We start from the raw sequence: 72,089 nt of genomic DNA on the forward strand, positions 1-72,089 counted from the left end.
CACACCGGGAGAAATAGTGGGAGCTGGGGACTGAGTACCGAGGGACGGCTGCCGCCATCAGGTTGCGGAAAGCTTCTGCCTACACAAGCCTAAAAGGCAACATTTCGAGCGCAAGCATTCGCAAAATGTGTGAATTTAGTAGTGTGGCCTGTGGGGCGTTAACTGCGCATTTGCGCTTGCGTTCCAAGGACTGGGGTAGGGACAACTGAATGCTGTGCTGGGACAAGGACGTGGACGTGTTTGCTGATGGTGCTAGTTGAGAGTGTTCAATGACAGGTGTGGGAGATATCTTGGCATGCACCAGGGGATTCTCATACACGCACAATAGCGGAACAAGCAGTGGTGTCACCCGCAGACACTGTTGCTGGACCCTGGGGTTCGGCCCACTTAGGTGCTGTGCTGCCATGTGCCTGATCATGCTGATGGTGGTCAGGCTGGTAGTTGTGCTACTCCTGCTGATGCTGGCCTGGCAGGTGGTGCAAATGGCCTTTTTGGGGTTATCGGCAGAGTCTTTAAAAAATAGTCAGACTTGAGAAAACCTAACAGTTGTACTGGCAACTTCCGTCATGTTGATGTTACGGGAATGGTTACCCGCCGTCTGTCTGCGGCGACTACACTGCTTGTTCTTGCCTGTTGTGGTGCTACATCTCCCTCCCCCTGTGCGCTGCTGTCATCGCTCGGCATGTCACCTTGCCAGGTTGAGTCAGTGACTTCATCGTCCACCACCTCATCTTCCTCTTCCGTACCCTGGCCATCCACCTGACTATCTGGCAATTGTGTCTCATCATCATCCACCTCTTGTGACAGTTTCCCATAGTCGTCTTTGTGTGATTGTGACTAGTATTGAGCCACCCCCGTAGTGTTCGAGTTCGGTTCGGTTCGTCGAACACCCGTATGTTCGCCGAACTGTTCGTCGAACTGTTCGTCAAGCACCGTCGAACACCGTTAAAACCAATGGCAGGCAAACAAAAACACATAGAAACACATAGAAAACACATAGAAAACACTTCAAAGGTGTCCAAAAGCTGACAAACTGCTCAGAAGACACAACTAACACATGGAAAAGTGACAAGTACATATAGTCATGCAAAAAGAAAAGAGGTGGAGGAGTAAAAGGAGGGGGTGACACAGATATAGGCATGTCATGCCCTTCTAAAACCAAAAAAGTGCGAAGCCGACACGGCCTGTCCGTTCCTGCCCGTGCGACCTCCGTGTCACCGGATTTGTGCCAGAGCAGCGGTGGACCCTGACGGCCAGCCCCCCTCTCCCAAAACTATTGCCTGTCCGCTGGTGGGTCGAGCGAGCCTCACTGCGGTGGAGGCAGGACTAATCTTTTTAATTTAAATTGTCTCTCTAATTTGAATGAGTACACTTTAAATCCTTTTACAAGGATCTATTGAAGGGAAGTCTCATGCCAGCAGCCGCGGTAATTCCAGCTCCAGTAGTGTCCACTAAAGCTGCTGCAGTTAAAAAGCTTTTATAAGGATCGAGCTTGGCGGTCCACCGCAAGGCGTCTTACCGCCAGTCCCAGCCCCTGTGCCTTGGGGTGCCTCCCCGATGCTCTTCACTGAGAGTCCCGGGGGCCCGAACCATTTCCTTTGAAAAAATTAAGTGTCCAAACTACAGGTGGTATAGCTTGCTTAACAGCTGGGATAATCCGCTGACTAGCAGACACTGCTACTAGGCACAAAGTATTTCCTGGGCTAGATGTAGTTAAAAATTTGTAATTAGATACTCTTGTTGGATGCTGAGAAAGCATTCCATAGAGTCTCCTGGCACGCCATATATTATTCTCTTAAAAAACTTGGGGTAGGGGTCTAGGGGACCCTTTTATAGGCAAAATCACGGCTCTGTATCGCAATACGTCACCTAGGCTGAAGATAAATGGAACATTTTCATCACCTTTCATAATCACCAATGGGACAAGGCAGGGATGTCCTCTGTCCCCTCTCTTATACATCCTAGTGATGGAGCACCTGCTCTCATCAATTCGCCATAACTCCAATATTAGGTGGATTGAGGTGGGAGGCACCGAGTACAAGTGCTCTGCATTTGCTGATGATGTCCTAGTATATATCACTCAATCACATATATCCACCCCTGCTGTTAGGGCTGAAATAGATCACTTTGTTACATGGTCAAATTTTAAAATCAATGCAGCGAAGTCTGAGGCCCTCGATGTCACCCTCCCCAAATCCATACAGGATTCCATCCAGTCCAACTTTCCCTTTGCCTGGCCCTCACAGCGGTTCAAATACTTAGGAATTCGTATTCATAGAGACCTCTCCCGTGTATGTTATCTTAATTTTGGGCCCTTTATTGAACAACTCCATACAGACCACGGTTGGCAAGTCAGAACTGTAAGATTCACTACGTGAACCACTGGTGTTTTGTGGAAAAGCACATGTACACTGTGTTCCAAATTATTATGCAAAAAGTGTTTAGGAGTGATAAGGTAAGAATTTTTTTGTTTGTCAGTTAAACTCATTGATGGTGATGTGTGTCAGGGCTCTTTATATCACTGTAAGCAATTGCAGACACCTGTGCTAATTAGTTTGGCAGGTGTGTCCAATGAAAGGCAAGACTACTTAAGAAGGCTGTCCCACATTATTAAGCAGCCTAAATTTTCTGCCAAAATGGGAAAGAAAAAGGATGTGTCGGCTGCTGAGAAGCAACAAATTGGGGAGTGTTTAGATCAAGGCATGACTAAAATCAACATTGCCAAGACACTTCATCCTGATCATCGCACAATCAAGAAGTATGTAGCTGATTCACAGTACACACGTGTGCGTGCTGATGAGGGAAAATTAAGGACTCTTTCCTACAGGCAATTATGTCAGGTTAAAAGAGCAGCAGCAAAAAAGCCTTGTCATAGCAGCAGACAAGTTTTTGAAGCTGCTGGTGCCTCCAACGTCCCCCGAACAACAAGATGCAGGGTCCTTCAGAAGTTTGCAGCTGTGCGTAAGCCATCCTGTCGACCTCCTCTATCCACTGTACACAAGCAGAAACGGCTCCAGTGGGCCAAACAATACATGAAGACTGACTTCAAAACTGTTTTGTTCACCGATGAGTGCCGTGCAACGCTCGATGGTCCAGATGGATGTAGTGGAGGATGGCTGGTTGATGGACACCCCATGCAAACACGGCTACGGCGCCAACAAGGAGGAGGTGGAGTAATGTTTTGGGCTGGAATCATGGGGAGAGAGATTGTCGGCCCCTTTAGGTTCCCTGAAGATGTAAAGATGAACTCCATAATGTATGTGGAGTTTCTCTACCAGAACTTCCTGCCATGGTTCAAGAAGAAGAACCATGTATTCCGCAGCAAGATCATTTTCATGCATGATAATGCACCGTCTCATGCTGCACATAACACATCTGCATCTCTGGCTGATATGGGCATAAAAGGGGACAAACTTATGGTGTGACCCCCATGCTTCCCTGACCTCAACCCCATTGAGAACCTCTGGAGCATCATCAAAAGGAGTGTCTATGATGGCGGGAGGCAGTTCACATCTAAGCAACAGCTCTGGGAGGGTATTCTGTCCTCATGCAAAACAATTGAAGCAGAAACCATCCAAAACCTGACAAATTCAATGGACGAGAGAGTTCAGAAGCTCCTTTCGAACAAGGGGTCGTATGTGCAAATGTAACATCACCTAGAATAAAGTTTTGAGTTGAAAACTGTTTGATTTCAGTTTCTAATGGCCTGCTAATGCTTATAATTTCAAAAATGACCATTTTTTTGGTCTTTATTAAAATGATAAGGTTGATCGAAGAGTGTGGGGGATCGAAGAGTGTGGCAACCCAGTAGTCAGGATTACTTCGAATTCTGACAATCTGAGGGTCATGTTGCAGGTAGTGCAGCAAGAAGGCACTTATGTGTCTTGCGCATCTCGGAGCCCCAAAATTATTTTCCAGGCTAGATGCAGCTAAAAATTATTATTAATTTGAAAGCTGGTGGAGCTTAGTATAGATGGCCTAATAGAATCCGTACTGCAAACTGCTACAAGGCCTAAATTATTTTCCAGCCAAGATACAGATAAACATGATTAGTAATTTTAAATCTGGTGGAGTTTAGTATAGATGGCCTAATAGAATCAGTACTGCTTACTGCTACAAGGCCCAAATTATTTTCCAGCCAAGATACAGATAAACATGATTAGTAATTTTAAATCTGGTGGAGTTTAGTATAGATGGCCTAATAGAATCAGTACTGCACACTGCCACAAGGCCCAAATTATTTTCCAGCCAAGATACAGATAAACATGATTAGTAATTTTAAATCTGGTGGAGTTTAGTATAGATGGCCTAATAGAATCAGTACTGCACACTGCTACAAGGCCCAAATTATTTTCCAGCCAAGATACAGATAAACATGATTAGTAATTTTAAATCTGGTGGAGTTTAGTATAGATGGCCTAATAGAATCAGTACTACACATTGCTACAAGGCCCAAATTATTTTTCAGCCAAGATACAGATAAGCATAATTAGTAATTTGAAAGCTTAAAACGTTTGTTGAGGTGATTTTAACAAATCATCAAGCTTTTACTCTCCCCAGGATGACACATGGGTAGAAAAGTCCTTTCGGATCCATGATTTGTTCATCTTTATGAACGTGAGTCTGTCACCATTATCAGTGGAGAGCCGCGTGCGCTTATCTGTCAGCACACCACCAGCAGCGCTGAACACACGTTCAGACAGAACGCTGGCTGCGGGGCATGACAAGATCTCCAAGGCGTAAGTGGCGAGCTCCGGCCATTTATCCAGATTGGAAGCCCAAAAAGAGCAAGGGTCCAGTGACACAGTCATGGCTTCAATGTTTACTTGGAGATACTCCTGTACCATCGTCTCTAGGCGTTGACTATGTGTCAGACTTCTTGTCTCCTGTGGCCTTGCAAAGGATGGGCTAAAAAAGTGGTGAAATGATTCCGCAAAATTGATGTTACCAGCAGATATTGTGTTTGTGTTACGTTTTGAGTACTGAACACTCGACGGTCCCACGGTTGGCAAGTTGGAACTGTGAGATTCACTATGTGCACCACTGGTGTTTTGTGGAAAAGCACATGTAAGATTCTGCTACAGTCTCTGCTGATACTCCTGCATGCGTGCATCCCTTTCTATGGCAGGAATAATTTCTGCAAATTTACTTTCGTACCGGGGATCTAACAGTGTGGCAACCCGGTAGTCAGGATTATTTCTAATTCTCACAATTCGAAGGTCATGTTGCAGGTAGTGCAGCAAGAAGGCACTCATGTGTGTTGCGCATCCAGGAGCACCAAGTCCCTGTTGTGTTGGTGGCGAGGTAACAATCATGCTTCCTTCCTCTGCCCTCTCCCCCCAACCTCACACAACAGAAATGTGATCAAGGTCTCCCTCATCTGATGAGTCTTCCATCAGTTCGTCCTCCACTTCTTCCTGGGCTCCTGCACCTTCCTCACTAGTTTGGCTGCTACCATGCGCCCTGGTAAAACCATCTCCCCCAACCTCACATGCCTGTCGCCTTGGTGCTGCCGTCCGTCTGGACCTTGCAGATGTTAGCCCTTCCGCATACAACTCCTCCTCCTCTACTTCCTCCACCTCCTCTTGTGCCACCACCTGACTCCGAATTCTGTTTAACATGTGCTCCAGCATGTAAATCACCAGAATAGTAATGCTGATAATGGCATCGTCAGCACTAAAAATCTTCGTCGCCATTTCAAAACTGTGCAGAAGGGTGCATAGGTCCCTGATCTGAGACCACTCCTCCAGCATGATTTGCCCCACCTCTGGATCTCGTTGGCCCAGGCTATACGTCAGAACGTATTGCACCAGGGCTTGTTGGTGCTGCCACAGTCGCAGCAACATGTGCAGAGTTGAATTCCACCAGGTAGGCACATCGCATTTTAGCCGGTGAAGCGGCAGGCCCAGCGACTACTGTAGAGATGTAAGTCGCTGAGCTGCGGGATGCGAACGGCGGAAGTGAGCACACAGCGACCGTGCCCTCTGCAGAAGGCCATCTAGTCCGGGATAGTGGGCTAAAAATTGCTGGACAACCAGGTTCAACACGTGAGCCATACAAGGCACGTGTGTGGCATTGCCCCGGCGAAGGGCCGCACCCAGGTTTGCAGCATTGTCGCACACGGCCTTCCCTGGTTTCAGGTCCAGTGGAGACAACCATTCATGAAACTGGTTCTCCAGAGCAGACCACAGCTCCTCAGCTGTGTGACTCACATTTCTCAGACATTTCAAAGTAAAAAACGCCTGATGACGTTGAGCCCTGCTGCCAGCATAGTAAGGATGTGTGCAGGATCCCTTCTGCGCAGTTAGAAAGCTTGTGGCATTACCAGACAGGCTTTGGGTGCAGGTGGAGGACCGAGAGGAGGTTGAGGAGGCAGAAGCAGTGGAGGAACTTTGAGATAAAGAGGATTAGCGCACAACTCGTGGGGACGGCAAGACTTGGACAGCAGCTCCTTGTCCTGCTGTCACCATAGTTACCCAGTGCCCAGTCAGCGACATGTAACGCCCCTGTCCATGCCTACTCGTCCAAGTGTCTGTGGTGAAATGCACCCTGTCACACACAGAGTTTCTCAAAGAAGCGGTGATGTTGTGTGCGACATGCTGGTGGAGCGCAGGCACACCTTTCTTTGAGAAGTAGTGCCGACTGGGCATCTGGTACTGGGGCACTGCGACCGACATAAGGTCTCGAAAATCCTCTGTGTCCACCAGGCGGAAAGGCAGCATTTCTGTAGCCAAGAGCTTGCAGATGGTGAAATTCAACCTCTTAGCTTTCTCATGGCTAGGAGGAAATGGTCTTTTACTTGTCCACATCTGAGGGACCGAGGGCTGGCTGTTGTGCTTAGACGGGGTTGAGAAGGGTGTCCCCGGCAAACTGCCAGTCTGTGAGGAAGATGCAGGTGGACATGTTAGGTTGCCTTGATCCAAAGGTGGTGCTATCGATGTCGGACAGCGCTGAACACCAGCTGGTGTTTCCACCTCCAAAGAAAATGATGACCTGCCAATCACGCTGGCTGTTGCGGGTAAAGAGGTGGCAGGTCTGCGTCCCAAAACAGGTGTGACTGCTGTCCCCCCTGTCACAGAGGATGAAGAGGCCGCGGATGCACAAGATGTGGCAGACGGTGGTTGGCCCGGCCGGCTAGGCCGCATTGTAGCACAGTGAGCTTCCCACTGCAACTTATGCTTCATGTCCATGTGCCGGTTCATGCATGAAGTACTCAAACTATGTATTTTTTGGCCTCTACTTAGCTTTTGCTGACAAATGTTACAGATAACACGAGTTGGGTCATCTTTATCGATCTGAAAAGATGCCCAGGCTATGCAAGGCTTAGCACCCATGCGACCTGAAGAGCCACCACGACTTGTGGTCAGAGGCAGAGTTGTGTTTGAGGATGCAGTTGTTGACGTGCTTCCAGTACTACATCTCTGTCCAGGAAGGCGCAACCTGACCTCGTCATCACTAGCATCCTCCTCCACCTCCTCTGCTGACCTCATCGACTGGCTGACTGTGGATTGACAGTAAGTGGGATCTCCAACCTCGTCATCATCACCCTGTGTGTTTTCACACCCGTCGTCCTCAGAGCCAACCTCTTCCTGCCCTGACAAAAAGCTAAAGTTGTCGCTCCAATCAGGTATTTGAGTCTCATCATCGTCTTCCTCATTGTCTCCACCAACAGGAGTTACCGTTTGGGAACGAGGGTCTACATTATGGTCAGAACCTTCTGAGTCTGTTCCTGGATCCGACTCATAAAGATTCTGGGCATCAGTGCAGATCATTTCCTCATCTGGATTCACAGAAGCTCTGGAGCCGACCTCTGATTCCCAGGCTATAGTATGAGTAAACAGCTCTGCAGACTCAACCATCTGTTCTACCTCATACTCAGACGGGCAGCTGGAGACTTGGGAGCTGTGAGGAAGCAAGTGCGATTGGAGTGACACTTCTGAGGACTGGAGTAATTGTGATGTTGAAGTTGAGGTGGAGGAGAGCCCACTTAAAGTAGCACTTGATATCCGTTGAAGCACCTGCTGTTTTTGTGCCTCATCTGGAATTTGTAGCTATTAGCGTGGCCGTAAGAAAGGGATCTTATCACATTGTCCGCTAAAAGAAGTAGACATCTTAGTTTGGCTGGAAGATGGTCTTTCTTCTGCAGATGTTACTGTTGCTTTAACACCTACCCCACGGACACAACCTTTTTTTCCCTTCCCAACACGCCTATTCCCCTTTCCACCAGCAGCAGACCTTTTTCCACTCATTTTGGTGGTTAACTAATTGACAACTCTGGAGTTGCTTGCACAAAAAACAATGGATGGGAACCGAGCAGAGCTGAATGGCCAAACTGTGGTATTAGCCCAAAAGTATTGGCTTGGTTAGATGCAGTAAAACAATTTTATTACATACACAGGTGGTGGAGGTTAGTATAGATGGACTAATAGAACAAGTCCCACTCACTGCTACAACCCCAAATATTTTTTCAGAGCTAGATGCAGATAAAAATTATTTTGAATTTGCAACCTGGTGGAGGTTAGTATAGATGGACTAATAGAACAAGTCCCACACACTGCTACTAGCCCAAATATTTTTTCAGAGCTAGATGCAGATAAAAATTATTTTGAATTTGCAACCTGGTGGAGGTTAGTATAGATGGACTAATAGAACAAGTCCCACACACTGCTACAAGCCCAAATATTTTTTCAGAGCTAGATGCAGATAAAAATTATTTTGAATTTGCAACCTGGTGGAGGTTAGTATAGATGGACTAATAGAACAAGTCCCACACACTGCTACAAGCCCAAATATTTTTTCAGAGCTAGATGCAGATAAAAATTATTTTGAATTTGCAACCTGGTGGAGGTTAGTATAGATGGACTAATAGAACAAGTCCCACACACTGCTAGAAGCCCAAATATTTTTTCTGAGCTAGATGCAGATAAAAATTATTTTGAATTTGCAACCTGGTGGAGGTTAGTATAGATGGACTAATAGAACAAGTCCCACACACTGCTACAAGCCCAAATGTTTTTTCAGAGCTAGATGCAGATAAAAATTATTTTGAATTTGCAACCTGGTGGAGGTTAGTATTGATGGACTAATAGAACAAGTCCCACACACTGCTACAAGCACAAATATTTTTTCAGAGCTAGATGCAGATAAAAATTATTTTGAATTTGAAACCTGGTGGAGGTTAGTATTGATGGACTAATAGAATGATGCTATGCCCAAAAGATTTTACTTGGCTAGGTGCAGTAAAAAAAATTGTATTCTATACACAGTGGTGTAGCTTGCAACACAGATAGGCTACTCCACTGACTATCACACACTGCAAGAGGCCAAAAAGGATTTGCTTAGCTAGATTTAGCCAAATGCTGTGAATAAAACTTGCACAGCACTGGCACAGACCTGCCTGGCAAAAAGTGACAGGAACTGATGTAACCTAGCCCTCAAAAGGGCTGCAATTACAATTAGTCTTTACGCCCAACCTATCTACAGTTATATGAAAAAGTTTGGGCACCCCTATTAATCTTAAGCTTAATGTTTTCTTAAAATTGGTGTTTTTTCAACTACTATGAGAGACAATTACCTTTCACAACTGGTTTAGGACCCAACAAGAAGGGGGGCACTGCTAGACCTAATATTAACCAATAGACCAGACTGCATATCAAATATACGAGTTGGGGGTCACTTGGGTAATAGTGATCACAAAATAATATGTTTTCATGTAACCTTTAATAAGATGTGTAGTAGAGGGGTTACAAGGACACTAAACTTCAGGAAGGCAAATTTCCAACGGTTAAGAGATGATCTTAGTGCAATAAACTGGGACGATATCCTGAGACATAAAACTATGCAATGCAAATGGGAGACATTTATTAACATCCTGAATAGGACCTGTGTACAATATATACCCTATGGGAATAAACATGCTAGAAATAGGAGGAAACCACTATGTCTAAATAGAGCTGTAAGGGGCACAATAAGTGACAAAAAGAAAGCATTTAGAGAACTAAAGCAAGTAGGTAGTGATGAGGCAATAAATAAATATAGAAAATGAAATAAATTATGTAAAAACCAAATCAAGGCAGCAATGATTGAGGCAGAGAGAATCATTGCCAGAGAAAGTAAAAATAACCCCAAAATATTATTTAACTACATAAATAGTAAAAAACTAAAAAATGATAGTGTTGGCCCCCTTAAAAATAGTCTGGGTGAAATGATGGATGAGGATGAGGAAAAAGCCAATATGCTAAATGATTTTTTTTCAACCGTATTTACACAAGAAAATCGCATGACAGAAAACATGATTAGTGATAACAAAAATTCTCCAGTAAATGTCACTTGCTTAACCCAGCAGGAAGTACGGCGGCGTCTAAAAATCACTAAAGTTGACAAATCCCCGGGTTCGAATGGGATACACCCGCGAGTACTGCAGGAATTAAGTAACGTCATAGATAGACCATTATTTTTAATCTTTAAAGATTCCATAATAACAGGGTCTGTACCACAGGACTGGCGTATAGCAAATGTGGTGCCAATATTCAAAAAGGGGACAAAAACTGAACTTGGAAATTATAGGCCGGTAAGCTTAACCTCTACTGTGGGTAAAATCCTGGAGGGTTTCCTAAGAGATGCTATACTAGAGTATCTGAAGAAGAATAACCTCATGACCCAATATCAACATGGGTTTACGAGGGACCGTTCCTGTCAAACTAATCTGATCAGTTTTTATGAGGAGGCAAGTTCTGGACTGGACCAAGGAAATGCAGTGGATGTTGTGTATATGGACTTTTCAAAAGCTTTTGATACGGTTCCACACAAAACCAGGGGAGGAGTCCTTAGGAGATAATTTGCATATTCCCACTGCATTTTGGGGTAAGTGAAGAGTCTCCGCGAGCTCAAAGAACACTGGATTTTGGCTGTTGGAGCTGAAAAGAGGACATCGGTAAACCAGGGGAGGAGTCCTGAGGAGATAATTTGCATATTCCCACTGCATTTTGGGGTAAGTGAAGAGTCTCCGCGAGCTCAAAGAACACTGGATTTTGGCTGTTGGAGCTGAAAAGAGAACATTGGTAAACCAGGGGAGGAGTCCTTAGGAGATAATTTGCATATTCCCACTGCATTTTGGGGTAAGTGAAGAGTCTCCGCGAGCTCAAAGAACACTGGATTTTGGCTGTTGGAGCTGAAAAGAGGACATTGGTAAACCAGGGGAGGAGTCCTGAGGAGATAATTTGCATATTCCCACTGCATTTTGGGGTAAGTGAAGAGTCTCCGCGAGCTCAAAGAACACTGGATTTTGGCTGTTGGAGCTGAAAAGAGGACATCGGTAAACCAGGGGAGGAGTCCTTAGGAGATAATTTGCATATTCCCACTGCATTTTGGGGTAAGTGAAGAGTCTCCGCGAGCTCAAAGAACACTGGATTTTGGCTGTTGGAGCTGAAAAGAGGACATCGGTAAACCAGGGGAGGAGTCCTGAGGAGATAATTTGCATATTCCCACTGCATTTTGGGGTAAGTGAAGAGTCTCCGCGAGCTCAAAGAACACTGGATTTTGGCTGTTGGAGCTGAAAAGAGGACATTGGTAAACCAGGGGAGGAGTCCTTAGGAGATAATTTGCATATTCCAACTGCATTTTGGGGTAAGTGAAGAGTCTAAGCGAGCTCAAAGAACATTGGATTTTGTCTGTTGGAGCGGAAAAGAGGACATCGGTAAACCAGGGGAGGAGTCCTGAGGAGATAATTTGCATATTCCCACTGCATTTTGTGGTAAGTGAAGAGTCTCCGCGAGCTCAAAGAACACTGGATTTTGGCTGTTGGAGCTGAAAAGAGGACATCGTTAAACCAGGGGAGGAGTCCTGAGGAGATAATTTGCATATTCCCACTGCATTTTGGGGTAAGTGAAGAGTCTCCGCGAGCTCAAAGAACACTGGATTTTGGCTGTTGGAGCTGAAAAGAGGACATCGTTAAACCAGGGAAGGAGTCCTGAGGAGATAATTTGCATATTCCCACTGCATTTTGGGGTAAGTGAAGAGTCTCCGCGAGCTCATAGAACACTGGATTTTGGCTGGTGGAGCTGAAAAGAGGACATTGGTAAACCAGGGGAGGAGTCCTGAGGAGATAATTTGCATATTCCCACTGCATTTTGGAGTAAGTGAAGAGTCTCCGCGAGCTCAAAGAACACTGGATTTTGGCTGTTGGAGCTGAAAAGAGGACATCGGTAAACCAGGGGAGGAGTCCTGAGGAGATAATTTGCATATTCCCACTGCATTTTGGGGTAAGTGAAGAGTCTCCGCGAGCTCAAAGAACACTGGATTTTGGCTGTTGGAGCTGAAAAGAGGACATCGGTAAACCAGGGGAGGAGTCCTGAGGAGATAATTTGCATATTCCCACTGCATTTTGGGGTAAGTGAAGAGTCTCCGCGAGCTCAAAGAACACTGGATTTTGGCTGTTGGAGCTGAAAAGAGGACATCGGTAAACCAGGGGAGGAGTCCTGAGGAGATAATTTGCATATTCCCACTGCATTTTGGGGTAAGTGAAGAGTCTCCGCGAGCTCAAAGAACACTGGATTTTGGCTGTTGGAGCTGAAAAGAGGACATCGGTAAACCAGGGGAGGAGTCCTGAGGAGATAATTTGCATATTCCCACTGCATTTTGGGGTAAGTGAAGAGTCTCCGCGAGCTCAAAGAACACTGGATTTTGGCTGTTGGAGCTGAAAAGAGGACATCGGTAAACCGCGCGCCTCCCGGTGCGCGCATTTTGAAGCTTTTTTCACTGTTTTCAGAACATTAACATTAAGAACATGGAAGAGTCCAGGAGCCATTTGGTGAGCTGCATATCCTGCTACATGATCACAGACTTGCCAGTGGAAAAGCCAAACTTCACATGCCAGAAATGCAAGCTTGTGTCCCTGTTGGAGGAAAAGTTGCGAAATCTAGAAGAGAGGTTAACTACCTTGAAAATCATTAAGGAAGGTGAAGAGTTCTTAGACAGAGCAGAATTATCTCTTCATGATTCAGAAAGAGAAGAATTTCGACCTGCACCTGATGAAACAGAGGAATGGAAGCATGTGACCCACAGAAGCAGGAGGATCGAGAGGCAGTCAGCACCCATACTGCTCAGGAACCAGTACCAGGCTCTCACGCAGGAGAACCATGAAGAAATACCGCAAAATAAGACTTTGCCAGCAATGAATAACCTTGTAAGCCCTCAGAATCCTCCTGGATGGAGAAAGAAGAATGTTGTGAAGAAAAAACGGAGAGTGGTGGTCATGGGGGATTCCCTGCTAAGAGGAACAGAGGCCGCTATCTGCAGACCAGACATAACCTCAAGAGAAATGTGCTGTCTTCCAGGAGCAAAAATTAAAGATGTGTCTGACAGGATATCAAGACTCTTCAGACCTACAGATCACTACCCATTCCTGCTAATACATGTGGGGACAAATGACACTGCAAGAAAGGACCTGGAAACCATCTGCAGTGACTTTGAAGACTTAGGCAAGAAAGTGAAAGAATTGGGAGCGCAGGTGGTCTTCTCATCCATCCTCCCAGTGGATGGCCATGGAACAATGAGGTGGAATAAGATTCTACAGGTGAACAACTGGCTACGTCGATGGTGCCGTCAACAAGGATTTGGATTTCTGGATCACGGAATGAATTACCTATACGATGGACTACTTGCTAGAGATGGGGTGCACCTTACGAAGACTGGAAAACGTGTATTTGGAAGTCGCCTTGCTACACTCATCAGGAGAGCTTTAAACTAGAACAATGTGGGAAGGGAAGCAAAAGGCCAGAAAAAGCCATACAGCTGACAAATACTATTGAGATCTCTGCTACTGGAAGTGGAAAGGAAGAACAAAGACAAAACAATTTAAATAATAAAAATATGGGAGGAAGAGAAACCAATCACAAACTAAAATGTTTTTATACAAATGCACAAAGCATGGGCAACAAACAAGGAGAATTAGAACTACTAATGCAGGAAAAGGAATATGATGTCATTGGAATCACTGAAACTTGGTGGAACGATACACATGATTGGAATACAAGGCTAAAAGGATACAACTTATTTGCAAGAAACAGACTTGATAAACGAGGAGGAGGTGTCGCATTGTATGTTAGAAAAGCGTATATCTGCACAGAGATTGAAGCTTCAGAGACTGGGAGTTCTGTGGAAACTGTTTGGGTAAGAATACAAGGAGAGAACAACGGAAAGGACACCATTGTAGGCATTTACTACAGGCCACCTGGGCAAGCTGAAGATATGGATGAACTCTTTATGTATCAAATGACCAAGTTCTCCAAAAAATATGACGTAGTGGTCATGGGAGATTTCAACTATCCAGACATTTGTTGGGAATCTCTCTCAAGTAAAACTAACAGGTCAAGCAAATTCTTATCCTCTCTTGCTGACAACTTTATCTTCCAAAAGGTAGGGGAGAAAACAAGGGGATCTGCTACTTTGGATCTAATCCTTATAAACAGGGAGGAAATGGTTGAGGAGGTAAAGGTGGCTGGGACCCTAGGAGGCAGTGATCATGCTATTATAGAATTTTGGATAACTAGAGGAGGAAGACATGTGAAGACTCAAACTTTAAGGTTAGATTTTAGAAAGGCAGATTTTAAGAGACTCAGAAAGAGAATAGGAGGGATCCAATGGCTGGATGTCCTTAAGGACAAAAATGTCCAGGAAGGATGGGAAATTTTTAAAAATGAGATTCTCAAAGCACAATCGTTAACAATCCCGAAAAGTAGGAAGAATGGGAAGCATTTAAGGAAACCAGGATGGATGAACACAGAACTTAAACACATGCTAAAAAGAAAGAAAGAAATGTTTATTAAATGGAAAGAGGGAGGCATATCTAAAGAAGATTATAATGCAGATCCTGCAGGGCACGTATCAGGTTAGCTAAAGCTGACAATGAATTAAGGCTTGCAAGAGATGTCAAAAGCAATAAAAAAGGATTTTGGGGGTATGTCAAAAGTAAAAGAAAAGTCAAAGATGCTATAGGATTTTTACAGGATGAAAATGGAGAAATGGTAAGAGAGGATGTTGAGAAGGCCGAACTTTTTAACTCCTATTTTGCATCTGTTTTCTCTCAGAAAGAAAATGTAACATCAACTAATCTTCACTGTCCTTTTAAAGGAATAGAGGAATCCAAGTTATCTGTAAACAGAAAGATTGTGAGGGAATATTTAGCTAACATAAATGAGTTCAAGTCTCCAGGTCCAGATGAATTACACCCCAGAGTACTGAAGTAGATCGTAGAAGAAATTTTAGAACCACTCTCCATAATCTTTGAAAATTCTTGGAGAACAGGAGAAGTCCCAGAAGACTGGAGAAGAGCAAATGTTGTTCCTATCTTCAAAAAGGGGAAGAAGGTGGACCCAGGGAACTATAGGCCGGTGAGTCTGACTTCTATACCAGGAAAGATCTTTGAACAAATTATTAAACAACATGTATGTAAGTACCTGGATAAGAATGAAGTGATTAACCAGAGTCAGCATGGGTTTGTAACTAACAAGTCATGTCAGACTAACTTAATTTCCTTCTATGACAGAATCACTGACTGGGTGGATCAGGGAAATGCTGTAGATATAGTATATCTTGACTTCAGCAAAGCATTTGACAAAGTATCTCACACCATCCTTATTGAAAAAATGACCAAGTATGCAATGGACCAGGCAACTGTTAGGTGGATTCATAACTGGCTTAGTGATCGGACTCAAAGGGTGGTTGTAAATGGCTTCACATCCAGCTGGATGAATGTCTCAAGTGGGGTACCACAGGGCTCCGTCCTGGGACCTGTATTGTTCAACATCTTTATCAATGATTTAGATGAAGGAATTGAGGGTAAACTGATTAAATTTGCTGATGACACAAAGCTAGGAGGGATAGCTAATACTAGAGAAGAGAGAGGGAAGATTCAAAAAGACCTAAATAAACTGGAGCAGTGGGCAGCAACCAACAGAATGGTTTTTAACAGGGAAAAATGCAAAGTACTACATCTGGGCAATAAAAATGAAAAAAGCATATACAGAATGGGAGGAATAGAGCTAAGCAACAGTACATGTGAAAAAGACTTAGGTATACTAATAGATCATAGACTGAACATGAGTCAACAGTGTGATGCAGCAGCAAAAAAGGCAAATACAATTCTGGGATGTATTAACAGAAGCATACAGTCTAGATCACGTGAAGTCATTATCGGTCTTTACTCCTCTTTGGTCAGACCTCATCTGGAATACTGTGTACAGTTTTGGGCACCACATTTTAAAAAAGACATAGACAAACTGGAGCAAGTTCAGAGAAGAGCGACCAGAATGGTGACTGGTCTGCAAACCATGTCCTATGAGGAACGGTTGCAGGATTTGGGAATGTTTAGCTTGCAAAAAAGAAGACTGAGAGGAGACTTAATAGCTGTCTACAAATATGTCAAGGGCTGTCACATTGTAGAAGGATCATCTTTATTCTCATTTGCACAAGGAAAGACTAGAAGCAATGGGATGAAACTAAATGGGAGGAGACACAGATTAGATATTAGAAAAAACTTTTTGACAGTTAGGGTGATTAATGAGTGGAACAGGCTGCCACGAGAGGTGGTGAGTTCCCCTTCAATGGACGTCTTCAAACAGAGGCTGGACAGAAATCTGTCTGAGATGATTTAGTGAATCCTGCTTTGAGCAGGGGGTTGGACCAGATGACCCAGGAGGTCCCCTCCAACTCTACCATTCTATGATTCTATGATTCTATGATAAAAGGTTGATACATAAAATGAGAACAATGGGGATAGGGGAAAATATATGTATGTGGGTTAAGAATTGGCTCAGTGATAGGAAACAAAGGGTGGTTATTAATGGAAAACATTCAGACTGGGTCTCAGTATTGGGCCCCCTTCTTTTTAACATATTTATTAATGACCTTGTAGGGGGCATACAGAGTAATATTTCAATATTTGCAGATGACACTAAACTCTGCAGGGTAATCAATACAGAGGAGGACAATTTTATATTAAAGGAGGATCTATGTAAACTAGAAGCTTGGGCTGATAAATGGCAAATGAGCTTTAATGGGGATAAATGTAAGGTAATGCACTTGGGCAGAGGAAATAAAATGTATAATTATATGCTTAATTGTAAAACACTGGGCAAAACTGTAACTGAAAAATAACTGGGTGTATTGGTGGACGACAAGCTCACGATTAGTGGCCAGTGTCAGGCTGCTGCTGCAAAGGCAAATAAGATAATGGGATGCATTAAAAGAGGCATAGATGCTCATGAGGAGAACATAATTTTACCTCTATACAAGTCATTAGTGCGACCACACTTAGAATACTGTGTACTGTTCTGGTCTCCGGTGTATAAGAAAGACATAGCTGAACTAGAGCGGGTGCAGAGAAGAGCAACCAAGGTTATTAGAGGACTGGGGGGTCTGCAATACCAAGACAGGTTATTACACTTGGGGTTATTTACTGTGGAAAAAAGAAGGCTTAGGGGTGATCTTATTACTATGTACAAGTATATGAGGGGACAGTACAAAGACCTTTCTACTGATCTTTTTACTCTTAGGCCTGAGACGGGGACAAGGGGGCATCTTCTACGTCTGGAGGAAAGAAGGTTTAAACATAATCACAGACGGGGATTCTTTACTGTAAGAGCAGTGAGACTATGGAACTCTCTGCCGCATGATGTTGTAATGAGTGATTCACTGTTAAAATTTAAGAAGGGCATGGATGCCTTTCTTGAAAAGTCTAATATTACAGGTTATAAATACTAGATTCCTTGATAGGGCGTTGATCCAGGGAACTAGTCTGATTGTCGTATGGAGTCGGGAAGGAATTGTTTTCCCCAATGTGGAGCTTAGTGTTTGCCACATGTTTTTTTTTTGCCTTCCTTTGGATCAACAAGTTAGGCTATGGGTTGAACGAGATGGACTTAGTATTCCTTCAACCTTAAAAACTATGTTATAATGTATGTTACTATTTCAGTTTGATATATGTAATAACTGTTGGACACAGTAATGTTTCTGCCTTGAAATGAGGTTTATTGTACTAACAGAAAATGTGCAATTTGCATTCAAACAAAATTTGACAGGTGCATAAGTATGGGCATCCTTATCATTTTCTTGTTATAAATACTCCTACCTACTTTTTACTGACTTACTAAAGCACTTTTTTTGGTTTTGTAACCTCATTGAGCTTTGAACTTCATAGCCAGGTGTATGCAATCATGAGAAAAGCTACTTAAAGTGGCCACTTGCAAGTTGTTCTCCTGTTTGAATCTCCTCTGAAGAGTGGCATCATGGGCTCCTCAAAACAACTGTCAAATGATATGAAAACAAAGATTATTCAACATAGTTGTTCAGGGGAAGGATACAAAAAGCTGTCTCAGAGATTTAACCTGTCAGTTTCCACTGTGAGGAACATAGTAAGGAAATGGAAGAACATAGGGACAGTTCTTGTTAAGGCCAGAAGTGGCAGGCCAAGAAAAACATCAGAAAGGCAGAGAAGAAGAATGGTGAGATCAGTCAAGGACAATCTTCAGACCACCTCCAGAGAGCTGCAGCATCAACTTGCTGCAGATGGTGTCACTGTGCATCGGTCAACTATACAACGCACTTTGCACAAGGAGAAGTTGTATGGCAGAGTGATGCGAAAGAAGCCTTTTCTGCAAGCATGCCACAAACAGAGTCGGCTGAGGTATGCAAAAGCGCATTTGGAGAAGCCAATTTCTTTTTGGAAGAAGGTCCTGTGGACTGATGAAACCAAGATTGAGTTATTTGATCATACAAAAAGGCGTTATGCATGGCGGCAAAAAAACACAGCATTCCAAGAAAAACACTTGCTACCCACAGTAAAATGTGGTAGAGGTTCCATTATGCTTTGGGGATGTATGGCCAATGCCGGCACCGGGAATCTTGTTAAAGTTGAGGGACGCTTGGATTCCACTCAGTATCAGCAGATTCTTGACAATAATGTTCAAGAATCAGTGATAAAGTTGAAGTTACGCAAGGGATGGATCTTTCAGCAAGACAATGATCCAATACACCGCTCCAAATCTACTCAGGCATTCATGCAGATGAACAATTACAATGTTCTGGAATGGCCATTCCAGTCCCCAGACCTGAATATCATTAAACATCTGTGGGATCATTTGAAGAGGGCTGTCCATGCTCGGCGACCATCAAACTTAACTGAACTGGAATTGTTTTGTAAAGAGGAATGGTCAAAAATACCTTCATCCAGGATCCAGGAAATCATTAAAAGCTACAGGAAGCGACTAGAGGCTGTTATTTTTGCAAAAGGAGGATCTACTAAATATTAATGTCACTTTTCTGGTGAGGTTCCCATACTTATGCACCTGTCAAATTTTGTTTGAATGCAGATTGCACATTTTCTGTTAGTACAATAAACCTCATTTCAAGGCAGAAACATTACTGTGTCCAACAGTTATTACATATATCAAACTGAAATAGCTGTTGCAAAAACACCAATTTTTATAAAACATTAAGCTTAAGATTAATAGGGGTGCCCAAACGTTTTCATATAACTGTATTTAAGAGCACAGACCTGCCTAATAAAAGTCGTAGGAAATTATGTAACCTAGTCCTCAAAAGGACTGCAATTACAACTATTCCCTACTCCCAAGCTATCTGTAGATTTGTGCGAAAATTGGCTTGAAATTAACACTCAAAGTATAGCGCACACAGCAACAGCGGTGCCATCTAACACGCAGCTGCAGCAGTGAGAAAATGGTGGCTATGTGGAAAATGGCTGGGTCTTATAGGGCAAGGACATGTGACATACACTGCCAATGACACATGCCCTTGCTTGTGTGAAAAAAAGCAGTTCGCTCCGTGTGTGCGCTGCTGATAAGCTGACAGATTGCTCCTCCCCACTGTAAATGCGGGAAAGAGAAAAAAAATGGAGATCTTCATTATTTATGCAGAGATCCATCCCCTGCCCCTCCCCCTGCCCCGCTGTACACTCAAACTGCGTATTAACATTAATTGTCAGCATTACTGAGAAAAAATCCAGTTATGATTTTGGTGCACGAACAGTTATCTAACATAAGCTCGAACAGCCGAATTTTTTTCAAGTTGTTCGAACACGGCCCAAAACAGCTCGAATTTGAGATTGGTGAACAGTTCGAGTCGAACACCGCTCATCTCTTATTGTGACTGTTCAAATATTTGGGCATCGCTACATGCGTTCTCCTCTTGCCCCGCTTCAGGGCCAGCTGATAATGCCAAGCTGGCCCTAACCCCTTTATTACCCAGTGAGCCACCGCACCAGGGCCCTGGATGAGTTAGGTACAGCGCCAGAAGATGGCGCTTCTATGAACGCGCCATTTTCCGGGGTGGCTGCGGACTGCAATTTGCAGTGGGCGGGGGCCCAGAAAGCTTGGGCCTCCGTGCGCTGCGGATTCCAGCCCCCAGCTGCCTAGTTGTACCTGGCTGGACACAAAAATAGGGCGAAGCCCCACGTATTTTTTTTTTTTAACTATTTCATGAAATTCATGAAATAATTAAGAAAAAAACGGCTTCCCTATATTGTTGTGTCCGGCCCCTTCCTGGGCACCCTTCCTGGGCTATTAATATCAGCCCCCAGCTGTCTGCCTAGCCTTTGCTAGCTATTAAAATAGGGGGGACCCCACGTCATTTTTTTTGGGGTCCCCCATTTTAATAGCTAGTAAAGGCTAGGTATTCAGCAGGAAGCTCCGTGGGTATTACCCCCTTCCCAGGCTTCAAACATCTGCCCCAGCCGTCTGCTTAACCTTCGCTAGAGACTAAAATTATGGGGAACCCCACGCCAATTTTTTTTTAAATAAATCCTTTATTTTAACACTAAATGACAAGTACAGTAATCAACACTGTCACTGTACTTCATATATATGTGACTGACATGTTTCTATCTATCTAATCTATGTGTGATGCTCTATTCCTTCTATTCTAAATTGTCGGGTACCGCTGCTGAAATGCCGGCCGGCTTTTTTAAAGAGACGGTGCATGAAAACACTATTATTTTTTTTAATAAATCCTTTACACTAAATGACAAGTACAGTAACCAACACAGTCACTGTACTTCATCTAATCTATGTGTGAAGCTCTATTCTTTCTGTTCTAAATTGTCGGGTACCGGTGTATGCCGCTGCTGAATTGCAGGCTTTCCATGTTTCACTGTGAGCACTGTTCCCATCGATTTGGGCAACCACTGTAAGGCCACAACCACCATGGCTGTGGCATTACAGTGAGTGGCAGACAATCCCTGCATGATTGGTGCTCTAAATAGCGCCAGACATGCAGGACATGCTTTTGGTGCACGAACAGTTATCGAACATAACCTCGAGCAGCCGAATTTTTTGCAAATCGTTCGGGTTCGTCGAACAACTCGAACACCGCCCAAAACAGCTCGAATTTGAGATTGGCGAACAGTTCTAGTCGAACTCCGCTCATCTCTACTCAACACTAATCAGAATCTGACTTTCCCACACATAAGCAGACGGACGTCTCTTAGAGAGGTATTCACATTGTTAGGTCCTGACATCGAGAAACGCCATACCGCGGCTTTCAGGTACACATGAATGGCCAATTTATGCGCTAAGATTTCTCATTTATTTCTATATTCTACAGCAGTAATGCTATTCATATTTCATACTTCATATTTACATGCGCTAAAATTTCTCATTTATTTCTAATTTCTATAGCAGTTATGCTATTCATATTTCATATTTACATACTCAATGTTACAGTGTGCTACATTATTTGTTCATTGTATATGGAGGTAGCTCCTCTTGGTAAGCACCTGTTCACATCTATTTCTTGTAGTGGAAGTGCTATCATTTTCTTTGTTACTTTATTCAAAATTGAAGGCATACTGAACCAGCATGGCTACCACAGCATCTTGCAGCGGCATGCTATTCCATCCGGTTTGCGTTTAGTTGGACCATCATTTATTTTTCAACAGGACAATGACCCTAAACACACCTCCAGGCTGTGTAAGGTCTATTTGACCAAGAAGGTGAGTGATGGGGTGCTACGCCAGATGACCTGGCCTCCACAGTCACCAGACCTGAACCCAATCGAGATGGTTTGGGGTGAGCTGGACTGCAGAGTGAAGGCAAAAGGGTCAACTAGTGCTAAGCATCTCTGGGAACTACTTCAAGATTGTTGGAAGACCATTTCCAGTGACTACCTCTTAAAGCTTATCAAGAGAATACCAAGAGTGTGCAAAGCAGTCATCAAAGCAAAAGGTGGCTACTTTCAAGAACCTAGAATATAAGACATATTTTCAGTTGTTTCACACTTTTTTGTTAAGTATATAATTCCACATGCGTTAATTCATAGTTTTGATGCCTTCAATGTGAATGTACAATTTTCAAAGTCATGAAAATACAGAAAAATCTTTAAATGAGAGGGTGTGTCCAAACTTTTGGTCTGTACTGTATATCTATCTATCTATATATATATATATACAGTACAGACCAAAAGTTTGGACACACCTTCCCATTTAAAGATTTTTCTGTATTTTCATGACTATGAAAATTGTACATTCACACTGAAGGCATCAAAACTATGAATTAACACATGTGGAATTATATATTTAACAAAAAAGTGTGAAACAACTGAAAATATGTCTTATATTCTAGGTTTTTCAAAGTAGCCACATATTGCTTTGATGACTGCTTTGCACACTCTTGGCATTCTCTTGATGAGCTTCAAGAGGTAGTCACCGGAAATGGTCTTCCAACAATCTTGAAGGAGTTCCCCGAGATGCTTAGCACTTGTTGGCCATTTTGACTTCACTCTGCGGTCCAGCTCACCCCAAACCATCTCGATTGGGTTCAGGTCTGGTGACTGTGGAGGCCAGGTCATCTGACGTAGCACCCCATCACTCTCCTTCTTGATCAAATAGCCCTTACACAGCCTGGAGGTGTGTTTGGGGTCATTGTCCTGTTGAAAAATAAATGATGGTCCAACTAAATGCAAACTGGATGGAATAGCATGCCGCTGCAAGATGCTGTGGTAGCCATGCTGGTTCAGTATGCCATAAATTTTGAATAAATCCCCAACAGTGTCACCAGCAAAGCACCCCCACACCATCACACCTCCTATTCCATGCTTCACGGTGGGAACCAGGCATGTAGAATCCATCCGTTCACCTTTTCTCCGTCGCACAAAGACACGGTGGTTGGAATCAAAGATCTCAAATTTGGACTCATCAGACCAAAGCACAGATTTCCACTGGTCTAATGTCCATTCCTTGTGTTCTTTATCCCAAACAAGTCTCTTCTGCTTGCTGCCTGTCCTTTGCAGTGGTTTCCTAGCAGCTATTTTACCATGAAGGCCTGCTGCACAAAGTCTCCTCTTAACAGTTGTTGTAGAGATGTGTCTGCTGCTAGAACTCTGTGTGGCATTGACCTGGTCTCTAATCTGAGCTGCTGTTAACCTGCAATTTCTGAGGCTGGTGACTCGGATAAACTTATCCTCAGAAGCAGAGGTGACTCTTGGTCTTCCTTTCCTGGGGCGGTCCTCATGTGAGCCAGTTTCTTTGTAGCGCTTGATGGTTTTTGCAACTGCACTTGGTGACACTTTCAAAGTTTTCCAAATTTTTTGCACTGACTGACCTTCATTTCTTAAAGTAATGATGGCCACTCATTTTTCTTACTTAGCTGCTTTTTTCTTGCCATAATACAAATTCTAACAGTCTATTCAGTAGGACTATCAGCTGTGTATCCACCAGACTTCTGCACAACACAACTGATGGTTCCAACCCCATTTATAAGGCAAGAAATCCCACTTATTAAACCTGACAGGGCACACCTGTGAAGTGAAAACCATTTCCGGTGACTATCTCTTGAAGCTCATCAAGAGAATGCCAAGAGTGTGCAAGCAGTCATCAAAGCAAAAGGTGGCTACTTTGAAGAACCTACAATATAAGATATATTTTCAGTTGTTTCACACTTTTTTATTAAGTATATAATTCCACATGTGTTAATTCATAGTTTTGATGCCTTCAGTGTGAATGTACAATTTTCATAATCGTGAAAATAGAGAAAAATGTTTAAATGAGAAGGTGTGTCCAAACTTTTGGTCTGTACTGTATATATATATATATATATATATATATATATATATATATATATATATATATATATATACAGTGGTGGCCAAAAGTATTGGCACCCCTGCAATTCTGTCAGATAATACTCAGTTTCTTCCTGAAAATGTTTGCAATCACAAATTCTTTGGTATTATTATCTTCATTTAATTTGTCTTCAATGAAAAAACACAAAAAGCATTGTCCTAAAGCCAAATTGGATACAATTCCACACCAAACCTAAAAAAGGGGGTGGACAAAAGTATTGGCACTGTTTGAAAAATCATGTGATGCTTCTCTAATTCGTGTAATTTTACAGCACCTGTTACTTACCTGTGGCACCTAACAGGTGTTGGCAATAACTAAATCACACTTGCAGCCAGGTAACATGGATTAAAGTTGACTCAACCTCTGTCCTGTGTCCTTGTGTGTACCACATTGAGCATAGAGAAAAGAAAGAAGACCAAAGAACTGTCTGAGGACTTGAGAAACCAAATTGTGAGGAAGCATGAGCAATCTCAAGGCTACAAGTCCATCTCCAAAGACCTGAATGTTCCTGTGTCTTCCGTGCGCAGTGTCATCAAGAAATTTAAAGCCCATGGCACTGTGGCTAACCTCCCTAGATGTGGACGGAAAAGAAAAATTGACGAGAGATTTCAACGCAAGATTTTGCGGATGGTGGATAAAGAACCTCGACTAACATCCAAACATGTTCAAGCTGCCCTGCAGTCCGAGGGTACAACAGTGTCAACCCGTACTATCCGTCGGCCTCTGAATGAAAAGGGACTGTATGGTAGGATACCCAGGAAGACCCCACTTCTTACCCCGAGACATAAAAATTCCAGGCTGTAGTTTGCCAAAACTTACCTGAGAAGGCCTAAAACATTTTGGAAGAATGTTCTCTGGTCAGATGAGACAAAAGTTGAGCTTTTTGGGAAAAAGCATCAACATAGAGTGTACAGGAAGCAAAAAGAGGCATTCAAAGAAAAGAACACGGTCCCTACAGTCAAACATGGCGGAAGTTCCCTGATGTTTTGGGGTTGCTTTGCTGCCTCTGGCACTGGACTGCTTGACCGTGTGCATGGAATTATGAAGTCTGAAGACTACCAACAAATTTTGCAGCATAATGTAGGGCCCAGTGTGAGAAAGCTGGGTCTTCCTCAGAGGTCATAGGATTCCAGCAGGACAATGACCCAAAACACACTTCCAAAAGCACTATAAAATGGTTTGAGAGAAAGCACTGGAGACTTCTAAGGTGGCCAGCAATGAGTCCAGACCTGAATCCCATAGAATACCTGTGGAGAGATCTCAAAATGGCAGTTTGGAGAAGGCACCCTTCAAATATCAGGGACCTGGAGCAGTTTGCCAAAGAAGAATGGTCTACAATTCCAGCAGAGCATTGTAAGAAACTCATTAATGGTTACCGGAAGCGGTTGTTCGCAGTTATTTTGGCTAAAGGTTGTGCAACCAAGTATTAGGCTGAGGGTGCCAATACTTTTGTCTGGCCCATTTTTGGAGTTTTGTGTGAAATGATCAATGATTTGATTTTTTCTTCATTCTCTTTTGTGTTTTTTCCTTGCAAGTAAATTAAATGAAGATAACAATACCAAAGAATTTGTGATTGCAATCATTTTCAGGAAGAAACTGAGTATTATCTGACAGAATTGCAGGGGTGCCAATACTTTTGGCCACCACTGTGTGTATATATATAGATATATATATATCTATATATATCTATATATAGATATATATATATAGATATATATATACAGTACGGACCAAAAGTTTGGACGCACCTTCTCATTTAAAGATTTTTCTGTATTTTCATGACTATGAAAATTGTACATTCACACTGAAGGCATCAAAACTATGAATTAACACATGTGGAATTATATACTTAACAAAAAAGTGTGAAACAACTGAAAATATGTCTTATATTCTAGGTTCTTCAAAGTAGCCACCTTTTGCTTTGATGACTGCTTTGCACACTCTTGGCATTCTATTGATGAGCTTCAAGAGGTAGTCATCGGAAATGGTTTTGACTTCAAAGGTGTGCCCTGTCAGGTTTAATAAGTGGGATTTATTGCCTTATAAATGGGATTGGGACCATCGGTTGTGTTGTGCAGAAGTCAGGTGGATACACAGCTGATAGTCCTACTGAATAGACTGTTAGAATTTGTATTATGGCAAGAAAAAAGCAGCTAAGTAAAGAAAAACGAGTGGCCATCATTACTTTAAGAATTGAAGGTCAGTCAGTGTGAAAAATTGGGAAAACTTTGAAAGTGTCCCAAAGTGCAGTTGCAAAAACCATAAAGCGCTACAAAGAAACTGGCTCACATAAGGACCGCCCCAGGAAAGGAAGACCAAGAGTCACCTCTGCTTCTGAGGATAAGTTTATTCGAGTCACCAGCCTCAGAAATTGCAGGTTAACAGCAGCTCAGATTAGAGACCAGGTCAATGCCACACAGAGTTCTAGCAGCAGACACATATCTTCAACAACTGTTAAGAGGAGACTTTGTGCAGCAGGTCTTCATGGCAAAATAGCTGCTTGGAAACCACTGCTAAGGACAGGCAACAAGCAGAAGAGACTTGTTTGGGCTAAAGAACACAAGGAATGGACATTAGACCAGTGGAAATCTGTGCTTTGGTCTGATGAGTCCAAATTTGAGATCTGTGGTTCCAACCACCGTGTCTTTGTGCGACGCAGAAAAGGTGAACGGATGGACTCTACATGCCTGGTTCCCACCGTGAAGCATGGAGGAGGAGGTGTGATGGTGTGGGGGTGCTTTGCTGGTGACACTGTTGGGGATTTATTCAAAATAGAAGGCATACTGAACCAGCATGGCTACCACAGCATCTTGCAGCGGCATGCTATTCCATCCGGTTTGCATTTAGTTGGACCATCATTTATTTTTCAACAGGACAATGACCCCAAACACACCTCCAGGCTGTGCTATTTGACCAAAAAGGAGAGTGATGGGGTGCTACGCCAGATGACCTGGCCTCCACAGTCACCAAACTTGAACCCAATCGAGAGGGTTTGGGGTGAGCTGGACCGCAGAGTGAAAGCAAAAGGGCCAACAAGTGCTAAGCATCTCTGGGAACTACTTCAAGATTGTTGGAAGACTATTTCCAGTGACTACCTCTTGAAGCTCATCAAGAGAATGCCAAGAGTGTGCAAAGCAGTCATCAAAGCAAAAAGTGGCTACTTTGAAGAACCTAGAATATAAGACTAGTGTTGAGCCACCCCCGTAGTGTTCGAGTTCAGTTCGGTTCGTCGAACACCCGTGTGTTCACCGAACTGTTCGTCGAACTGTTCGTCAAACACCTTCGAACACCGTTAAAACCAATGGCAGGCAAACAAAAACGCATAGAAACACATACAAAACACCTTAAAAGGTGTCCAAAAGCTGACAAACTGCTCAGAAGACACAACTAACACATGGAAAAGTACATATAGTCATTCGAAAAGAAAAGAGGTGGAGGAGTAAAAGGAGGGGGAGACACAGATATAGGCATGTCATGCCCTTCTAAAATCCAAAAAGTGAGAAGCCGACACGTTCAGTCCGCTCCTGCCCGTGCCACCTCCGCGTCGCCGGGTTTGTGCCAGAGCCGCGGTGAACCCTGACGGCCAGCCCCCCTCTCCCAATACTGGTGCCTGTCCGCTGGTGGGTCGAGCGAGCCCCCCTGTGGTGGAGGCAGCTCTAAGCTTTTTAATTTAAATTGTCTCTCTAATCTGAATGAATACACTTTAAATCCATTTACAAGGATCTATTGGAGGGCAAGTCTCATGCCAGCAGCCGCGTAATTCCAGCTCCAGTAGCGTCCACTAAAGCTGCTGCAGTTAAAAAGCTTTTATAAGGATCGAGCTCGGCTGTCCACCGCAAGGCATCCTACTGCCAGTCCCAGCCCCTATGCCTTGGGGTGCCTCCTGATGCTCTTCACTGAGTATCCCGTGGTCCCGAAGCATTTCCTTTGAAAAAATTAAGTGTCCAAACTACAGGTGGTGTAGCTTGCTTAACAGCCGGGATAATCCGCTGACTAGCAGACACTGCTACTAGGCACAAAGTATTTCCTGGGCTAGATGCAGTTAAAAATTTGTAATTAGATACTCTCGTTGGATGCTGCATTCCATAGAGTCTCCTGGCACGTCATATATGATTCTCTTAAAAAGCTTGGGGTAGGGGTCTAGGGGACCCTTTTATAGCCAAAATCACGGCCCTGTATCGCAATACGTCACCTAGGCTGAAGATAAATGGAACTGTAGCACCCCGAGGGCTCGGTTGCTACAGAGGTATTGCACCTCACCCAGAGGTGTGATATCTCACTCTCAGGTAAGGATGGAGTGTGGATCAGGACCCGACACCTGCATGCATTACACCACATTGCCGTGGGGCAGGGCGACCAATATGCCCCTGAGATGGGCACGACAGTCCCTGTACCTGGCTGGAGTGGGGGGAGGGAACACTGAGGAAGGGGAACCCTGTAGTGCAGGAGCAGGGAGGAAGCAGTTCCTGGGTGCATTGAGAAGGGAGTATAAAAGGTGGGCACCATCTTAGTTCAGTGCAGAGAAGTCTGAGCAGAAGTGGCAGGGAGCAGGGGCTCTGCATGAGCTCTGCTCCGGAGGCGGGCCTAGTAACAGAGGCCCAGGCCTGGAAGAGGGAGAAGGAAGGAAGAGGAGCGGAGAAGGCTCCAGGAACGAGGAACGAAGGGATCCCAGGGGTGCGGACGGGCGAGTCGCCACCGCACGCCCGAATCCACCTGCGTGGAGGGGTCAGGCCAAAGGGGAAGACCGGTCCCCGAAACTAGTGGAGGCAGGAAATGACCCTCAGCTAGAAACAGGAGGCTGTGACATTTTATGTGGCGCAGCCCCTCGCTACACCCGCTAGGAAGGCACCACATAGGGTCAGGGAAACTGGCGCCAAGTTTACCAAGAGGAGGCGCGAGGCAGCCGAACAGAAGGGTTGGTAAGAAAGGCCAGACAAAGGACACACAAAGGGGGTCCTGTGAAGCGCTCCAAAGTTATCTGGGAGTTGTCTGAGCCCCTCACCTGGTGAGCACAGTACGACGTGGGCAGCCGTTACCTGCAGACGTGGTCTGGATAATAAGAACTGTGAGTAAAGGCCCTGGACTGCATCACTGACTTCGTTTCGTTACTGCTGCTGCCCTGCACCATCACCCCCATCCTCCACATACACTGCCCTGAGGCTATACTCCTCCCGTGGGGAGTTATGCTACGCTCTGCTGCACCCACAACACCAGCCTCAGCGGTCTGCCCTGGAGCGGCGGTTCACTCTGACCGCAATCCACGGGTGGCGTAGTCGGACATTTAAACATCAAAACCACATAAATAGTTCCGCCACTGGTTTGACCGCCCTGAGCCACGGAACCGGGTCGCCGCCACGGAGACTACAACCACCAGCATCCACCAAAAAGGGTCCGGCTCCGGGTGTCCCAAGGCCCAGGGGGCGCGTCAGAACATTTTCATCACCTTTCACAATCACCAATGGGACAAGGCAGGGATGTTCTCTGTCCCTTCTCTTATACATCCTAGTGACGGAGAACCTGCTCTCATCAATTCGCCATAACCCCAATATTAGGTGGATTGAGGTGGGAGGCACCGAGTACAAGTGCTCTCTATTTGCTGATGATGTCCTAGTATATATCACTCAATCACATATATCCATCCATGCTGTTATGGCTGAAATAGATCACTTTGTTACATGGTCAAATTTTGAAATCAATGCAGCGAAGTCTGAGGCCCTCGATGTCTCCCTCCCCAAATCCATATAGGATTCCATCCAGTCCAACTTTCCCTTTGCCTGGCCCTCACAGGGTATCAAATACTTAGGAATTCCTATTCATAGAGACCTCTCCCATCTATGTTATCTTAATTTTGGGCCCTTTATTGAACAACTCCATACAGACCACGGTTGGCAAGTTAGAACTGTAAGATTCACTACGTGAACCACTGGTGTTTTCTGGAAAAGCACATGTACACTGTGTTCCAAATTATTATGTAAAAAGTGTTTAGGAGTGATAAGGGAATAATTTGTTTGTTTGTCAGTTAAACTCATTGATGGTGATGTGTGTCAGGGCTCTTTATATCACTGTAAGCAATTGCAGACACCTGTGCTAATTAGTTTGGCAGGTGTGTCCAATGAAAGGCAAGACTACTTAAGAAGGCTGTCTCACATTATTAAGCAGCCTACATTTTCTGCCAAAATGGGAAAGAAAAAGGATGTGTCGGCTGCTGAGAAGCAACAAATTGTGGAGTGTTTAGGTCAAGGCATGACTACAATCAACATTGTGCGATGATCAGGATGAAGTGTCTTGGCAATCAAGAAGTATGTAGCTGATTCACAGTACACACGTGTGCGTGCTGATAAGGGCAAATTGAGGACTCTTTCCTACAGGCAATTACGTCAGGTTGAAAGAGCAGCGGCAAAAAAGCCTTGTCATAGCAGCAGACAAGTTTTTGAAGCTGCTTGTGCCTCCAACGTCCCACGAACAACAAGATGCAGGGTCCTTCAGAGGTTTGCAGCTGTGCATACGCCATCCTGTCGACCTCCTCTATCCACTTCACACAAGCAGAAACGGCTCCAGTGGGCCAAACATTACATGAAGACTGATTTCAAAACTGTTTTGTTCACGGATGAGTGCCGTGCAGCGCTCGATGGTCCAGATGGATGGAGTGGAGGATGGCTGGTTGATGGACACCCCACGCAAACACGGCTACAGCGCCAACAAGGAGGAGGTGGAGTAATGGTTTGGGCTGGAATCATGGGGAGAGAGATTGTCGGCCCCTTTAGGATCCCTGAAGGCGCGAAAGATGAACTTCATAATGTATGTGGATTTTCTCAAACAGCACTTCCTGCCATGGTTCAAGAAGAAGAACCGTGTATTTCACAGCAAGATCATTTTTCTGCATGATAATGCACCATCTCATGCTGCACATAAAACATCTGCATCTCTGGCTGATATGGGCATAAAAGGGGACAAACTTATGGTGTGACCCCCATGCTCCCCTGACCTCTACCCCATTCAGAACCTTTGGAGCATCATTAAAAGGAGTGTCTATGATGGCGGGAGGCAGTTCACATCTAAGCAACAGCTCTGGGAGAGTATTCTGTCCTCATGCAAAACAATTGAAGCAGAAACCATCCAAAACCTGACAAATTCAATCGACGAGAGAGTTCAGAAGCTCCTTTTGAACAAGGGGTCCTATGTGAAAATGTAACATCACCTAGAATAAAGTTTTGAGTTGAAAACTGTTTGATTTCAGTTTCTAACAACCTGCTAATGCTTATAATTTCAAAAATGACCATTTTTTTGGTCTTTATTAAAATGAAAAGGTTGATCGAAAAGTTTGGGGGATCTAAGAGTGTGGCAACCCAGTAGTCATGATTACTTCGAATTCTGACAATATGAGGGTCATGCTGCAGGTAGTGCAGCAAGAAGGCACTTATGTGTCTTGCGCATCTCGGAGCCCCAAAATTATTTTCCAGTCAAGATACAGATAAACATGATTAGTAATTTTAAATCTGGTGGAGCTTATTATAGATGGCCTAATAGAATCAGTGCTGCACACTGCTACAAAGCCCAAATTATTTTCCAGCCAAGATACAGATAAACATGATTAGTAATTTGAAAGCTTAAAACGGTTGGTAGGGTGATTTTAACCAATCATCAAGCTTTTACTCTCCCCAGGATGACACAGGGGTAGAAAAGTCATTTCGGATCCATGATTTGTTCATCTTTATGAACGTGAGTCTGTCTACATTATCAGTGGAGAGCCGCGTGCGCTAATCTGTCAGCACACCACCAGCAGTGCTGAACACACGTTCAGACAGAACGCTGGCTGCGGGGCATGACAAGATCTCCAAGGCGTAAGTGGCTAGCTCCGTCCATTTATCCAGATTGGAAGCCCAAAAAGAGCAAGGGTCCAGTGACACAGTCGTGGCTTCAATGTTTACTTGGAGATACTCCTGTACCATCGTCTCTAGGCGTTGACTATGTGTCAGACTTCTTGTCTCCTGTGGCCTTGCAAAGGATGGGCTAAAAAAGTGGTGAAATGATTCCGCAAAATTGATGTTACCAGCAGATACTGTGGTTCTGTTACGGTTTGAGTGCTGAACACTTGACGGTCCCACGGTTGGCAAGTTGGAACTGTGAGATTCACTACGTGCACCACTGGTATTTTGTGGAAAAGCACATGTAAGATTCTGCAACAGTCTCTGCTGATACTCCTGCATGCGTGCATCCCTTTCTATGGCAGGAATAATTTCTGCAAATTTACTTTTGTACCGGGGATCTAACAGTGTGGCAACCCAGTAGTCAGGATTATTTCTAATTCTCACAATTCGAGGGTCATGTTGCAGGTCGTGCAGCAAGAAGGCACTCATGTGTGTTGCGCATCCAGGAGCACCAAGTCCCTGTTGTGTTGGTGGCGAGGTAAGAATCATGCTTCCTTCCTCTGTCCTCTCCCCCCAACCTCGCACAACAGAAATGTGATCAAGGTCTCCCTCATCTGATGAGTCTTCCATCAGTTCGTCCTCCACTTCTTCCTGGGCTCCTGCACCTTCCTCACTAGTTTGGCTGCTACCATGCGCCCTGGTAAAACCATCTCCCCCACCCTCACATGCCTGCCGCCTTGGTGCTGCCGACCGTCTGGACCTTGCAGATGTTAGCCCTTCCGCATACAACTCCTACTCCTCTACTTCCTCCACCTCCTCTTGTGCCACCACCTGACTCCGAATTCTGTTTAACATGTGCTCCAGCATGTAAATCACCGGAATAGTCATGCTGATAATGGCATCGTCAGCACTAAACATCTTCGTCGCCATTTCAAAACGGTGCAGAAGGGTGCATAGGTCCCTGATCTGAGACCACTCCTCCAGCGTGATTTGCCCCACCTCTGAATCTCGTTGGCCCAGGCTATACGTCAGAACGTATTGCACCAGGGCTTGTTGGTGCTGCCACAGTCGCTGCAACATGTGCAGAGTTGAATTCCACCGGGTAGGCACATCTCATTTTAGCCGGTGAAGTGGCAGGCCCAACGACTTCTGTAGAGATGTAAGTCGCTGAGCTGCGGGATGCGAACGGCGGAAGTGAGCACACAGCGACCGTACCCTCTGCAGAAGGCCATCTAGTCTGGGATAGTGGGCTAAAAATTGCTGGACAACCAGGTTCAACACGTGAGCCATACAAGGCACGTGTGTGACATTGCCCCGGCGAAGGGCCGCACCCAGGTTTGCAGCATTGTCGCACACGGCCTTCCCTGGTTTCAGGTCCAGTGGAGACAACCATTCATGAAATTGGTTCTCCAGAGCTGACCACAGCCCCTTGTCCTGCTGTCACCATAGTTACCCAGTGCCCAGTCAGCGACATGTAACGCCTCTGTCCATGCCTACTCGTCCAAGTGTCTGTGGTGAAATGCACCCTGTCACACACAGAGTTTCTCAAAGAAGCGGTGATGTTGTGTGCGACATGCTGGTGGAGCGCTGGCACACCTTTCTTTGAGAAGTAGTGCCGACTGGGCATCTGGTACTGGGGCACTGCGACGGACATAAGGTCTCGAAAATCCTCTGTGTCCACCAGGCGGAAAGGCAGCATTTCTGTAGCCAAGAGCTTGCAGATGGTGAAATTCAACCTCTTAGCTTTCTCATGGCTAGGAGGAAATGGTCTTTTACTTGTCCACATCTGAGGGACCGAGGGCTGGCTATTGTGCTTAGACGGGGTTGATAAGGGTGTCCCCGGCAAATTGCCGGTCTGTGAGGAAGATGCAGGCGGACATGTTAGGTTGCCTTGATCCAAAGGTGGTGCTATCGATGTCGGACAGCGCTCAACACCAGCTGGTGTTACCACCTCCAAAGAAAATGATGACCTGCCAATCACGCTGGCTGTTGCGGGTAAAGAGGTGGCAGGTCTGCGCCCCAAAACAGGTGTGACTGCTGTCCCCCCAGTCACAGAGGATGAAGAGGCCGCAGATGCACAAGATATGGCAGACGGTGGTTGGCCCGGCCGGCTAGGCCGTATTGTAGCACACTGAGCTTCCCACTGCAACTTATGCTTCATGTCCATGTGCCGGTTCATGCATGAAGTACTCAAACTATGTATTTTTTGGCCTCTACTTAGCTTTTGCTGACAAATGTTACAGATAACACGAGTTGGGTCATCTTTATCGATCTGAAAAAATGCCCAGGCTATGCAAGGCTTAGCACCCATGCGACCTGAAGAGCCACCACGACTTGTGGTGAGAGGCAGAGTTGTGTTTGAGGATGCAGTTCTTGACGTGCTTCCAGTACTACGTCTCTGTCCAGGAAGGCGCAACCTGACCTCGTCGTCACTAGCATCTTCCTCCACCTCCTCTGCTGACCTCATCTCTTTTTCTGACTGTGGGTTCACAGTAAGTGGGATCTCCAACCTCATCATCATCACCCTGTGCGTTATCACACCCGTCGTCCTCAGAGCCAACCTGTTCCTGCCCTGACAAAAAACTAAAGTTGTCGCTCCAATCAGGTATTTGAGTCTTATCATCGTCTTCCTCATTGTCTCCACCAACAGGAGTTACAGTTTGGGAATGAGGGTCTACATTATGGTCAGAACCTTCTGCGTCTGGTCCTGGATCCGACTCATAAAGATTCTGGGCATCAGTGCAGATCATTTCCTTGTCTGGATTCACAGAAGCGCTGGAGTCGACCTCTGATTCCCAGGCTATAGTATGAGTAAACAGCTCTGCAGACTCAACCATCTGTTCTACCTCATACTCAGACGGGCAGCTGGAGATTTGGGAGCTGTGAGGAAGCAAGTGCGATTGGGGTGACACCTTTGAGGACTGGAGTATTTGTGATGTTGAAGTTGATGTGGAGGAGAGCCCACTTAAAGGAGCACTTGATATCCGTTGAAGCACCTGCTGTTTTTGTGCCTCATCTGGAATTTGTAGCGATTGGCGTGGCCATAAGAAAGGGATCTTATCACATTGTCCGCTAAAAGAAGTAGACATTTTAGTTTGGCTGGAAGATGGTCTTTCTTCTGCAGATGTTACTGTTGCTTTAACACCTACCCCACGGACACAACATTTTTTCCCCTTCCCAACACGCCTATTCCCCTTTCCACCAGCAGCAGGCCTTTTTCCACTCATTTTGGTGGTTAACTAATTCACAACTCTGGAGTTGTTTGCACAAAAAAACAATGGATGGGAACCGAGCAGAGCTGAGTGGCCAAACTGTGGTATTAGGCCAAAACTATTAGCTGGGTTAGATGCAGAAAAAAATTATATTCAATTTGCAACCTGATGGAGGTCAGTATAGATGGACTAATAGAGAAAGTCCCACACACTGCTAGAAGGCCAAATATTTTTTCAGAGCTAGATGCAGATAAAAATTATTTTTAATTTGCAACCTGATGGAGGTCAGTATAGATGGACTAATAGAGAAAGTCCCACACACTGCTAGAAGGCAAAATATTTTTTCAGAGCTAGATGCAGAAAAAAATATATTCAGTTTGCAACCTGATGGAGGTCTGTATAGATGGATTAATAGAACGAGTCCCACACACAGCTAGAAGCCCAATATTTTTTCAGAGGTAGATGCAGAAAAAAATATATTCAGTTTGCAACCTGATGGAGGTCAGTATAGATGGACTAATACAACAAGTCCCACACACAGCTAGAAGCCCAATATTTTTTCAGAGGTAGATGCAGAAAAAAATATATTCAGTTTGCAACCTGATGGAGGTCTGTATAGATGGATTAATAGAACAAGTCCCACACACAGCTAGAAGCCCAATATTTTTTCAGAGGTAGATGCAGAAAAAAATATATTCAGTTTGCAACCTGATGGAGGTCTGTATAGATGGACTAATACAACAAGTCCCACACACAGCTAGAAGCCCAATATTTTTTCAGAGGTAGATGCAGAAAAAAATATATTCAGTTTGCAACCTGATGGAGGTCTGTATAGATGGATTAATAGAACAAGTCCCACACACAGCTAGAAGCCCAATATTTTTTCAGAGGTAGATGCAGAAGAAAATATATTCAGTTTGCAACCTGATGGAGGTCAGTATAGATGGACTAATACAACAAGTCCCACACAGAGCTAGAAACCCAATATTTTTTCAGAGGTAGATGCAGAAAAAAATATATTCAGTTTGCAACCTGATGGAGGTCTCTATAGATGGATTAATAGAACAAGTCCCACACACAGCTAGAAGCCCAATATTTTTTCAGAGGTAGATGCAGAAAAAAATATATTCAGTTTGCAACCTGATGGAGGTCAGTATAGATGGACTAATACAACAAGTCCCACACACAGCTAGAAGCCCAATATTTTTTCAGAGGTAGATGCAGAAAAAAATATATTCAGTTTGCAACCTGATGGAGGTCTGTATAGATGGATTAATAGAACAAGTCCCACACACAGCTAGAAGCCCAATATTTTTTCAGAGGTAGATGCAGAAAAAAATATATTCAGTTTGCAACCTGATGGAGGTCAGTATAGATGGACTAATACAACAAGTCCCACACACAGCTAGAAGCCCAATATTTTTTCAGAGGTAGATGCAGAAAAAAATATATTCAGTTTGCAACCTGATGGAGGTCTGTATAGATGGATTAATAGAACAAGTCCCACACACAGCTAGAAGCCCAATATTTTTTCAGAGGTAGATGCAGAAAAAAATATATTCAGTTTGCAACCTGATGGAGGTCAGTATAGATGGACTAATACAACAAGTCCCACACACAGCTAGAAGCCCAATATTTTTTCAGAGGTAGATGCAGAAAAAAATATATTCAGTTTGCAACCTGATGGAGGTCTGTATAGATGGATTAATAGAACAAGTCCCACACACAGCTAGAAGCCCAATATTTTTTCAGAGGTAGATGCAGAAAAAAATATATTCAGTTTGCAACCTGATGGAGGTCAGTATAGATGGACTAATACAACAAGTCCCACACACAGCTAGAAGCCCAATATTTTTTCAGAGGTAGATGCAGAAAAAAATATACTCAGTTTGCAACCTGATGGAGGTCTGTATAGATGGATTAATAGAACAAGTCCCACACACAGCTAGAAGCCCAATATTTTTTTCAGAGGTAGATGCAGAAAAAAATATATTCAGTTTGCAACCTGATGGAGGTCTGTATAGATGGATTAATAGAACAAGTCCCACACACAGCTAGAAGCCCAATATGTTTTCAGAGGTAGATGCAGAAAAAAATATATTCAGTTTGCAACCTGATGGAGGTCAGTATAGATGGACTAATACAACAAGTCCCACACACAGCTAGAAGCCCAATATTTTTTCAGAGGTAGATGCAGATAAAAATATATTCAGTTTGCAACCTGATGGAGGTCTGTATAGATGGATTAATAGAACAAGTCCCACACACAGCTAGAAGCCCAATATTTTTTCAGAGGTAGATGCAGAAAAAAATATATTCAGTTTGCAACCTGATGGAGGTCTGTATAGATGGATTAATAGAACAAGTCCCACACACAGCTAGAAGCCCAATATTTTTTCAGAGGTAGATGAAGAAAAAAATATATGCAGTTTGCAACCTGATGGAGGTCAGTATAGATGGACTAATACAACAAGTCCCACACACAGCTAGAAGCCCAATATTTTTTCAGAGGTAGATGCAGAAAAAAATATATTCAGTTTGCAACCTGATGGAGGTCAGTATAGATGGATTAATAGAACAAGTCCCACACACAGCTAGAAGCCCAATATTTTTTCAGAGGTAGATGCAGAAAAAAATATATTCAGTTTGCAACCTGATGGAGGTCAGTATAGATGGACTAATACAACAAGTCCCACACACAGCTAGAAGCCCAATATTTTTTCAGAGGTAGATGCAGAAAAAAATATACTCAGTTTGCAACCTGATGGAGGTCTGTATAGATGGATTAATAGAACAAGTCCCACACACAGCTAGAAGCCCAATATTTTTTTCAGAGGTAGATGCAGAAAAAAATATATTCAGTTTGCAACCTGATGGAGGTCTGTATAGATGGATTAATAGAACAAGTCCCACACACAGCTAGAAGCCCAATATGTTTTCAGAGGTAGATGCAGAAAAAAATATATTCAGTTTGCAACCTGATGGAGGTCAGTATAGATGGACTAATACAACAAGTCCCACACACAGCTAGAAGCCCAATATTTTTTCAGAGGTAGATGCAGATAAAAATATATTCAGTTTGCAACCTGATGGAGGTCTGTATAGATGGATTAATAGAACAAGTACCACACACAGCTAGAAGCCCAATATTTTTTCAGAGGTAGATGCAGAAAAAAATATATTCAGTTTGCAACCTGATGGAGGTCTGTATAGATGGATTAATAGAACAAGTCCCACACACAGCTAGAAGCCCAATATTTTTTCAGAGGTAGATGAAGAAAAAAATATATGCAGTTTGCAACCTGATGGAGGTCAGTATAGATGGACTAATACAACAAGTCCCACACACAGCTAGAAGCCCAATATTTTTTCAGAGCTAGATGCAGAAAAAAATTATATTCAATTTGCAACCTGATGGAGGTCAGTATAGATGGACTAATAGAATGATGCTATGCCCAAAAGATTTTACTTCACTAGGTGCAGTAAAAAAATTGGTATTCTATACACAGGTGGTATATCTTGCAACACAGATAGGCTACTCCACTGACTAACACACTCTGCAATAGGCCAAAAAGGATTAGCTTTGCTAGATTCAGCCAAATGCTGTGAAAAAATCTTGCACAGCACTGGCACAGACCTGCCTGGCAAAAACTGATAGGAACTGATGTAACCTAGTCCTGAAAAGGACTCCAATTACAATTAGTCTTTACTCCCACAATCTATCTATTTAAGAGCACAGACCTGCCTGATTAAAGTCGTAGGAAATGCTGTAACCTAGTCCTTAAAAGGACTGCAATCACAACTATTCCCTACTCCCAAGCTATCTGTAGATTTGTGTGAAAATTGGCTTGAAATTAACAAGGTATAGCACACACAGCAACAGCGGTGCCGTCTAACACGCAGCTGCAGCAGTGAGAAAATGGTGGCGACGGGGAAAATGGCTTGGTCTTATAGGGCAAGGACATGTGACATACACTGCCAATAACACATGCCCTTGCTTGTGTGAAAAAAAGCACTTCGCTCCGTGTGTGCGCTGCTGATAGGCTGACAGATTGCACCTCCCCACTGTAAATGCGGGAAAGAGAAAAAAAAAATGGAGATCTTCATTGTTCCTGCAGAGATCCATCCCCTGCCCCTCCCCTCACCCCGCTGTACACTCAAACTGCGTATTAACATTAATTTTCATCATTACTGAGAAAAAATCCAGTTATGATTTTGGTGCACGAACAGTTATCGAACATAACCTCGAACAGCCGAATTTTTCTCAAATTGTTCGTGTTCGCCGAACGGCTCGAACACCGCCCAAAACAGCTCGAATTTGAGATTGGCGAACAGTTCGAGTAGAACAACGCTCATCTCTATATAAGACATATTTTCAGTTGTTTCACACTTTTTTGTTAAGTATATAATTCCACATGTGTTAATTTATAGTTTTGATGCCTTCAGTGTGAATGTACAATTTTCAGTCATGAAAATACAGAAAAATCTTTAAATGAGAAGGTGTGTCCAAACTTTTGGTCTGTACTGTATATATATACTGTATACAGTGGGGAAAAAAAGTATTTAGTCAGCCACCAAGTTGTGCAAGTTCTCCCATTTAAAAAGCTAAGAGAGGCCTGTAATTGACATCATAGGTAGACCTCAACTATGAGAGACAAAATGAGAAAGCAAATCCTGAAAATCACATTGCCTGATTTGGAAAGAATTTTGCTTTCAAATTTTGGTGGAAAATAAGTATGTGGTCAATTGCAAAAGTTCATCTCAATACTTTGTTATATATCCTTTGTTGCAATGTCAGACGTCAAACGTTTTCTGTAAGTCTTCACAAGATTGGCACACACTGTTGCTGGTATGTCGGCCCATTCCTCCATGTAGATCTCCTCTAGAGCAGTGATGTTTTGGGGCTGTCGCTGGGCAACACGGACTTTCAACTCCCTCCAAAGGTTTTCTATAGGGTTTAGATCTGGAGACTGGCTAGGCCACTCCAGGACCTTGAAATGCTTCTTACGAAGCCACTCCTTCATTGCCCTGGTGGTGTGCTTGGGGTCATTGTCATGCTGAAAGACCCAGCCAAGTTTCAACTTCAATGCCCATGCTGATGGAAGGAGGTTTGCACTCAAAATCTCACGACACATGGCCCCATTCATTCTTTCATGTACACGGATCAGTCATCCTGGTCTCTTGGCAGAGAAACAGCACAAAGCATGATGTTGCCACCTCCATGCTTCACAGTAGGTATGGTGTTGTTTGGATGCAACTCAGCATTCTTTCTCCTCCAAACACACCGAGTTGTGTTTCTACCAAACAGTTTTACTTTGGTTTCATCTGACCATATGACATTCTCCCAATACTCTTCTGGATCATCCAAATGCTCTCTAACAAACTTCAGACAGGCCCAGACATGTAATGGCTTAAGCAGGGGGACTCATCTGGCACTGCAGGATCTGAGTCCCTGGCGGCGTAGTTTGTTACTGATGGTAGCCTGTGTAACGTTGGTCCCAGCTCTCTGCAGGTCATTCACTAGGTCCCCCCGTGTGGTTCTGGAATTTTTGCTTACCATGCTTGAGATCATTTTGACCCCACGGAGTCAGATCTTGTGTGGAGCCCTAGATCGAGGGAGATTATCAGTGGTCTTCTATGTCTTCCATTTTCTAATTATTTCTCCCACAGTTGATTTCTTCACACCAAGCTGTTTGCCTATTGCAGATTCAGTTTTCCCAACCTGGTGCAGGGCTACAATTTTTTTTCTGGTGTCCTTCGACAGCTCTTTGGTCTTCACCATAGTGGAGTTTGGGGTGTGACTGTTTGAGTTTGCAGACAGGTGTCTTTTATGCTGATAACGAGTTCAAACAGGTGCCAGTACTACAGGTAATGAGTGGAGGACAGAGGAGCCTCTTAAAGAAGAAGTTACAGGTCTGTGAGAGACAGAAATCTTGCTTGTTTGTAATTGACCAAATACTTATTTTCCACCAAAATTTGAAAAAAAATTCTTTCCTAATCAGACAATGTGATTTTCAGTATTTGTTTTCTCATTTTGTCTCTCATAGTTGAGGTCTACCTATTATGTCAATTACATGCTTCTGTCACCTTTTTAAGTGGGAGAACTTGTACAATTGGTGGCTGACTAAATACTTTTTTCCCCACTGTATATATGTTGTGGAATACCTAGACTAACAGGACGTTCAATGGACCCTCTTGCTATTTGCACTGCAGTCTGCTACATTCACTGCCTGCCTGCCTAGCTCCTGCTATCACCTTCACCACTGAAAATATGCAGCTGGATTAGTCCTCAGAAGGACTGTTAGTTCAGATGGATATATATATATTGATGTTGTGGTATACCTACACTAACTAATAAACAACCAAATCTCTCTCTAGCTCAACAGCATCTCTCCCTACACTGCCTGTTTCCGGGATACACTGTGACAAACATGGCAGCACCAGGTCTTATATAGACCTGATGACGCTATGCGGCCAGCCAATCACTGTAATGCCACAACCAACATGGCTATGGCATTGCAGTGTGTGGCAGGCAATCCCTTCATGTTCATTGTCTCTCTAAAGAGCAAGAAACATGAAGGGAGGGGACCCGAGCTCCAGCCCGAGCAACCAGGAAATACTCTCAGGGCACTGAGCAACTCGAACAGTGAGATGCTCGGTAGAGATGAGCGGTGTTCGACTAGAACTGTTCGCCAATCTCAAATTCGAGCTGTTTTGGGCGGTGTTCGAGTTGTTCCACGAACCCGAACGATTTGCAAAAAATTCGGCTGTTCGAGGTTATGTTCGATAACTGTTCGTGCACCAAAAGCGTGTCCTGCATGTCTGGCGCTATTTAGAGCACCAATCATGCAGGGATTGTCTGCCACTCACTGTAATGCCACAGCCATGGTGGTTGTGGCATTACAGTGGTTGCCCAAATCGATGGGAACAGTGCCAACAGTGAAACATGAAAAGCCGGCAATTCAGCAGCGGCATACACCTGTACCCGACAATTTAGAACCGAAAGAATAGGGCATCACACATAGATTAGATAGATAGAAACATGTCAGCCACATATATACGAAGTACAGTGAAAGTGTTGCTTACTGTACTTGTCATTTAGCGTAAAGGATTTATCAAAAAAAATAATAGTGTTTTCATGCACCGTCTCTTTAAAAAAGCCGGCCGGCAATTCAGCAGCGGTACCCGACAATTTATAACAGACAGAATAGAGCTTCACACATAGATTAGATAGATAGAAACATGTCAGCCACATATATACGAAGTACAGTGAAAGTGTTGCTTACTGTACTTGTCATTTAGCGTAAAGGATTTATCAAAAAAAATAATAGTGTTTTCATGCACTGTCTCTTTAAAAAAGCCGGCCGGCAATTCAGCAGCGGTACCCGACAATTTATAACAGACAGAATAGAGCTTCACACATAGATTAGATAGATAGAAACATGTCAGTCACATATATATGAAGTACAGTGACAGTGTTGGTTACTGTACTTGTCATTTAGTATTAAAATAAAGGATTTATTATTAAAAAAATTGGCGTGGGGTTCCCCTTAATTTTAGGCTCTAGCGGAGGTTAAGCAGACGGCTGGGGCAGATGTTTGAAGCCTGGGAAGGGGGTAATACCCACGGAGCTTCCCAGGCTACTAATATCAGCCCCCAGCTGAATACATAGCCTTTACTAGCTATTAAAATGGGGGACACCCCAAAAAAAATGACGTGGGGTCCCCCCTAATTTAATAGCTAGCAAAGGCTAGGCAGACAGCTGGGGGCTGATATTAATAGCCCAGGAAGGGAGCCATGAATATTGGCCCCCTCCCAGGCTAGAAACACCAGCCGTCAGCCGCCCCAGAAATGGCGCATTCATAGGATGCGCCAATTCTGGCACTTAGCCTCGCTCTTCCACGCTGCCCTGGTGCGGTGGCAGGGGGTAATAGGGTTGGGGTTGATGTCAGCTTATAATGTCAGCTGACATCAAGCCCAGGTTAGTAATGGAGAGGCGTCTATAAGACACCCCCATTACTAACCCCATAGTCAAAGTTAAAAAAAACACAAACACCCAGAATAAAGTCCTTTAATTGAAATAAAGACACAATCCTTTATTGTTCTAAATTAAACCATACTTACCATCACGCCCATTCCAGCTGAAGCCAACGATCTCCTGCAATAAAAGAAAAATAATAAAGCAACCTCATCCTTACCTTTCCATGGTTCCCACGACAGCTTCAGCTCTGCTACATCGAGATGACAGGCTGGACCGCAGCAGAACGCTGCCATCTAGCCTCTCATCCCGCAGACACTGAGAAGCGCAGGCTTGCTTGCGCTGCTCAGCGTCTCTCTGTGACGACATCCAGATGAGCCGAGTTCATGTCCAATGAACTCGGCTCACCTCATGCACGTCACTGACAGCGTGGGAAAATTCTCACGCTGAAGCGGTGAGTGCAGGAGAATTCTCCCACGCTGTCAGTGACGTGCATAAGGTGAGCTCATGTCCAATGAACTCAGCTCACCTCCTGCACTTCACTGACAGCGTGGGAGAATTCTCCTGCACTCAGCGCTTCAGCGTGAGAATTCTCCCACGCTGAAGCGCTGAGTGCAGGAGAATTTTCCCACGCTGTCAGTGACGTGCATAAGGTGAGCTCATGTCCAATGAACTCAGCTCACCTCCTGCACGTCACTGACAGCGTGGGAGAATTCTCCTGCACTCAGCGCTTCAGTGTGAGAATTCTCCCACGCTGAAGCGCTGAGTGCAGGAGAATTTTCCCACGCTGTCAGTGACGTGCATGAGGTGAGCCGAGTTCATTGGACATTAACTCGGCTCATCTGGATGTCCTCACAGAGAGACACTGTTGAGCGCAAGCAAGCCTGCGCTTCTCAGTGTCTGCGGGATGAGAGGCTGGATGGCAGCGTTCTGCTGCGGTCCAGCCTGTCATCTCGATGTAGCAGAGCTGAAGCTGTCATGGGAACCATGGAAAGGTAAGGATGATGTTGCTTTATTATTTTTCTTTTATTTCAGGAGATCGTTGGCTTCAGCTGGAATGGGCGTGATGGTAAGTATGGTTTAATTTAGAACAATAAAGAATTGTGTGTTTATTTCAATTAAAGGACTTTTTTCTGGGTGTTGTGTTTTTTTTAAATACTTTACTAGAAATTCATGGTGGTCATGTCTAATATTGGCGTGACCTCATGAATTTCGGGCTTAGGGCCAGCTGATAATGCCAAGCTGGCCCTAACCCCTTTATTACCCAGTGAGCCACCGCACCAGGGCCCTGGATGAGTTGGGTACAGCGCCAGAAGATGGCGCTTCTATGAACGCGCCATTTTCCGGGGTGGCTGCGGACTGCAATTTGCAGCGGGGGTGGCCCAGAAAGCTTGGGTCTCCCTGCGCTGCAGATTCCAGCCCCCAGCTGCCTAGTTGTACCTGGCTGGACACAAAAATAGGGCGAAGCCCCACGTACTTTTTTTTAAATTATTTCATGAATTTCATGAAATAATTAAGAAAAAAAGGCCTTCCCTATATTGTTGTGTCCGGCCAGGTACAAATAGGCAGCTGGTGGTTGGGGGCAGCCCGTTCCTGCCTGCTGTACCTGGCTGGACACAAATATAGTGCGAAGCCCCACGTCAATTTTTTTTAAATTATTTCATGAATTTCCTGAAATAATTTAAAAAAATTGAAGTGGGGCTTCGCACTATATTTGTGTCCAGCCAGGTACAGCAGGCAGGAACGGGCTGCCCCCATCCACCAGCTGCCTATTTGTACCTGGCCGGACACAACAATATAGGGAAGCCCTTTTTTTCTTAATTATTTCATGAATTTCATGAAATAATTAAAAAAAAATTGAAGTGGAGCTTCGCACTATATTTGTGTCCAGCCAGGTACAGCAGGCAGGAACGGGCTGCCCCCAACCACCAGCTGCCTATTTGTACCTGGCCGGACACAACAATATAGGGAAGGCCTTTTTTTCTTAATTATTTCATGAAATTCATGAAATAATTAAAAAAAAAGTACGTGGGGCTTCGCCCTATTTTTGTGTCCAGCCAGGTACAACTAGGCAGCTGGGGGCTGGAATCTGCAGCGCAGGGAGGCCCAAGCTTTCTGGCCCCCCCCCCGCTACAAATTGCAGTCCGCAGCCACCCCGGAAAATGGCGCGTTCATAGAAGCGCCATCTTCTGGCGCTGTACCCAACTCATCCAGGGCCCTGGTGCGGTGGCTCACTGGGTAATAAAGGGGTTAGGGCCAGCTTGGTATTATCAGCTGGCCCCAAGCCCAAAATTCATGGGGTCACGCCAGTATTAGACATGACCGCCATGAATTTCTAGTAAAGTATTTAAAAAAAACACAACACCCAGAATAAAGTCCTTTAATTGAAATAAAGACACAATTCTTTATTGTTCTAAATTAAACCATACTTACCATCACACCCATTCCAGCTGAAGCCAACGATCTCCTGCAATAAAAGAAAAATAATAAAGCAACCTCATCCTTACCTTTCCATGGTTCCCACGACAGCTTCAGCTCTGCTACATCGAGATGACAGGCTGGACCGCAGCAGAACGCCGCCATCCAGCCTGTCATCCCGCAGACACTGAGAAGCGCAGGCTTGCTTGCGCTGCTCAGCGTCTCTCTGTGACGACATCCAGATGAGCCGAGTTCATGTCCAATGAACTCAGCTCACCTCCTGCACGTCACTGACAGCGTGGGAAAATTCTCCTGCAATCAGCGCTTCAGCGTGAGAATTTTCCCACGCTGTCAGTGACGTGCATGAGGTGAGCCGAGTTCATTGGACATGAACTCGGCTCATCTGGATGTCGTCACAGAGAGACGCTGAGCAGCGCAAGCAAGCCTGCGCTTCTCAGTGTCTGCGGGATGACAGGCTGGATGGCGGCGTTCTGCTGCGGTCCAGCCTGTCATCTCGATGTAGCAGAGCTGAAGCTGTCGTGGGAACCATGGAAAGGTAAGGATGAGGTTGCTTTATTATTTTTCTTTTATTGCAGGAGATCGTTGGCTTCAGCTGGAATGGGCGTGATGGTAGGTATGGTTTAATTTAGAACAATAAAGGATTGTGTCTTTATTTCAATTAAAGGACTTTATTCTGGGTGTTTGTGTTTTTTTTAACTTTGACTATGGGGTTAGTAATGGGGGTGTCTTATAGACGCCTCTCCATTACTAACCTGGGCTTGATGTCAGCTGGCATTATAAGCTGACATCAACCCCAACCCTATTACCCCCTGCCACCGCACCAGGGCAGCGTGGAAGAGCGAGGCTAAGTGCCAGAATTGGCGCATCCTATGAATGCGCCATTTCTGGGGCGGCTGACGGCTGGTGTTTCTAGCCTGGGAGGGGGCCAATATTCATGGCTCCCTTCCTGGGCTATTAATATCAGCCCCCAGCTGTCTGCCTAGCCTTTGCTAGCTATTAAATTAGGGGGGACCCCACGTCATTTTTTTTGGGGGGTCCCCCATTTTAATAGCTAGTAAAGGCTATGTATTCAGCTGGGGGCTGATATTAGTAGCCTGGGAAGCTCCGTGGGTATTACCCCCTTCCCAGGCTTCAAACATCTGCCCCAGCCGTCTGCTTAACCTCCGCTAGAGCCTAAAATTAAGGGGAGCCCCACGCCAATTTTTTTAATAATAAATCCTTTATTTTAATACTAAATGACAAGTACAGTAACCAACACTATCACTGTACTTCATATATATGTGACTGACATGTTTCTATCTATCTAATCTATGTGTGATGCTCTATTCTTTCTGTTCTAAATTGTCGGGTACCGCTGCTGAATTGCCGGCCGGCTTTTTTAAAGAGACAGTGCATGAAAACACTATTATTTTTTTTGATAAATCCTTTACACTAAATGACAAGTACAGTAAGCAACACTGTCACTGTACTTCATATATATGTGACTGACATGTTTCTATCTATCTAATCTATGTGTGAAGCTCTATTCTTTCTGTTCTAAATTGTCGGGTACAGATGCTGAATTGCCGGCCGGCTTTTTTAAAGAGACGGTGCATGAAAACACTAATATTTTTTTTAATAAATCCTTTACACTAAATGACAAATGCAGTAACCAACACTGTCACTGTGCTTCTTATATGTGTGACTGACATGTTTCTATCTATCTAATCTATGTGTGATGCTCTATTCCTTCTTGTCTAAATTGTCGGGTACCGGTGTATGCCGCTGCTGAATTTGCCGGCCGGCTTTTTTAAACAGAGTGTCTTCTGAGCAGTTTGTCAGCTTTTGGACACCTTTGCAGGTGTTTTCTATGTGTTTCTATGTGTTTTTGTTTGCCTGCCATTGGTTTTAACGGTGTTCGACGGTGTTCTAAGGTGTTCGACGAACAGTTCGACGAACAGTTCCTCGAACATCCCGGTGTTCGACGAACCGAACCGAACCCGAACACTACGGGGGTGGCTCAACACTAATGCTCGGGCAATTACCGAGCAGTGGCGAGCACGCTTGCTCATCACTAGTGATAACACAGGATCCACCTTTCAAATCAAGTGAAGTCAGTTTATAGGAGAAAAGCAAAATATCTCCAGGCTAAATTATGTTGTTTTTTTTTACATTTTTTGTTCCATTTCTTTTTTTTTGCATTGTGTGAATGCTTTACTAACTTGGTTCCATCTAAGGGCTCACTGACACTTGCGCACAAATCGAACTAGTGCAATCTGATAAAAAATTGGATTGCACTCAGACCAATGTTATTTAATGAGGCAGTGCAGATCTGCTATTTTTTCTCACCTGGATTCAACGTGAGGAAAGCAAATTGCAGCATGCTGTGTATGAACTCATACAGTAAATCTGACGAAACTTGCCAATGCAAGTTAATGGGAGTGATAAATAAATGGAAGGCACATGGACCATCCGTATGGTGTCCGATTTTTATGCACACATCTCAAAGGAATCAGGAAATTACTACTCTCAACCCGGCAACTCTGATGAGTGGTGACATCAGGAATGTTACTGCTCTTTACAGTCGCCAGGTCTAGGGGTGTGTAACGTGAACCAGGAGTCTATGGAGCCTCAGAAAAAGGCTTTGGGCGACAAAATTGAGGAACATCGTGGGAAGAGTTGGAGTAAGTTGAACCGGGTGTGCCGGTTTACCGGATGTGGTGGACCTCCTACTTCCGGTTGCATTCCACCCCAGGTACAGGTTGGAATGCATAGGGTCCTTTGCCTATGTATCTTCCGGCCGGCAAAATGTGATGTTATGGGGGCGTGCTGATGTACCGACGTGGTGGACCACCCACTTCCGGTTGCGTTGCACCGCAATTGAAGGGTTGTAAAGCACCTGATATGGGAAGAGATACCTGCTTCCCCTCCCGGCTCCTTTGCATCTCACACATTTTAGTTGTGAGACGCACGCTAATCTAACCCTAAAAGGTGTTATTAACGTCACGCCATCGCCGTCTCCCGATAGGGTCACAGTAATTAGCCTTCCTATTTAAATAAACGAAGTCCCAGTACACTTTACCCCTGATGAAGCTGCTGCTCTGCAGCGTAATGCGTAGGATCTTCAGTACCTGCAGGTAACTATGTTATCATGCTATATTGTTATCCTATACATGTTAGAACCCTCCTGTTTGTTTATTCCATCTTGTGTTTTGCGGCCACGTGACCATCTGTCTTTATACTCCAGCTCCGCCTTTTTGGCTGTGCTGGACTTCAGTGTTGTTTGACTGTTTTGCTAGCCAGGTGCTTCGGTGCCTATATCTCTCAGTTCGCCTGGTTCTTTGGGACCTCTAGTACCTTTTTGTCAGTTTATCTTTTGTTTTCTGCAACAACTTTCTCTGTTCAGGAGGTGTCTCATTTTTGTTCCAGTCCTAAGTTCTTTTAGGGACCCCTTCCCTTTATTCTATAGGTCTTCGTTCTGACTAGCCTAGGACTAAGGCGGGTCTGTTCGCTAGGAACAGGCAGCCCACTACATCGTAGGGATTCAGCTTAGTCTTACTGTAGGGAAAGTTTTTCACTTCTTTCCTTAGTTCTTGTTTGCAGATCATAACAGTAAGTCCAGCCCAAAAAAAAAAAATTAAGGAAATATTTATACGGGGATCAGCATGGCAAGTGAGTAGCTGTTCCGGGTCGTATTTTGTGAAACCCAAGGTAGGACTGCCGGATGTTTTTTATGGTAAACAGCAAGATTTCTTTTCCTTTAAAAATGCTTGTTTGTTATATGTTCGTTTGAGACCAGGGTCCTCTGGGAATGAATCACAGCGCATTGGTTTTATTATGTCACTATTGCGCAATGAACCATAAGGGTGGGCCTTTTCTCTTCAACCTAATGATCCATGTTTGGGGTCGATAGAATAGTTTTTTTCTGCTATGGGTCTATTATATGACAATCCTGATCGAATCTCATCTGCTGAGGCGGAACTCAGCCGTTTGAATCAGGGGTCAGATGATGCTGAGATTTATTGCACACACTTTAGAAGGTGGGCTTCTGAAGTCAGATGTAATGATCCTGCTCTGAAATGTCTATTTCTTGCTGGTCTGAGTGAAAGGGTTAAGTATTTGCTAATTGCATTCCCCGCACCTGAGAATCTGCAGGATGCCATACAATTAGCTGTTCGTGTGGATAGGAGACTGAGATCTGGGCAGAATGAGGTAAAGACTAGAGATGAGCGTTGTTCGACTCGAACTGTTCGCCAATCTCAAATTCGAGCTGTTTTGGGCGGTGTTCGAGCCATTCGGCGAACACGAACGATTTGAAAAAAATTCGTCTGTTCGAGGTTATGTTCGATAACTGTTCGTGCACCAAAATCATAACTGGATTTTTTCTCAGCAGTGATGAAAATTAATGTTAATACGCAGTTTGAGTGTACAGCGGGGCGGGGGGAGGGGCAGGGGATGGATCTCTGCAGGAATAATGAAGATCTCCATTTTTTTTTCTCTTTCCTGCATTTACAGTGGGGAGGTGCAATCTGTCAGCCTATCAGCAGCGCACACACGGAGCGAAGTGCTTTTTTTCACACAAGCAAGGGCATGTGTCATTGGCAGTGTAAGTCACATGTCCTTGCCCTATAAGACCCAGCCATTTTCCCCGTCGCCACCATTTTCTCACTGCTGCAGCTGCGTGTTAGACGACACCGCTGTTGCTGTGTGCGCTATACATTGTTAATTTCAAGCCAATTTTCGCACAAATCTACAGATAGCTTGGGAGTAGGGAATAGTTGTGATTGCAGTCCTTTTAAGGACTAGTTTACAGCATTTCCTACGACTTTTATCAGGCAGGTCTGTGCTCTTAAATAGATAGGTTGTGGGAGTAAAGACTAATTGTAATTGCAGCCCTTTTCAGGACTAAGTTACATCAGTTCCTATCAGTTTTTGCCTGGCAGGTCTGTGCCAGTGCTGTGCAAGTTTTTTTCACAGCTTTTGTCTAAATCTAGCAAAGCTAATCCTTTTTGGCCTATTGCAGAGTGTGTTAGTCAGTGGAGTAGCCTATCTGTGTTGCAAGCTACACCACCTGTGTATAGAATACCAATTTTTTTACTGCACCTAGTGAAGTAAAACCTTTTGGGCATAGCATCATTCTATTAGTCCATCTATACTGACCTCCATAAGGTTGCAAATTGAATATAATTTTTTTCTGCATCTAGCTCTGAAAAAATATTTGGCCTTCTAGCTGTGTGTGGGACTTGATTTATTAGTCCATCTATACTGACCTCCATCAGGTTGCAAACTGAATATAATTTTTTTCTGCATCTACCTCTGAAAAAATATTTGGGCTTCTAGCTGTGTGTGGGACTTGTTCTATTAGTCCATCTATACTGACCTCCATCACGTTGCAAATTGAATATCATTTTTTTCTGCATCTAGCTCAGAAAAAATATTTGGCCTTCTAGCAGTGTGTGGCACTTGTTCTATTAGTCCATCTATACTGACCTCCATCAGGTTGCAAATTCAAAATAATTTTTATCTGTATCTAGCTCTGAAAAAATATTTGGCCTTCTAGCAGTGTGTGGGACTTGTTCTATTAGTCCATCTATACTGACCTCCATCAGGTTGCAAATTGAATATAATTTTTTTCTGCATCTAGCTCTGAAAAAATATTTGGGCTTCTAGCAGTGTGTGGGACTTGTTCTATTAATCCATCTATACTGACCTCCATCAGGTTGCAAATTGAATATAATTTTTTTCTGCATCTAGCTCTGAAAAAATATTGGGCTTCTAGCTGTGTGTGGGACTTGTTCTATTAATCCATGTATACTGACCTCCATCAGGTTGCAAATTGAATATAATTTTTTTCTGCATCTAGCTCTGAAAAAATATTTGGCCTTCTAGCAGTGTGTGGGACTTGTTCTATTAGTCCATCTATACTGACCTCCATCAGGTTGCAAATTGAATATAATTTTTTTCTGCATCTAGCTCTGAAAAAATATTTGGGCTTCTAGCAGTGTGTGGGACTTGTTCTATTAGTCCATCTATACTGACCTCCATCAGGTTGCAAACTGAATATAATTTTTTTCTGCATCTACCTCTGAAAAAATATTTGGCCTTCTAGCAGTGTGTGGGACTTGTTCTATTAGTCCATCTATACTGACCTCCATCAGGTTGCAAACTGAATATAATTTTTTTCTGCATCTAACCCAGACAATAGTTTTGGCCTAATACCACAGTTTGGCCACTCAGCTCTGCTCGGCTCCCATCCATTGCTTTTTTGTGCAAACAACTCCAGAGTTGTGAATTAGTTAACCACCAAAATGAGTGGAAAAAGGCCTGCTGCTGGTGGAAAGGGGAATAGGCGTGTTGGGAAGGGGAAAAAAGGTTGTGTCCGTGGAGTAGGTGTTAAAGCAACAGTAACATCTACAGAAGATAGACCATCTTCCATCAAAACTAAAATGTCTACTTCTTTTAGCGGACAATGTGATAAGATCCCTTTCTTACGGCCACGCCAATCGCTGCAAATTCCAGATGAGGCACAAAAACAGCAGGTGCTTCAACGGATATCAAGTGCTCCATTAAGTGGGCTCTCCTCCACATCAACTTCAACATCACAAATACTCCAGTCCTCAGAGGTGTCACCCCAATCGCACTTGCTTCCTCACAGCTCCCAAATCTCCAGCTGCCCATCTGAGTATGAGGTAGAACAGATGGTTGAGTCTGCAGAGCTGTTTACTCATACTATAGCCTGGGAATGATAGGTCGGCTCCAGCGCTTCTGTGAATCCAGACGAGGAAATGATTTGCACTGATGCCCAGAATCTTTATGAGTCGGATCCAGGACCAGACGCAGAAGGTTCTGACCATAATGTAGACCCTCATTCCCAAACTGTAACTCCTGTTGGTGGAGACAATGAGGAAGATGATGATGAGTCTCAAATACCTGATTGGAGCGACAACTTTAGTTTTTTGTCAGGGCAGGAACAGGTTGGTTCTGAGGACGACGGGTGGGATAACACACAGGGTGATGATGATGAGGTTGGAGATCCCACTTACTGTCAACCCACAGTCAGCCAAGAGATGAGGTCAGCAGAGGAGGTGGAGGAGGATGCTAGTGACGATGAGGTCAGGTTGCGCCTTCCTGGACAGAGACGTAGTACTGGAAGCACGTCAACAACTGCATCTTCAAACACAACTCTGCCTCAGACCACAAGTCGTGGTGGCTCTTCAGGTCGCATGGGTGATAAGCCTTGCATAGCCTGGGCAGTTTTTCAGATCGATAAAGATGACCCAACTCGTGTTATCTGTAACATTTGTCAACAAAAGCTAAGTAGAGGCCAAAAAATACATAGTTTGAGTACTTCATGCATGAACCGGCACATGGACAAGAAGCATAAGTTGCAGTGGGAAGCTCACTGTGCTACAATGCAGCCTAGCCGGCCGGGCCAACCACCGTCTGCCCCATCTTGTGCATCTGCGGCCTCTTCATCTTCTGTGACTGGGGGGACAGCAGTCACGCCTGTTTTGGGATGCAGACCTGCCACCTCTTTACCCGCAACAGCCAGCGTGATTGGCAGGTCATCATTTTCTTTGGAGGTGGTAACACCAGCTGGTGTTGAGCGCTGTCCGACATCGATAGCACCATCTTTGGATCAAGGCAACCTAACATGTCCGCCTGCATCTTCCTCACAGACCGGCAGTTTGCAGGGGACACCCTTATCAACCCCGTCTAAGCACAACAGCCAGCCCTCAGTCCCTCAGATGTGGACAAGTAAAAGACCATTTCCTCCTAGCCATGAGAAAGCTAAGAGGTTGAATTTCACCATCTGCAAGCTCTTGGCTACAGAAATGCTGCCTTTCCGCCTGGTGGACACAGAGGATTTTCGAGACCTTATGTCCATCGCAGTGCCCCAGTACCAGATGCCCAGTCGGCACTACTTCTCAAAGAAAGGTGTGCCTGCGCTCCACCAGCATGTCGCACACAACATCACCGCTTCTTTGAGAAACTCTGTGTGTGACAGGGTGCATTTCACCACAGACACTTGGACGAGTAGGCATGGACAGGGGCGTTACATGTCGCTGACTGGGCACTGAGTAACTATGGTGACAGCAGGACAAGGGGCTGCTGTCCAAGTCTTGCCGTCCCCACGAGTTGTGCGTCAATCCTCTTTATCTCAAAGTTCCTCCACTGCTTCTGCCTCCTCAACCTCCTCTCGGTCCTCCACCTGCAACCAAAGCCTGTCTGGTCATGTCACAAGCTTTCTAACTGCGCAGAAGGGATCCTGCACACCTCCTTACTATGCTGGCAGTAGGCCTCAAAGTCATCAGACGGTTTTTACTTTGAAATGTCTGGGAAATGTGAGTCACACAGCTGAGGAGTTGTGGTCAGCTCTGGAGAACCAATTTCATGAATGGTTGTCTCCACTGGACCTGAAACCAGGGAAGGCCGTGTGCGACAATGCTGCAAACCTCGTTGCGGCTCTTCGCCGGGGCAATGTCACACACGTGCCTTGTATGGCTCACGTGTTGAACCTGGTTGTCCAGCAATTTTTAGCCCACTATCCCGGACTAGATGGCCTTCTGCAGAGGGCACGGTCGCTGTGTGCTCACTTCCGCCGTTCACATCCCGCAGCTCAGCGACTTACATCTCTACAGAAGTCGTTGGGCCTGCCACTTCACCGGCTAAAATGCGATGTGCCTACCCGGTGGAATTCAGCTCTGCACATGTTGCAGCAACTGTGGCAGCACCGACAAGCCCTGGTGCAATACGTTCTGACGTATAGCCTGGGCCAACGGGATCAAGAGGTGGGGCAAATCACGCTGGAGGAGTGGTCTCAGATCAGGGACCTATGCACCCTTCTGCACAGTTTTGAAATGACGACGAAGATGTTTAGTGCTGACGATGCCATTATCAGCATGACTATTCCGGTGATTTACATGCTGGAGCACATGTTAAACAGAATTCGGAGTCAGGTGGTGGCACAAGAGGAGGAGGAGGAAGTAGAGGAGGAGGAGTTGTATGCGGAAGGGCTAACATCTGCAAGGTCCAGACGGTCGGCAGCACCAAGGCGGCTGGCATGTGAGGGTGGGGGAGATGGTATTACCAGGGCGCATGGTAGCAGCCAAACTAGTGAGGAAGGTGCAGGAGCCAAGGAAGAAGTGGAGGACGAACTGATGGAAGACTCATCAGATGAGGGAGACCTTGATCACATTTCTGTTGTGCGAGGTTGGGGGGAGAGGACAGAGGAAGGAAGCATGATTGTTACCTCGCCACCAACACAACAGAGACTTGGTGCTCCTGGATGCGCAAGACACATGAGTACCTTCTTGCTGCACTACCTGCAACATGACCCTCGAATTGGGAGAATTATAAATAATCCTGACTACTGGGTTGCCACACTGTTAGATCCCCGGTACAAAAGTAAATTTGCAGAAATAATTCCTGCCATAGAAAGGGATGCACGCATGCAGGAGTATCAGCAGAGACTGTTGCAGAATCTTACATGTGCTTTTCCACAAAACACCAGTGGTGCACGTAGTGAATCTCACAGTTCCAACTTGCCAACTGTGGGACCGTCGAGTGTTCAGCACTCAAACCGTAACCGAAACACAGTATCTGCTGGTAACATCAATTTTGCGGAATAATTCACCACTTTTTTAGCTAATCCTTTGCAAAGCCACAGGAGACAAGAAGTCTGACACATAGTCAACGCCTAGAGACGATGGTACAGGAGTATCTCCAAGTAAACATTGAAGCCATGACTGTGTCACTGGACCCTTGCTCTTTTTGGGCTTCCAATCTGGATAAATGGCCGGAGCTCGTCACTTACGCCTTGGAGATCTTGTCATGCCCCGCAGCCAGCGTTCTGTCTGAACGTGTGTTCAGCGCTGCTGGTGGTGTGCTGACAGATAAGCGCACGCTGCTCTCCACTGATAATGTAGACAGACTCACGTTCATAAAGATGAACAAATCATGGATCCAAAACGACTTTTCTACCCCTGTGTCATCCTGGGGAGAGTAAAAGCTTGATGATTGGTTAAAATCACCTCACCAACCGTTTTAAGCTTTCAAATTGCTAATCATGTTTATCTGTATCTTGGGTGGAAAATTATTTGGGCTTTGTAGCAGTGTGCAGTAATGATTCTATTGGGCCATCTATACTAAGCTCCACCAGATTTAAAATGACTAATCATGTTTATCTGTATCTTGGCTGGAAAATTATTTGGGCTTTGTAGCAGTGTGCAGTAATGATTCTATTAGGCCATCTATACTAAGCTCCACCAGATTTAAAATTACTAATCATGTTTATCTGTATCTTGGCTAGAAAATAATTTGGGCTTTGAAGCAGTGTGCAGTACTGATTCTATTAGGCCATCTATACTAAGCTCCACCAGATTTAAAATTAATAATAATTTTTAGATGCATCTAGCCCGGAAAATAATTTTGGGGCTCCGAGATGCGCAAGACACATAAGTGCCTTCTTGCTGCACTACCTGCAACATGACCCTCAGATTGTCAGAATTCGAAGTAATCCCCACTACTGGGTTGCCACACTCTTAGATCCCTCACACTCTTCGATCGACCTTTTCATTTTAATAAAGACCAAAAAAATGGTCATTTTTGAAATTATAAGCATTAGCAGGTTATTAGAAACTGAAATCAAACAGTTTTCAACTCAAAACTTTATTCTAGGTGATGTTTCATTTGCACATAGGACCCCTTGTTCAAAAGGAGCTTCTGAAATCTCTCGTCCATTGAATTTGTCAGGTTTTGGATGGTTTCTGCTTCAATTGTTTGGCATGAGGACAGAATACCCTCCCAGAGCTGTTGCTTAGATGTGAACTGCGTCCCGCCATCATAGACACTCCTTTTGATGATGCTCCAGAGGTTCTGAATGGGGTAGAGGTCAGGGGAGCATGGGGGTCACACCATAAGTTTGTCCCCTTTTATGCCCATATCAGCCAGAGATGCAGATGTGTTATGTGCAGCATGAGACGGTGCATTATCATGCATGAAAATGATCTTGCTGTGGAATACACGGTTCTTCTTCTTGAACCATGGCAGGAAGTGCTGTTTGAGAAACTCCACATACATTATGGAGTTCATCTTTACCCCTTCAGGGATCCTAAAGGGGCTGACAATCTCTCTCCCCATGATTCCAGCCCAAAACATTACTCCACCTCCTCCTTGTTGGCCCTGTAGCCGTGTTTGCATGGGGTGTCCATCAACCAGCCATCCTCCACTCCATCCATCTGGACCATCGAGCGTTGCACGGCACTCATCCGTGAACAAAACAGTTTTGAAATCAGTCTTCATGTAATGTTTGGCCCACTGGAGCCGTTTCTGCTTGTGTGCAGTGGATAGAGGAGGTCGACAGGATGGCGTACGCACAGCTGCAAACCTCTGAAGGACCCTGCATCTTGTTGTTCGGGGGACGTTGGAGGCACCAGCAGCTTCAAAAACTTGTCTGCTGCTGTGACAAGGCTTTTTTGCCGCTGCTCTTTTAACCTGACGTAATTGCCTGTGGGAAAGAGTCCTCACTTTGCCCTTATCAGCATGCACACGTGTGTACTGTGAATCAGCTACATACTACTTGATTACCAAGACACTTCATCCTGATCATCGCACAATGTTGATTGTAGTCATGCCTTGACTTAAACACTCCACAATTTGTTGCTTCTCAGCAGCCGACACATCCTTTTTCTTTCCCATTTTGGCAGAAAATGTAGGCTGCTTAATAATGTGGGACAGCCTTCTTAAGTAGTCTTGATGTTCATTGGACACACCTGCCAAACTAATTAGCACAGGTGTCTGCAATTGCTTACAGTGATATAAAGAGCCCTGACACACATCACCATCAATGAGTTTAACTGACAAACAAACAAATTCTTCCCTTATCACTCCTAAACACTTTTTGCATAATAATTTGGAACACAGTGTACATGTGCTTTTCCACAAAACACCAGTGGTTCACGTAGTGAATCTTACAGTTCTAATTTGCCAACCGTGGTCTGTATGGAGTTGTTCAATAAAGGGCCCAAAATTAAGATAACATAGACGGGAGAGGTCTCTATGAATAGGAATTCCTTAGAATTTGATACCCTGTGAGGACCAGGCAAAGGGAAAGTTGGACTGGATGGAATCCTGTATGGATTTGGGGAGGGAGACATCGAGGGCCTCAGACTTCGCTGTATTGATTTTAAAATTTGACCATGTAACAAAGTGATCTATTTCAGCCATAACAGCCTGCTGATGGATATATGTGATTGACATCATCAGCAAATGCAGAGCACTTGTACTCGGTGCCTCCCACCTCAATCCACCTAATATTGGGGTTATGGCGAATTGATGAGAGCAGGTGCTCCGTCACTAGGATGTATAAGAGAGGGGACAGAGGACATCCCTGCCTTGTCCCATTGGTGATTATGAAAGGTGATGAAAATGTTCTGACGCGCCCCCTGGGCCTTGGGACATCCGGAGCCGGACCCTTTTTGGTGGATTCTGGTGGTTGTTGTCTCCGTGGCGGCGATCCGGTTCCGTGGCTCAGGGCGGTCAAACCAGTGGCGGAACTATTTATGTGGTTTTGATGTTTAAATGTCCGACTACGCCACCCGTGGATTGCGGTCAGAGTGAACCGCCGCTGCAGGGCAGACCGCTGAGGCTGGTGTTGTGGGTGCAGCAGAGCGTAGCATAACTCCCCACGGGAGAAGTATAGCCTCAGGGCAGTGTATGCGGAGGATGGGGTTGATGGTGCAGGGCAGAAGCAGTAACGACACGGAGTCAGTGATGCAGTCCAGGGCCTTTACTCACAGTTCTTATTATCCAGACCACTTCTGCAGGTAACGGCTGCCCACGTCGTACTTTGCTCACCAGTTGAGGGGCTCAGACAACTCCCAGATAACTTTGGAGTGCTTCACAGGACCCCCTTTGTGTGTCCTTTGTCTGGCCTTTCTTACCAACCCTTCTGTCCGGCTGCCTCGGGCCTCCTCTTGGTAAACTTGGCGCCAGTTTCCCTGACCCTATGTGCTGCCCTCCTAACGGGTGTAGCGAGGGGCTGCGCCACATAAAATGTCACAGCCTCCGGTTTCTAGCTGAGGGTCGTTTCCCACCTCCACTAGTTTCGGGGACCGGTCTCCCCCTTTGGCCTGATCCCTCCACACAGGTGGATTCGGGCGTGCGGTGGCGACTCGCCCGTCCACATCCCTGGGATCCCTTTGTTCCTCATTCCTGGAGCCATCTCCGCTCCTCTTCCTTCCTTCTCCCTCTTCCAGGCCTGGGCCTCTGTTACTAGGCCCGCCTCTGGAGCAGAGCTCATGCAGAGCCCCTGCTCCCTGTCACTTCTACTCAGACTTCTCTGCACTGAACTAAGATGGTGCCCACCTTTTATACTCCCTTCTCAATGCACTCAGGAACTGCTTCCTCCCTGCTCCTGCACTACAGGGTTCCCCTTCCTCAGTGTTCCCTCCCCCCACTCCAGCCAGGGACAGGGACTGTCGTGCCCATATCAGGGGCATATTGGTCGCCCTGCCCCACGGCAATGTGGTGTAATGCATGCAGGTGTCGGGGTCCTGATCCACACTCCATCCTTACCTGAGAGTGAGATATCACACCTCTGGGTGAGGTGCAATACCTCTGCAGCAACCGAGCCCTCGGGGTGCTACAGTTCCATTTATCTTCAGCCTAGGTGACGCATTGCGATACAGGGCCGTGATTTTGACTATAAAAGGGTCCCCTAGACCCCTACCCCAAGCTTTTTAAGAGAATAATATATGGCGTGCCAGGAGACTCTATGGAATGCTTTCTCAGCATCCAACGAGAGTATCTAATTACAAATTTTTAACTGCATCTAGCCCAGGAAATACTTTGTGCCTAGTAGCAGTGTCTGCTAGTCAGCGGATTATCCCAGCTGTTAAGCAAGCTACACCACCTGTAGTTTGGACACTTAATTTTTTCAAAGGAAATGCTTCGGGACCACGGGATACTCAGTGAAGAGCATCAGGAGGCACCCCAAGGCATAGGGGCTTGGACTGGCGGTAGGACGCCTTGCGGTGGACAGCCGAGCTCGATCCTTATAAAAGCTTTTTAACTGCAGCAGCTTTAGTGGACGCTACTGGAGCTGGAATTACGCGGCTGCTGGCATGAGACTTGCCCTTCAATATATCCTTGTAAAAGGATTTAAAGTGTATGCATTCAAATTAGAGAGACAATTTAAATTAAAAAGCTTAGAGCTGCCTCCACCACAGGGGGGCTCGCTCGACCCACCAGCAGACAGGCACCAGTATTGGGAGAGGGGGGCTGGCCGTCAGGGTCCACCGCGGCTCTGGCACAAACGGAGGTGGCACGGGCAGGAACGGACTGGCTGTGTCAGCTTCTCACTTTTTGGATTTTAGAAGGGCATGACATGCCTATATCTGTGTCTCCCCCTCCTTTTACTCCTCCACCTCTTTTCTTTTCGCATGACTATATGTACTTGTCACTTTTCCATGTGTTAGTTATGTCTTCTGAGCAGTTTGTCAGCTTTTGGACACCTTTAAAGGTGTTTTCTATGTGTTTCTATGTGTTTTTGTTTGCCTGCCATTGGTTTTAACGGTGTTCGAAGGTGTTCGACGAACAGTTCGACGAACAGTTCGGCGAACACAAGAGTGTTCAACGAACCGAACCGAACTCGAACACTACGGGGGTGGCTCAACACTAGTAAAGACCCCTATAATGCCAGGTCTTAGCCCCAAGAAATTCTGCTCAGATGGCAGAGAAACGATGGAGGATGGGGTGATGTCGCTCCGCTCTTAGAAAAGAGACAGGAGGGTCGCCAAGGGATTGTGTCTTTATTGTGGTAAAGCTGACCATTTGATTAAGTATTGTGAGCTTCGTTTAAGTAAAGAAAAAAAAAAGGTCAGGTATGCCCGTATAGCTTGTTTACACTCTGCAGGAGTATTTCTTTCAGGGAGTACTACTTTGCAGGAAAATTTGTTTGAATTTCAGGTATTTGTGGATTGTGGTTCAACACTTAATGTGATTGATAAAGGATTCTTGGAAAAACTTAAATTGAAATCCAAACCTTTGTCATCACCTATTTCTGTGATTGCAATTTATAACACTTCCTTGAAATGTATTACTCACAAGGTTGCTGCATTTCCCCTCACTATCAATGGTCTTCACCCAGAAATTTTGGACTTGGTTGTATTAGATAATTTACCCTCTCCGGTCGTTCTGGGATTGCTTTGGTTAAAACTGCACAATCCTTTACTGGACTGGTCTACTAATATGATTAAGTCTTGGAGTCTGAAATGCTATGATAAATGTTGTAATGGTCGCATTGCGGTTGTGGGAAAAGGGGAATTGCCTGTGCCTTTTCAGGATTTTTGGAGGGTTTTTTCAGAGGAGGAGTCGCAAGTTTTACCTCCTTATAGGGATTATGATTGCGCCATTGAGTTTATTCCAGGAGCTACTCTTCCCAAGAGTCGCTTGTTTAATCTAACTATCCCTGAAAGAAGGAGGAGGAGTACATACAGACTAGCCTGGCTGCTGGTCACATTAGACCTTCTTAGTCGACTGTGGCAGTTGGATTTTTCTTTGTTAAAAAAAAGGACGGGGGTTTGCATCTGTGTCTGGATTTTCGTGAAATTAATAAGATTACCATACGCAATTCCTACCTACTGCTGTTAATTTCTGACTTGTTTAACCAGTTAGTGGGGGCCAAGTGGCTCTCTAAGATTGATGTCCGGGGGGCATACAATTTGTTATGAGTGAAAGGGGGTGATGAGTGGAAAACTGCTTTTAACACTCTGGTAGGTCATTTTGAGAATCTGGTGATGCCTTTTGGTCTTACCAATGCACCTGCATTTTTTCAGAGCCTTATTAATGACATCCTGAGACCTTTGATTGGTAAGAATGTGGTTGTGTATTTGGATGACATTTTGATTTATTCACCAGATCTGGAGTCCCATTGGCAGAGTGCACGTGAAGTTTTGCAGTTGAGTGATAATTCACTCTTTGCTAAGCTGCAGAAATGTGAGTTCACTGTGCAGAAAATTTGTTTTTTGCACTACATTGTCTCCAGCGAGGGCTTTGAGATGGACCCTGTGAAGGTTCAGGCTGTGCAGGATTGGCCTAGGCCTATTGGTTTGAAATCTATACAGAGATTTTTGTGTTTTGCCAATTATTACAGGAAATTGATTAAGAATTTTTCTGTAATTGTTAAGCCTCTAACCGATCTCACCAGGAAAGGTGCGAATACGGTCCAATGGACTACTGAGGCCATTGAAGCGTTTAAGCATCTCAAAGGGAGGTTCAGTTCAGCCCCTATCCTTATGCAGCCTGATGAGGCCAAGCCTTTTTTGTTCCAGGTTGATGCTTCATGGGTGGAGGTCGGAGCAATTTTGTCTCAGGAGAACAGGGATGGAGAATATCCTTGTGCCTTCTTTTCAAAAATTTTTTTGGAAACCGAATTGATGTTTGAAATCGGAAGTTGCTGGCTATTAAACTCGCGTTTGTTACCTATATCCCTGGTACTAAGAATGTTAAAGCCGATGCTTTATCTCGCAGCTTCTCTCCTGTGGTCAGTGCCGAGGAGGAGGAGAACATGTTACAGAAAGGAATTGTGGTGGCGGCATTGGACTCTGTTTTAGAGAAGGGGATTCTAAAAGCTCAAGATGATGCTCCAACTAACACTCCCCATGGGAAGTTGTTCGTGCCTAGAACCTTTAGGAGAGACTTGTTTGTGGAGTGCCATGAGTAAAGGTTGGCAGGTCATCCAGAAATTTCTGAGACCAAGAGACTTTTCAGTTGCAGTTTTTGGTGGCCTGGATGGCAGAAGGAAGTCATCAAGTGGGTGCGTCAATGAACGGTGTGGGCTAGGTCAAAGGCTTCACAAACTCCTGCTGCGGGATTGCTTTTCCCTCTGGAGATTCCTAGTGCGCCTTGGATGCATCTCACAATGGATTTTATAAGTGATCTGCCCGTGTCCGAGGGTTTTTTCTGTCATCTGGGTGGTCGTGGACCGTTTTAGTAACATTTGGTTCCATTCATTAAGTTGCCCTGCACTAAGACACTTGCTAAGGTGTTTGTTAAGGAGATTGTCAAGCTTCATCGCGTTCCCACAGATATTGTTTCTGATAGAGGACCTCAGTTTGTGGCTCACTTTTGGCTTGCTTTTTGTGACAGATTGGGAGTCCATTTGTCATTTTCGTCTGGGTATCATCCTGAGTCCAATGGACAGACTGAAAGAAAGAATCAGGATGTAGAACAGTTTTTGCGATGTTTGGTGGAGGACAATCAAGAGGTGTGGTCTGAGTTTCTGCCTCTCGCAGAATTTGCTCTTAACTAACATACATCCTCCTCAGCTGGGTGTTATCCTTTTTTATGTTGCACTGGGAGACATCCGTCTTTTGGTTTGTGCTCCAAATTGGGGTCAGTGGTGCCGGAGGAGGAGAGTTTTTCTGGTGATTTGGAGAGAGTTTGGACTAATGTACGTTGCAACCTTCAAGAGGCTAACAAGAAGTCCAAGAAGTATTTTGACAGGAAGCGAAAGGAGGTTTTGTTTACTGTGGGTGACATGGTTTGGTTGTCCTCAAGGAACCTGCGGTTGAGGATTCCCTCTAAAAAACTGGGTCCTAAGTTTGTGGGTCCATTTAAAGTGCTTCAGGTTGTTAACCCATCTGCGGTTAGGTTGGATGTTCCTACTTCCTTGAAGATTAATCCTGTGTTTCATGTTTCCTTGTTGAAAAAGGCAGATGTATTTGATAGGGATGCCACTGTCTCAGTTCCTCCTGTGGTGGAAGACGGCGAATATGAAATTTGAAGTACCTTGAATTCTAGATGGCATAAAGGGAGAGTACAGTATCTTGTCTCCTGGAAGGGTTTCGGTCCCGAAGATAACTCCTGGGTAAGGGCGGATGATGTCTCTGCTCCTAGGCTTGTTAGAGCTTTCCACAAGAGTTTTCCGGATAGGCCTGGGCATGGAGAATCCGGAGGATCCTCATAAAAGAGGGGGTACTGTTAGAACCCTCCTGTTTGTTTTTTCCATCTTGTGTTTTGCGGTTACGTGACCATCTGCCTTATATTCCAGCTCCGCCTTTTTGGCTGTGCTGGACTTCAGTGTTGTTTGACTGTTTTGCTATCCCGGTGCTTCGGTGCCTATATCTCTCAGTTTGCTTGGTCCTTTGGGACCTCTAGTACCTTTTTGTCAGTTTAGGTGTCCCATTTTTGTTCCAGTCCTTAGTTCTTTTAGGGACCCCTTCCCTTTATCCTATAGGTCTTCATTCAGACTAGCCTAGGACTAAGGCGGGTCTGTTCGCTAGGAACAGGCAGCCCACTACATCGTAGGGATTCAGCTTAGTCTTACTGTAGGGAAAGCTTTCCCCTTCTTTCCTTAGTTCTTGTTTGCAGATCATAACAATACACTTGGGCTATATGTTCATGCAACCTTGGTGAGTGTTTTATTTCATCCTATATTTACTCTCTGGTTTACATTGTGTTTATTAACCTTCATAGTGTTTCTGTTAATCAGAGCATATACTCATTTTGGGATAAACTGTATATGTATATTCATTTACCTGCATGTAATAGGTTCTTTGTTATCCTGGTTATTATTCCTGAACCGGCGTTTGTGATCTTCTAGTGCGACTTTTTGCCTATTTTAACCCTCCGTCACATACAATATCGGTTCTAACGAGTTCACATACAATGTGACTGTCAGGCGCAGGCTAGAAAAATACCTTTAATATCTAATGTTTGCAATTTCAGTGCTCTAAAAGTGATCAGTGACCTTCATAGGGATGTAATAAAAGAGACTACACATAATCAGGTGCAAAAAAAACCATTTACTTAACATAAAACTAATAACTCTGAAATACAAACATTTCAAAACTCCCGCCAAATAGTCCCCAGTTCGACTCTGTCAAAAAACTCTGCAAAGAAAATTTATGGAAACAAACTTAATTTTAAGGTACCTTAAGTACTATTAAACACATATTCAATCAGAATTAGATCCTGAAGTTTCCCCAGAAAAATTACACTTGCAGAGCAAAGAGCAAGAATTACACATCATTTTTGCATGTGTCAGGCAGATTGTATTATGACATTTGTGACATTCATAATTAGAAAGCCTTCTGATTCCGCTTTCCGTGGTGCAGGTGGTGCATCTCCTTCTTTTGGGAGGTGGTGCAGGTGGTGAATTTTCACTATCATCTTCTGGGCGGAATCTTTTGAGCTGAACTTGAAGGTGAGAGGGGATACCGATTGTTTTCATACTTCTCCTGCGTAGCTCTCCAAGCACTAGTTCATGGGCCAATTTTTTCAGATAGAATCATCTACGGAGTGGTTCAAGCTTGTTTTCAAGGTAAATGACTTGTGAATTTATACCACCCAAATTCAACATAGCAAAAAATATGACCATTGGCCAGCGTTTGGTGTTTCTGCTGATGTTGAAAGTTGAGCACATCTGATCAGCTGTATCAACACCACCTTTGGTTGCATTATAAAATTTCCATTTTTTTTTGTGCCTCAGTCCCAGGATCGATGGCATCATCATCATGAAGTGTTGATAGAAGAAGTACAATTTTTTTTGCTTGTGGTACATAGGAAACCAAAACCTTTCCATTATGGAATGCAAACATACTGCTGTACTGTTGTCTCCCTTTCACACTTACAAACTGTGTAGGCAATTCTTTTTTATTTTTTCTTACAGGTCCGACATATGAAAGCTTCTGCATTTTCAGATAATCAATCAGATCACAATTTGAAAACCAATTGTCAGCTGTTATATTGCGACCCGATCCAAATAAGGGCTCAGCCAGTCTTTTTACAACATCACTGGGTTTGTTGCTGACACAGTAAGGACCTTCTGGTTGTTTTCCAGCATAAACTTCCAGGTTGTAAGTGTAGGTCTTACTGGCATCAACAAGGGCATACATTTTTATTCCATATTTGTTAGGCTTTGATGGAATATATTGACGAAAGGCACATTTACCACGAAAACCAGGGAGCATTTTGTCAATAGTGAGATTCTCCCCAGGGCAATAGCTTTTTTTTACAGTTTTCAACAAATTTTTGGAATACATCACGAATTGGAGCAAGTCGGTCATGTGTTTTACGTTCGGTTCGGGAAGTTCTGTCGTCAAACCGAAGGCAACGAATTAGAAGCTTGAATCTGTTTATGGACATAACAAGGCCAAATTTTTCAACTCCATCCCCATCTTTACTCCAAAGTTCCTCCAAACTTTGTCTATTTGCCCTATAAGCTCCTGCAAGGTATAATAATCCAAAAAAGCACGCAGTTCTATTTCATCTGTGGCCTTGATGGTTCTGTTGCAGATGAACTTGTCCTTTATAATGTCTATATATTGGTTGGTATATGTGACAATAGAGTCCAGAATGTCATCTGTAAATAAACTATTCCAGCATTCAACTGCAGTTTTTGCATTACTTGCAGTTCCTATAACTGCAGGAAGGTGAGTAATAATGTTTTGAGGTTCCCTACGTTTTTTCTGGAGTAGCTTCTTGTTCCATTGGTTTTTTTATCTTTTCCCATATAATAAGATTCTACATCTTCATCATCATCACTGTCACCATCTTGCTCTGTTTCAGAATCCACTTCACATACTTCCACCTCATCATGAGAATCAATCTCACTTTCCTCTCCTAAATCCTCATTCAGTGTGGGGTCTGCATCATCTAACAGCATGTTTGTTACTTCCTCAACATCAAGGTTTTTTGGTAAATTGTACATTTTCCTCTCCATTTCAGCAGATAATCTGAAGCAAGAGAAGGAATATGTGTTAGGGAACTACTGTATATGCCTGAGCAGCACACTTTCTTTTTTAATCTGCCTTATTTCTATGAAATATCCTCACACTTTGTGCCATACATTCATAAAACAAGCTAAATAAACAATTGTGATGAATAAAAACATAAAATACCAACCTTATTGAGTGTGACGTGTTCACATACAATGAGCCTGAGAGATTAGCTCAGTTATATCTGTCCTCCTGAAGCTCTGCAATCCAACTGTGGTATGAGGTTTCACAGAGCTGCTAGAGACAGGAGACTACCTGGAGGGAGGGGATTTCCTCACAATCTGGTGAGGAAGGAGAAATGAATGTAAAAGAGATGTGCCTGTCAGGCCTATTGTATGTGACGGAGGGTTAAATGTTTTTATCTTTTGTGTCTGTGGCTGTTTACATGATTGCAATAATAAAGTTTTTTTGATATCTTGTTACCTTGGGTGTGGATGGTCTTTTGGTTATCCTATGTCTTTCCTTTTTAGAATTACGGCTTTTTAGATATGACGCAACAGATACCTCTCATTTCTTTATATGTCATATTTGGGAAAGTGTGATAGTTGTTGTCACGGATTTACCGTGACAGAGAGGAGCAAGAAGACCTCAGAGTCTGATTCCTCCTACTCCTGTACTCATTAGAAGCCTTTCACCTTCATATTTACCGGTAAAGGTTTCTTTTAGCAGTGCAGTGATTAATCTGCTGCTGAGTGCTTTTGGAAGCTTCACAGGGTGATGCTCTCAGCTGTTCACAGTTAACCTTTCCCCGCTCCTATATATACTGTACTCAGGCTAGTAGTCTTTGCCAGAGCTAGCTTCATTGTTGCATGGTTAGGAATATGGTGATTTGCTGTTTCAGAAGGCGTTTGGTTGATTTTGCTAAGACTGTCGCATGGTTTTCGGTGTGTGTTAATCCTCTCTTTACCTACTTCGATTTTCCCCATCCTCCACTACTTTGTGTAATCCTCTGTTGTTTGTGTGCAAATATTTGTATGATTGGTATTTTCGTTTATCCCTGTTTGTATTACCTTGTTAGTCTGGTTGGTGTATTGCGATAAACTACTACTCCCCTCTTCCCTGGGTGGGAGGAGGGAACAGACTGAGGGAGGATTGAGGAGGTTAGACAAGGTATGTGGCCCCTGCGTCTTCACCTTCAGAAGTATTCCAGCTAACAGGGCCAGCTATGGCACCCCTAGAGTTAGGGACAGGGAAGGAGCCCCTGGTCCCAGAGTACCCAACAACAGAGTCGTGACATTAGCTCTGGCCGAAACCATTTTCTGATCCATCATGGATCCTATCCCAGCTGTGACAAGGCAACTGCAGCAACTCATCTTGGAGGTGGCAGATCTACGCACTGTCATGCAGCACCCTGACACATCAGGTTTGGGGACCGTGACTCCCAGGCTACCACTGGTGGAGGCCATGACCGCTTTGCCTGACAGGTTCTCTGGGGGTCACTTGTGACATGTTTGTTGTCTTCAGGAAGGCCTGTAAGCTGTACTTCAGGTTACATCCTATCTCCTCTGGAACTGAGGAGCAACGTGTGGGGATAGTAATTTGGCTCCTTCAGGGTGACCCCTAAGCATGAGTATTTTCTCCCCCGCCAAATTCCCAGTCGCTCTGGATTGTGGAGGAAATTTTCCTCGCACTGGGTCATATATATGACGACCCCGACCGCATCCACCTGACTGAGTCCATACTACGTCAGCTTCAGCAGGGAAACTGGCCGACAGTGGAGTATTCCTCCGAGTTTCGGAGGTGGTCTACTGACACTTAGTGGAATGATCCCGCACTCCATGGCCACTTTTGTCAAGGGCTATTGGTACGGGTGAAGGATACTCTTGCCTTGCATGAGACTCCAGTATCTCTTTAAGCGACCATGTCTCTGACTATCCAGGTCGATCACCATCTTTGTCAGAGACATAAAGAGACACCCCAATATGCGGGAGTTCCAGGGCCAAGGGAACCCTGGTCTGAGTCATGTGAGGAGCCTATGCAGTTGGGTGGGGTGACTCGTTCTGTGGGTCAAACTGGAGTTCGGCGTAAAGGATGAGTATGTTTTTACTGTGGGAGGAAATGCCATTTCGTGGGTGCTTGTCCTTTCCTACCTCAGCGTAAACAGCCGCCGGATAACTAAGGAGCCCGAGTTGTGGGGAGGATAGCAACCCGGTTGTACATATTTCCTTTTTGGGTAGGTTACAATTTTTCCTACCAGCTGAAATCCATCTGGGCAAAAATAAGGTGATCATTTCTGCTTTTCTGGACAGTGGGGGAGGTTTAATTTGATAGATTCTAGGTTCGTCCAGGGCCTCAAACCACATACACTGTCCAGACACATAATTGCCATTGACTCCGAACCCTTAAGCCAGGGGCATTTTACTCAAGTCATCAAAGGGTTACATCTATTGTTAAGGGCCACATACTCAGAATGTATTGACTTTTATGTGCTAGAGGGTCTGCCCTCTCCTGTGGTTCTGGGACTGCCTTGGCTCATGCTGCACAACCTGTGGTAGAGTGGCAGACTCAGGAGGTGGCAAATTGGAGCGAGTATTGTCAAGAACACTGTTTGGGCACCCGGCTGGATAGGATCGATACCAGGTCTGTGCCTAATTCCCTTTCTGATGTTGGGGATGTGTTCTTGGAACAGGGGTGTCAAGAACTGCCTCCCCATCATCCTTATGACTGTGCATGTTAATCTTGTTCCTGGGGCCAAGCTGCCTAAGAGCAGATTATATAATTTCTCTGGTCCGGAGTGGCAGGCCATGAAGGACTATATCACAGAGAATTTGGCAAAGGTAATATCAGACCATCCTCATCCCCCATTGCTGTGGGGTTTTACTTTGTAAAGAAGAAAGACAGGGGGTTACACCCCTGCCTAGATTTCTGCAAACTAAATCAGATCACGATCTGGGATCCATATCCACTCCCTCTCATCCTGGACCTATTTAATCAGATCATGGGAACAAAATGGTTTTCTAAACTAGATCTCAGAGGGGCGTATAATCTCATATGTATTAAAAAGGGGGATGAGTGGAAAACAGCCTTCAATATGCCTGAGGGAAACTATGAAACCCTTGTGATGCCATTTGGGTTGACTAACGCTCCCGCCGTCATTCAGCATTTTGTAAATTATCTTTTGTCACCTAGCATGTTGATTTGTTGTGATCTATCTTGTTGACATTTTCATTTATTCACTAGACCTTGAGTCACATCAGGTACATGTCAGGCAGGTCTTACAGATACTCAGAGACAATAAATTATTTGTCAAACCAGGAAACCTTTTCTGGGCTGTATTTTACCGTCCACCAGTTTTCGCATGGATCCGGAGAAAGTCTGAGTGGTACTGGAATAGGATCGTTCTGAGGATTTAAAGGCCTTACAAAGGTTTTTGAGTTTTGCCAACTACTACAGCAACCTCTGACGAATATGACCAGGAAAGAGGCAGACTTTTCTAAATGGCCCAGTCCAGCCAGGGAGGTATTCAATACCTTGAAGGAGTGTTTTGCATCTGCATCAATTCTCATATAGCCTGATGTCACTCAGCCATTCATTGTAGAAGTTGACACGTTTGAAGTGGGGGTGGGGGAAATTTTGTCGCAGGGTGAGTCTCCTGGTAAATGGCGTCCATGTGCATACTTTTCTAAAAAACTGTCACCCACTGAGAGAAATTATGACATTGGTAACAGGGTACTCTTGGCATCAAGTGGGCTTTTGAAGAGTGGTATCATTTTCTGGAGGGGGCAGTTCATCCGGTTATGGTAATCACGGATCATAAGAATCTGGATACCTAGAGCCTGTGAAATGTCTAAACAGGCAAGATAGGCGTTATTCTTCACCAGATTTAACTCTTTAGTTACCTATAGGCCTGGGAACAAGAACAGTAAGGAGGATGCCTTATCTCATTGTTTTCCTGGGGGTGGAGATAATTGTGTACAGGTTCCTATACTTCAAAAAGGGGTCGTTATTGCATCTATATGCTCTGATCTTGAGAAGGAGGTTGTTGAGGATCAGGGGGAAGCTGCTGCTGCCTATCCATTAGGTAAACTGTTTGTGCCTGTGAATCTCCATCTTAGAGATCTCCAATCTCCCCTTCATCTCTAAACTCTTGGAGCGCCTGGTCTACTCCCGCCTTACCAGTTACCTCTCCACTCACTCTCTTCTAGACCCATCACAGCCGGCTTCTGTCCCATACATTTTACAGAAACTGCGCTCATCAAAGTAACCAATGACCTTCTGACAGCAAAACGTAATGGTGACTACTCTCTGCTCATTCTTCTTGACCTCTCTGCAGCTTTTGACATCGTTGACCACCACCTCCTACTCTCTATGCTCCACTCAATCGGCATAAAGGACACTGTTCTCTCCTGGTTCTCCTCCTACCTATCTGACCACTCTTTCAGTGTTGCTTTTGCTGGCTCCACTTCTCCCCCCCCTTCCTCTCACTATTGGGGTTCCTCAGGGTTCAGTCCTTGGCCCTCTTCTCTTCTCTCTCTACACAGCCCCAATTGGACCATCAGCAAATTTGGTTTTCAATACCATCTTTATGCTGATGACACACACCTATACACCTCATCCCCTGACCTTACCCCCACTGTACTACGGAACACCAGTGACTAGCCACAGTTTCTAATATCATGTCCGCTCTCTATCTGAAACTCAACATTTCCAAAACTGAACTTCTTCTGCTCCCGCCGTTTACTCAACTCCCTAAATCTGACATCTCCCTCTCCGTGTGTGGCACCACAATAACGCCGAGCCAGCAGGCGCGTTGTCTGGGCGTTGTGTTGGACACCAATCTCTCCTTCACCTTCCATATACAATCTCTTGCCCGCTCTTGTCGCTTGCACCTGAAGAACATCTCTAGAATCCGCCCCATTCTCACCTTGGAAACAACCAAAACCCTCACTGTTGCCCTGATCCACTCCCACCTTGACTACTGTAACTCTCTATTAATTGGCCTCCCCCTCACTCGACTTTCCCCTCTCCAGTCCATCCTTAATGCTGCTGCCAGGGTCATCTATTTGGCTAATCGTTACTCAGACTCCTCCGCTCTGTGCCAGTCCTTGCACTGGCTGCGCATGAATTACAGGATACAATTTTAATTGCTTGTTTTCACCCACAAAGCTCTGCACAGTGTGGCACCACCCTATATCTCTTCCCTCATTTCTGTTTATCGGCCTACCCGTTCTCTACGCTCCGCAAGCGACTTTCGACTAACATCCACACTAATCCGTACCTCCCACTCCCGGCTTCAAGAATACTCCCGAGCTGCACCTATTCTTTGGAATGCTCTACCCCAAGAAATTAGGATGAACCACAACTTACACAGTTTTAGGCGCTCCCTAAAAACACACCAGTTTAGGGCGGCTTATCACGTTCCCTAATCGAAGTCCTTTTATATTCTTATAGCATATCACTTATTTCTCCAAACATAAGTCTCCCCCCAAAAGCACTACAGATATTGGCTAGTGATGAGCTCATGCAGCCTTTATCTATCCCTCATCCCCTCAAGATGGCTGGACCATCATTGTAAATAAGTCATTGTACTTTGTATTACCCCCACCTCATTGTAGATTGTAAGCTCTTACGAGCAGGGTCGTCATTATTTTTGCTTTAATTATTGTGCTATCTTTAGCTATGTTACTTATGACTGTTGTATATGAACCTCTGAATTGTAAAGCACTGCAGAATATGTTGGCGCTATATAAATAAAGATTA

Source organism: Phyllobates terribilis, unplaced genomic scaffold (assembly GCF_046119375.1).
Source record: "Phyllobates terribilis strain yellow unplaced genomic scaffold, ASM4611937v1 Scaffold_1__5_contigs__length_1240528914, whole genome shotgun sequence".
Lineage (NCBI taxonomy): Eukaryota > Metazoa > Chordata > Amphibia > Anura > Dendrobatidae > Phyllobates > Phyllobates terribilis.